The 72089-nt window shown below is 39.6% G+C and overlaps 3 protein-coding genes across 3 annotated transcripts; 1 reads left to right on the top strand and 2 right to left on the bottom strand.

The window, feature by feature from the left end:
• Positions 1–3998: 3998 nt before the first annotated feature.
• TXNDC12 (thioredoxin domain containing 12) lies at positions 3999–36801 on the bottom strand. The gene is made up of 7 exons (XM_059374724.1): positions 36567–36801; positions 16842–16902; positions 10497–10549; positions 9606–9679; positions 7446–7515; positions 6627–6710; positions 3999–4857 (listed from the first exon to the last, which is right to left on the bottom strand). Exons 1-7 carry the CDS (start codon positions 36661–36663, stop codon positions 4778–4780), a joined length of 519 nt encoding a protein of 172 aa, XP_059230707.1. The 5' UTR covers positions 36664–36801; the 3' UTR covers positions 3999–4777.
• Positions 13121–14944, bottom strand: KTI12 (KTI12 chromatin associated homolog). The gene has a single exon (XM_059376601.1). It carries the CDS (start codon positions 14724–14726, stop codon positions 13662–13664), a length of 1065 nt encoding a protein of 354 aa, XP_059232584.1. The 5' UTR covers positions 14727–14944; the 3' UTR covers positions 13121–13661.
• Positions 36802–37925: 1124 nt separating the features above from the next.
• On the top strand, positions 37926–59339 carry BTF3L4 (basic transcription factor 3 like 4). Its single transcript, XM_059374735.1, has 6 exons — positions 37926–38034; positions 41666–41732; positions 45487–45600; positions 57053–57254; positions 58280–58339; positions 58883–59339. Exons 2-6 carry the CDS (start codon positions 41679–41681, stop codon positions 58927–58929), a joined length of 477 nt encoding a protein of 158 aa, XP_059230718.1. The 5' UTR covers positions 37926–38034; positions 41666–41678; the 3' UTR covers positions 58930–59339.
• Positions 59340–72089: the final 12750 nt, after the last annotated feature.

A 72089-nucleotide genomic window follows, 5' to 3' on the forward strand; every position in this document is an offset into this window, starting at 1 on the left:
ATGTTAACTGGAATTTAAATAAAAACTTTAAAAAATATACTTTAACAAAATCTATTTATCTTATGTGATTTAAGTATGTTTTAATCAAACACTTGGTTTTCATTCAATTTATGGGAAAAGTTTTATGTATTACCTAATTGGCCAAGTCGGTCTTCACTGTTAAATCAATCAGCTGCATCAGACTTTCTTCAGAGACTTCAGTTTGGAGATTTGGAATAGGTGTTTTAAAATTGAATATATTGGCATATAAATTACATACAATAAAATGTGTGTTTACAGTACAATGAGTTTTGTCAAATGTATATGCCTATGGAACCAGCACTTCCGTCACCACAGAAAGTTCCCTCCTGTGCCCTTACAAGTTAATTCCCTCCTGTGACCGCTGCCCCATCCCCGCCACCCCCTTCTGCCTGCCTCCCAGGTAACCACTATTTGATTTCTTAGACTATAGGTAAGTTTCGCCTGTCCCGAAACTTCATATACATGTATTCTTCTTTTTTATGGTCTATTTTTTCACACAGCATGTTTCACACAGAATGCATCCATGTTGTTCCATGTATCAGTAGTTTTTGTTCTTTTTTATTCTGAGAGGTATCCTTATTTATCCATTTATTTGTTGATAGACTTTTTAGGTTGTTTCCAGATTTTGGATATTATGAATAAAGTTGTTATGAACATTCTTGTACAAGTTTTTGTGGGTTTTAAGATTCTTTTTTTTTTTTTTTTTTTAAAGATTTTATTTATTTATTTGACAGAGAGAGATTACAAGTAGGCAGAGAGGTAGGCAGAGATAGAGAGAGGAGGAAGCAGACTCCCTGCTGAGCAGAGAGCCCGATGCGGGACTCGATCCCAGGACCCTGAGATCATGACCTGAGCCGAAGGCAGTGGCTTAACCCACTGAGCCACCCAGGCGCCCGGGTTTTAAGATTCTTAAAATTTATTTGATAGAGCACCAGCAGGAGGATCCGCAGGTAGAAGGAAAGGGAGAAGCAGTCTCCCCGCTAAGCAGGAAGCCTGATGTGGGACTTGATCCCAGGACCCTGGATTCATGACCTGAGCCGAAGGCAGATGCTTAACCAATTGAGCCACCCAGGCACTCCTACAACTTTGTTTGTGGACCTCTGTTTCATATAATCCATATAGTCATGATTTCGGAATTGGTGGGTTACATAGTAAGTGCATTTTTAACTTTATAAACTCCCAAACTGTTTACCACAGTGGTTGTACCCTTTTACATTCCCACCAGCAGTATACAAGAGTTGCTCCAAATCCTCTCCAACACTTGGTATCATCAGTCTTTGTAATTTTAGCAATTCCAGTAGGTAGGAAATGCTATCTTCTAGCTCTAATCTGCATTTCTCTGATGTCTGATAATATCATACATTTTCATATGCTTATTGCTACTCATATATATTCTTTTGTGAAGTAGCTGTTTAAGTCTTTGCCCAGGGGCAACATTGTAATTCCATTTTTCAGTTCAAATAAACACGGTAACATGAATCTCTATTGACAACTATCCTAGCTCCAAATTCCAAGATTAATTCTGAATTCTAAAAGATGAAGACTTGCCCTGAGTTTGCCTACCAGATGACTTCAAACTTTCTTCTATCCTTCCTTAGAATTCTCCCTTGGGAGAGATGCCTTTCTAAATAATAATTGGGGAATGGAAGAAGAAAATTTTCAACCTCTCCACTATACAACTTGTCTGAATTCAGAACAGCTCCAAATGGGGCAAACTGTTCATTTCTAATGTCAAATTTTGCTCCTAATACAACTATGCTTAAGACAGAACTAGGGACAGGACAAAAAGCTTTAATCATGGAAGCTTAGAATATTTCAGTTTTCCTTTGTTTGGTACCCTCAGAGGTTTTTACACGATAGAGCAATGCACCCCATCAAGATTCAAAGAGAGAGGTATGCTCCCCACCCCAGTAAAGTGGGGAAAAGTGAATAATGAAAATGGAGGAGGAAATGATAACACTTCCTGGGAAAACTTTTTAAAATCGTGGTTAATATATATCCCTAAAAAGTTACCATTTAAACCACTTTTAAGTGTACACGTCTATGGCATTAAATACATTCACATCATTATGCAACCATCACCACTGTCCATCTCCAAAATTTTACCATCTTTCTCAACTGAAATTCTGTAAACACTAGTTCCCCATTTCCTCAGCCCCTGGCAACCACATTCTACTTCAACTATGAATTTGACTGATACCCCATATGAGTGTAGCCATACAATATTTATCCTTTTTGTTACTGGCTTGTTTTACTTAGCATAACTATGTCTTCAAGGTTCATTGATGTTATAGCATGCCTCAGAATTTCCTTCTTTTCTAAGACCGAATAACATTCTGTTGTATGCATACATCACATTTTGTTTATCCATTCATCCACGAAGGTATGCTTGAATTGCTTCCATCTTTTGGCTATCACAAAAAAGGCTATGAAAAAGGCCATTCAAATCTCTGCATTCAGTTCTTTTGGGTATATACCCAGAAGTGGACCTGGTGCATCCTACAGTAATTCTATATTTAATTTTTTGAGGAATCCTGGGAAATCAGTTTTAAGAAAAATGAGCTGAATATCAATTCACTTAAGTTTCTGTGTTCATGTATCTCTCTGTACCCCAGATTGAAAACTCCTGTTCTGAGTCACACCTTGGGACATAAGGGAGGTAATGCAATGTGTGGTCAGAAAAAAGCACGAGTTTGAAGTATGATAAGCATGGTTAGAATTCAGTATTTACTTAGTCTAGAAATTGTGGGCAAATCAATTCCCTCTCCATGGTTTCCTTTTCCATTAATGAGGCTAACAATACCTATCCCACAGAACTATAAAGAGAATAGATGAAAGGAACCTACCAGAGAGGTTGAACTACATTCTGGGACCTTGGTACACAGGGCAGAGGTCCTCTGCCCTAGAGAAGCATGGCCACCTGGTAACAGCCACAGATGTGCAGAGAACTATAATGTAATGTAGTGTGAGGCCAGGACTGATGTGCTTATGGGAGTAGGTACAGGGGATACTTTCTCCTCATGAGAAAGGTCAGGAAAGACTCTAAGGAAGAGGGAGCAGTGGAAGCAAGCCAAGCAAAGAACAAAAGCATAAGAAAAGCATGTTGTGAGGGGAACTTGAACAAATTTGGTGTCACAACACGAAATGTAAAGACATGAAAGGAACAAATGCAGCTGAAGAAGCAGGCAGCTTTTTTTTTTTTTTTTTTTTTTACTTGACAGACAAAGATCACAAGTAGGCAGAGAAGCAGGCAGAGAGAAGAGGAAACAGGTTCCCTGCTGAGCAGAGAGCCCGATGATGATGATGATGATGATGATGATGTTGCGGGGCTCAATCCCAGGACCCTGGGATCATGACTTGAGCCGAAGGCAGAGGCTTTAACCCACTGAGCCACCCAGGTGCCCAAGCAGGCAGCTTTTTAAAGACCATGGTAAAGATCTCGACTTTCTTCTGTGCCTCGGTTTCATTTTATACTTCATATTATTCTATAAAATGAAGATTGTTATATAACTTCCTCATAGGGCTGTTAGAACTAAATGCAAACAAAATAAGATAACACACACACACACTTACCGGAAGCCCAAATATCTCATGTTAATACTACTGCCTTGAGGCAACAAGAAAGACTTTAAACAGGGGAGTGACCCTGTCACATATGCATTTTGAGAAGATGGGGGTGGGAAGCAAGGAGGATGGACTGTAGGAGGAGAGAGTACTGGGCATAAGAAGGCAAGTTAAGAGGCTGTCATAATAGATAGTCCAGGAAATAGAAAAAGCCTGCCCTGCAGGAAAACAGTAACAGTAACAGTGAAGGAATTCAGCTATTTAAAGAGCAGAAGAGCTCTGATGCCCATTTAAATGTAGGAGGAGCAGGAGTGGGAGGAATCCTAGATCAGGCCCTCATGGTTAGTTTTCTTCCTGAAGTGATCTCCATCCCTCCCTCCATTCTCCAATAACAAAAAGGCCATCACAACTCATTTCCTTTCAAAGTTTTATTAAAGTTGAATGGAACAATTCGTATTTTTTAAATTTTTTTGTTAACCTCAGTACAAAAATACAGTTGACGACTTGACAAAAATGGCTCCACCTAGGGCTTGAAGGTTTCTGTTTCTGCAACAGTACCAGGGGAAAGCATGCTTCCAGCTGGGGCTAAGTCCAAACACACAGCCATTCCTGCATACACATGCGTGCAAACAGGGAAGCCCAAGCAGGAGAAGAGGATGGAAGTTACCAGGATTCAGGAAGAAGCCCAAGATTATTCCCAGGAGAAAAGGAGAAGAAATAGGCTGGTCTCCTCAGTGGGGGTAGAATTACTGTTTTACCTTTAGGTTTTTTTTTTTTTAAATGATGAACTATTTCTGTAATTTTAATACCGTAGAAAAGATGCTACTGGTCTCCTTTCACCACCAAGGTGAATAAAGCGGGAGGAAACGGAAAAAAATTCAAATACTGAACTGTGAGGAGTACAACTCCAAATGGCTCAAGTTCTGTGTCAAAAGCTGTCATTCTTTACGTTCAGTGACGGACACCTAGGAGGAGGCGGGAGAAGGAAGTCTGCCACACTCTGCTGGATCCACAAGCGTGGAGACCAGCTCCTGCCAGCAGAAGTCTTCCACAGTGAGAGCGCTCCTCCCCATGTAGGCAGGAGCAAGGTTTCCTGGTTGGTTTAATTGTTCTGAGCGATTCCTCAATATTCCCTCCCCTGCTGCTTTCCTTCCAGAGCACTAACTCTGATGAAAGAAAGGATATATTCGTGTTATAACTCATCTTCAAGATGTTTCTCTCTGAAGGCATCTCCCGTCAGCCTCTCCTGAGCTTCCTTCATCCCCTGAACAACTGTGAAATAAAGATTGGGGGGAGAGAGTATGAAGCAGGTTTTTAATATCTGACATTTGGCAACTAACAGATTTTTATTATAGGACGAATACTACAGGAGCACAGGATCTAATTCTGGATTTGAGTCCTGGAAAGTCAATTATCTCTTTGAATTTGTTTCTCCATCTGTAAAATGAGGGAACGCTACTTACTTCACACAGGATTGTTATAAAAAACTAAATGAATGGATAATAAAAGAGCTTTATAAATTATGTAATACTACAAAAATACTACCAGTTACTATGGCTTATCCTCCAGGATTAGGGCTGAATCCCTGTCACAGACTACAGATGTTCACTTGTCATCGTTAAGGGAAGAGAAAACACCCTCCGCCCATCCCATGATATTCTTTGGATGGATGCTGCATTTATTTCACTTCCTGTGGAAGTTACAGGTGAGTATGTGCGGGTACTCAGAGGGGGCTACTCTCTCTGCCTCAATGAAGGAGGCAGTCATTTCTAGCACCAACTACACTGAGAAGGAGCCAAGTTCTCAGGCAAAAAAAAAAGAGCCAAACTATCTCAGGACATTTTTCTTATCAACACAGCTTCAAGGAGGGCAGCTGCTTTGGTATAGGCTCTCCACACAGCGACAGGCCAGGAGCTGGGTTGAGCCAGAGTCTGTAAATCACAGAAAGCCAGCCTATGACCTCATAAGAGACAAGTAGTGTAGTTCGTTATTTCCCTTTTGCTGTGCTGAAGCCTTTAGTAAAGGCAGGCTTGGTGTTCCAGTTCCACATCAGCTGAGTCATGGGGGATTCAGCAAGGGTCTTATGTCCACATTTGGACTCACATATTAAAAGTTGATGATGGAGTGGCAAGTTGGATGAAATTCTAAAGAGAAGGTGAATCTCCAGGGTCAAGAGCTTGGGACCTAAAATCTATCTAGCCAGCCTCCAGTGATCTGCATTTGGGTAAGGAAGATGACATTCTCTTTACCCAGAGGAAGGAGATCTGGCGAGTTTATCTCCTCGCCAGATCTCCTTCCTCTCCCTATTCTGAGAAACAGGAGTTCCAAGGACTCAGAACGTAAAGTGAGCAACAACCTGACACCATGGCAATGTGGGACACATGGCGACTTAGGAAAAAACCCCCTTATAGAAGACAGGAGAAACTCTAGAAGGAAAACAAGTAAAGTACTTAACATGAATTCCAACCTCCTGCCTCCAGAATGATTTGTGCTCAAGGATTAGAGAACAAGAAGGCCTGACATGATTTCAACCTTCCTTCACCTGTTTGTGCTGATGCTATTCTTTCTGCCTGGAATATGCTTTTTGCATTCTTCTGCTGGCTAGGTCTCATTCTTCAGGATTCAGTCCAGTCACTGTGTCCTCCGGCAAGCCTGCGTACTCTCCATCTTGGGCTACACCCCCACCCTTGCTTCCATAGCTTGAAATGTCCTCACAGATGTCCATAGAGACAAATTCTTATCCTTCTATGTCCAGTTAAAGCTTACCTATTTATGAAACCTTTTAGACTGATCACTTAATGGCATTCTCCCTCCTCTGAATTCTGTTCTGTTAGCTCCAAACTGCATTGTAAGCAGCTAGGGAACGGGCTCAGTCTCATCTTTCTCCTATATTCTACACAGGTTCTAGCCAAAAGCTAGTCATGCTGGAGATGCTCAGCTAACACATAGCATTGAGTCTCCTCCCATAGACCTTGCATGTGCTCCATTTTACTTAAATTCAGCAGCAATTCTCCGTCCTCTCTCTCTCAACATAACCATACCTTGCTCGGCACTGATGTAGAAATACTTGTAGCTGGGGTTTCCATTCTCATTGATGATTTCAGGATGGACCTTGCCACTGGGATCTATTATAGACAAAATGGGACAAGGACTGCAATAATTACAACAAAGAGGTATTTCAAATGCTATATAGTACATCAGGCCCTCTAGAAAATGAGACCTGCCCATCTTTGCAGCTCACTCTCTCACCACTCTACCCCTTGTGTTTTCTGCTGTAATCACAGTGAATTCCTTGCAGCTCCCTGAACTCATGTCCCCCATGCCTTGGCTTATGCTGTTCTCTCTTCCTGGCATGCTCCCTTTCTTCTTGATGATGGTGGGATTCTACATTTCTATTTGTCTCCCCTATAGAATCCAGCAGAATGCTGAGCAAAGATTAGATGGCCACTAAATTTTAACATCTTTTGTAAATTGTTTGTGGAAAGACATCTGTTTGGTTATAGTATTCCGCTGTCTCAGTTGTACTCTGAGATCAGAGTGCAACTGTAGTACAGAGTAGGAACTGTGGCTTATCTCTGTCCCTGTAGTGCCTACCGGTGCTTGACATATGGCTAATACGCAAATGAATAATGGATGACCAGTACTCTGTCACTGTTCACAAAAACAGTTAGCTAATGGAAAAAGTTTCCTTTCAGACTTGAAGTTCTGGCATTGGGAACTCCCCCGTTCTCTTGAAACTAGCTTTTGTTTGTTTTGTTTTTAACCATCCTCGTATAGTTTTGCTAAATAGAGAGGATGCCTTGATTCCTTTATCTCTCCCTCCACATCACAGATCCCCAGATTAAGATCTTTCACCTTACCCAGGAAAAGGATTCGTGGAATATAACCCCCATCAGGGCTGAAATCTTCATCCTTGGGCTCCTCTTCATCCTATTAAGTATGAACCTTAAGTCAGATCATGTCCTTTTCCTCTTCAAAACCTTTCAGAGGTGGGGTGCCTGGGTGGTGCCGTCTTGGTTTCAGCTCAGGTTGCGATCTCAGGATTATAAAACTGAGCCCCAAGTCAGGCGCCATGCTCAGTGCAGAATCTGCTTAAGACTCTATCTTCCTTTGCCCCTTCACCCCGCTGTCTCTCTCTGGCTCTGACTCTCTCTCAAATAAGTAAATAAATCTTAAAGATTTATTTATTTATTTATTTGAGAGAGAGACAATGAGAGAGCATGAGCGAGGAGGTCAGAGAGAGAAGCAGACTCCCCGTGGAGCTTGGAGCCCGATGTGGGACTCAATCCCGGGACTCCAGGATCATGACCTGAGCTGAAGGAAGTCGTCCAACCAACTGAGCCACCCAGGTGTCCCGTAAATAAATCTTAAAACAAAAACAAAAACAAAAAACCTTTCAGGGGCTCCCCCTCTCACTCAGGGTAAAACCCCAAGTCCCAAGTGGCCTAAGAGGCCTATACATAATCTGCCACCTGGCCACTTCTCTGACTTTATGTCCTAGCCTTTGTTCAGTCTTTTTCCATGATGCTGACCTGCTTGCTGCTGCTGTCCTTAAACAAGCCAGGCATGCACCTCACTCAGGCCTTTGTACTTGTTCTTACCCTCTGCCAGGACTTCCTTCCTTCATTATCCACATGGCTTACTCTCTTTTTTGATCCAAATCTTTGCTCAAATGTCACCTTTTTTCCTAACCATCCCATTTAAAATTGCAAATTATTCCCTCCATCCTTCATTTTTAGCCATAGCATTTAACATCACCTGACATATTTTGTTTAACTGATTTTTCTGCCTCCCTATAATTCATTTTCCCGTATGTAATTTCAGTAAGGGTGGGGAATTTTATCTGTTTTTCCATCACTGATTCCCAATACCCACATCAGTGACTTGTACACAGTATTTCTTGAATCAATGAATTAATGAGACCGATATTTTGGCTATAATTATGGAGTTATAGTCCTCCCAGGAGATATAACCACATGGTATAGCTTTCTTTTGAAGAAAAGTCTGAATTTGGAGAATGTTCCGTTAAGCCTTTTGTTTCCTTTGAGTGATGGTTCTAACTTGGAAAGTGATAAAAAGTTCATATGCATAAGAAATCAAAAGTATTGCTGATTGTTGTTATTTTTGGTATGGATCCCATTTCAGGAGTCAAATGGGATTTCTTCAAACAAATATAATTTTGCCTTGAGTGAGGTGTGTCAGCATTCAGACTATCCACTAGTCATACAGCAATCCTTTACAATCCTTTAGCTGCCTCAACATTCTCCATTAGTGTCCTCAAAAGATTTCCAGTCCTATGTTTAAGTAATGCTATCTTCACAGAAACTTAGGGCTAGACGTTTCATCATAGAGCATCCAAGCATCCCTCACTTGCAGAGTACAGCCTAAAACTCAGCAGTTAGGTCACAGCACCTATTCTTATCATTTATTAGGCTCTCTGAACTTGGCTAAGTCACCTAATTCCTTCAGTCCCCAAGATGCTCTGATGCTTTCAGAGATAGAGTCCCAGCGGCTGAAAAAAATCCCTTCTAAAATTTGGTATCTGACTTGATAGTAACAGACCTATAATCTATGCCAAGTACATAAAGGCTATCTAATGAAGAAACCAGAAGATTGTGCATACAAGCTCAGCACAGAGAAGGGGCTCAACTGCACCACATAGGGATCTGTGTCTTGCATGTACCTCTAGTACAGCCATGCAATGATGTAAAACATGTCATAACCCTAGATGAAGATTGAGGGGACCTTAAAATGTAGTCATCTTATCCCATTTCTCCTCTTCTTCCTCTGACAAGTGGAGGCTGGACAGCTTTCTACAGCTGACACACAAGCCTTAGTATTAGAGATCAAGAGGAAAACACTGTATACAGGAAGACAGCTCTGCTGAATATTATTTTATACCATTAATGATGATCATTTTAAAACAACAAAGACTTACTAGGGGCGCCTGGATGGCTCAGTGGTTTAAAACAACAAAGACTTAAAATCATAGCCAAAAGGAGAAACTCTCAAAGTCTTACCTCAAGATTCACCATAACAAAATTATGGGAAAGTTCTGAAATTTCTGTAGATTCAGCAAATTTGGGCTTCAAAGCTAAGAGGGGAAAAAATATCTTAGAATACACAAAAACATCAAATCCAAACCCTAATTTGCTAAGTTGATTCAGATAAATGAAACTTTTTTTTTTTTTTTTTTTTTAAACTCCTAAAAACCAGAAATCAGGACACCTAAATTCTGGTCATGCTTCTGTCACTTACCCACACAGGTATGTCCCACCAGAGTGACTGACTTCATTTCTCTCAAGCTTTTATCCCACTTATAAAATATGGATAATAGCACACAAATGAAAACAATTATTTCTATTTGCTTTTTATAGCCACATTTCAGTAACTCCTATTGAAGTAATAGACAATAAAGTAACATCACAACATATAGATATAGATATAGATATAGATATAGATATATAATTACACTATTTGCACTAATTTCATACTCCTTTTCCAGTTAGGATTCTGTAGAGTATAGCATACCAAACAAAAGAAAAAAGCTGACTGGGAAGCAGCAAGTTGGCCCAGCAGAAAAACACATGTCACAAATAACTCTGGTTTCCACCTTTTTCAGGAAGCTTCCCTAAACACGTCTCATGTCTCTATACATTTCAGTCTCCTACATTTACTGTCCATATGACTACTGTAGCACTTAATCCTATACTCTCCCTAACCATATCTCATTGTTTTCCCTCCAATCCCTTGCATAGATAACTGCAAACTTCTTGGGGACAAGAAATCTATGTCACATATTTCTTTGGTATTCCTTACAGCTATCAGCAATGCAGGGGCAAAGTCTGTGCTATTATTTTTTAAGTGTTAATATTTAAGAACCCATTAGAGGTTGAATTATTTGCACTTACCTTTGCAAGCTCCACACCAGGATTTGTGGATAATCACCATCAGAGGCAACCCACTTAAAAAGAAAACAAAGAAATTACAATCTAGTAATTCCACTTATTTAAGTCTATCCTAATAAAATGACCACCTGATAAAGACAAAGGTTAATGTACAACGTAGTAGGACTTAGATTAAGAAAACTTTTAGGCAACCTAAATATTATAGATTACTGTAGTACAATTATTAGTAAGTTTTGACATTCCTGTAAATTCTGCAAATTTGGGTTTTAAAGCTAGGGAGAAAAGACAAAAAGAGAAGGAAACATCAAATTACAGTACTTCTAAATGTTATGTTATATAACCATTGAAAAAGTTAATAAAACTTTTCATTGCTATGTCAAATTAAAAACTAGAACAGGGGTGCTTGGCTGGCTCAGACAATAAAAACATGTGACTTCTGATTTTGGAGTCCTGAGTTCAAGACCCACGTAGGGCATACAGCTTACTTTAAAAGAAATTTAAAGGGGCGCCTGGGTGGCTCAGTGGGTTAAAGCCTCTGCCTTCAGCTCAGGTCATGATCCCAGGGTCCTGGGATCAAGCCCTGCATTTGTTCAGTGGGAAGCCTGCTTCCTCCTCTCTTTCTCTCTGCCTGCCTCTCTGCCTACTTGTGATCTCTGTCAAATAAATAAATAAAATCTTAAAAATAATAAAATAAAATAAATTTAAAGAACAAATATAGGGGTGTCTAGGTGGCTCAGTCAGTTAAGCATCCACCTTCAGCTCAGGTCATGATCTCAGGTCCTGGGATGGACTCCTTCCTCATGTTCAGCAGGGAGTCTGTTTCTCCCTCTTCCTCTGACCCTTCCCTATTCGTGTTCTCGCTCTTTCAAATAAATATGTAAAATCTTAAAAAAAAAAAATCCTCACAACAATCTTGAGGTATATTATTGTTCTTATAAAAGAAGGGAGAAAACACAGACTAAGAGTTCTAAGAAATTAAATATCTGACCACATAAAATCTAGGTTCTGCCACTTACTAGCTAAATTTATTAATTCTGGCTCCAAAACCAGTGTTCTTTCTGACCATTAAAGTTTACTTCAATTTAAGATGGCAATCCGCAAACAATAATCAACTAACTTTGAATCAGAGAACAGAGGTTGTTAAAGGCCTTAGAGGTTGCCTAATCCAAACCTCCATTTCACCCAGGAATTCTAATATATCATATTCCATCTAATATATCACATGTAATTATAATATATTCAAAATATCTAGTATTAACAAATAGTGGCTAAGATTGCCTGATGAGCAAGAAACGCATCACCAACAATGCAGCCCATCCTTTTAATGACTCCATGCATTTACAGAGCATTTAAGAATGCCTTGCTCCCTCCTCTCCCAAGAAAATTTCTATTTATCTTTCTAGAGCAGATTTTAGCCAACCAGTCTGTAGACCTGATCCAGCCCACTGCCTGCTTCTGTAGAGCTGTAACATACAAAAAACTTTTCTTTCATTCCTAAAAGGAAATGAAAGAAACGTACCAAAACATAATAGCAGTTATCCCTAGAAGATGGGATTATGGTTTTACTATATATTTTTCTGCATTTTCCAATTTTTTTAATAATTAAATGTAATTTTTATAATCAGGAAGAAAAAAATTTTTCTTTTTTAAGATGATGAACAACATAATCCACCTTGGCCAGTGGTGGATTATTGAACCAGTCTTGGCCAGATGAAGCTCTTAAGCTCTCAAGGCTAAAACCCCAAGTTGTACGAGAGTCCTATGTAAGCAGCCACTGGCTTTCTCCCTCATCCAACCCCTGTATCACCACACCATCATACAGTGTATATGATCACTGCATTTACTACATTGAACTCTCTTACCGGTCTCCCTGCAACAGACTTGGGAGTTTCATTTTTAAATGTTTGAAAAACAGATCTAAGAAATAGTACCTTGTGATGTTAAAATTCAATATAATTCACCCTTCAGTGCAGTTTTATTAAAACGCACTCATACTCAGTTGTATACTTACTGTATATGGCTATTTTTGTGATACAAGGCACTATAATTAATAAGCTGCAACAGAGACCTTATCTCCTACAAAGCCTAAAATATTTGATATTTGACCCTTTTTGACCCATGTTCTAGAGTGACAGTTCAAATATCAACCCCTCTATGAAGCCTTCGCAAAACTACCTTCTCTCAACAGCTAACTAGTCCTTTCCTCCTCTGGGGTTCCAAAGCATTCTGTCATCATCTTGCAATTGCCAACCCTTTTCATCCCATAAAGGGATTTTTTCACTAAACTATTAATTTCTCAAGGGCAAAGCCTATCTAATTCATCTCTGAAAATCACAAATGCTGACAAGGCAGATATCCACCATTTGTTTAAAGAAATCAATAAAAGAATGAAAAACAGCTTAAAATGAAATTTGCCTTAAAAACCAGAATGAAGCTCAACAGTTATAGAAGTTGTCGTAATTACTCTAAGTTAGACCAAAATATCTAGTCTCTCACTAAGCACTATCAAAGTACTATTTTGGTCAAAGGCAGAACAGTGATACTCACATATCTAAATATTACATTAGGTAAATTACATGAAGAATATTAAGATACATTAAGTGAAAAAGATTCCAACAGACTTACTTCTTCTAAAAGATTTTATTAGATAAAATAATCCAATAGTTAAGTCTTTCACTTCCACTAAAACCAAAGCTTCCCAAGAACAAAAACCAGTGGATTTATCTGTGACCCCTGACCCCAGAATAGACTAACAAAAAGTAGGCACAGTACTCAAAAACTTATTTGTGGTATGAACAAAGTGAGTGCAGATGAACAGGGCCATCTTCAGTTCTTGTTCAAACTGTTTTAAAACAATTCATCCAACCAGTCTGCTCTCTCACAATTCAGATGGGGAAATCATCAGTGTGTGATACCCCAAGTAGAACCCAATCTAAACAAGCCGTGTCCACCTGAACTCTGTCCCTTGGAGAAACTTGCCAAGAATCTCCAAGCCAGTTCTCCATTTTTTTTCTAGTCTCAACTTATGCTGTAAACTCAAGGCCTGGCACAGAGGAAAGTAAATCAGTCACAACAGCTCTAGTGCCACACACCAACATGTTCTGCAGACTGTAAGATTACTCCATCAAGCAAAACAGAGAGCAGGGGAGGTTAAAGCAGGAGGCTTGGTTAGTGCAGACTCTGGTTCAGATACTGCAGAAACATGTTGGCCAGCTGAGGCAGGTTCTCATTGTTGGGATGCATTTTGGTGTAGGAAATAAACTGGCGACGGAGGCGACTCAGTTCTGCCATGGTCAAAGCCCGGGTAAACTGCAGGTGCTCAGTGGTTCCAGGAAGCTTAAGCAAGTCTCCAGGAACCGCGCTCTTCTGGGCTTCCATCAATCCCGCCAACACCTGGCTCGTAATCTGATCCAACTGGTGCAGAAAGCTGCCAGAGGCAAGGGGCTGGGACTGTGTAGACTGATGGGGTGGGGGAGCCTGGTTCTCAAACAAGGCAGCCCGTATCTCTGCTAGGGGCAACGGCTCCTCTAAGCCCACCAACGTGAAGAGGGGCCGGTCCCAGCGGTTACGAGAGTCAGGAGCCTCAAAGCGCAGTGATAGGGCCTCCATAAGTTCAGGAGGATATACGGCACTTGAATCACCCTTTGCATCTTTATCGAAGTCTGGAGTCCCACGAGCTGGAAGATCTGGCGCCTTGGTATTCTCCTGCTCCAGTTCCTTAGGTACATTGACCTGGGTTCTTCCACTAACTACAAAGTCCACTGTTTGGGGTTCCCTGAGGGCACTGCTGCCAGCCGCCAGAGGTCTCCCTCTCTCCTCAGTGCGCGGCCTCCAACTCACACTGTCGTTCTGGCCTTGGTTGTCTGTCGCATCCGCCACCTGAGGTCCCCCGCTCACACCGCCGGGCCGCACGCAATATACCAAGCAGAGCGGGGTGCGCGCCGCCCGCGCGAGGCAGTAAAGCTCGTAGCGGAATCCCTTGATGTAGTTAAGCGAGTCGAGGATGACCACATCGTGGCGACTCAGGCGCCGCTCCACCGCAGCTCGCAGAGCGCCGCGCAACGCCTTCTCACGGGCCGAATCGCCGTACACGGTCGCGTCCTCCGTGCCCAGCACCGCCGCGTCATCCACCACGTACACCGCGCGGCCCTCGGCCGCCAGAGCCCCACGGAGCTCCTCCACGCGCTGGCTTTTGCCACTGTACGGCAGCCCGCAAAACACCACCAGCGGCATCCTTACAGGGCGCGGCCATATGCAACGGCGTAGCGTCAACTTCCGGGGCGTAAACGTCACGGACGCAAGCCGGAAAGGCAAACTGCACTTCCTGTCCCTCTCGAGGCTTAAAGGATCTATTGTTGCTATGGGAACCGCAACTAACTCTAGGACTTGCTATCTCAGAAAGGTGATGTTAACTAGAATGACAGCAGTTATTTATGTCAGATAGGCATCAAAAGAATGTGATTCTCCCTGTGGCCAAAAACAATGCCCAACCATTTTTAATAGGGCCTTAATGAGCACTATCAGCACTACATTCAGCTTGCAAAAGGAAAAGGACCATTCACAAATGTTAGTTCCACTTCATACCTTATACCCAGTGACTCTCAGTAACTGTTTACTCAATAACCTTTTCAATCATTTAACTTCTCCATGATTGGGAATTCTTTAATGAACATCAGGCAGTTCCCCCTATAGGAGGTTAAGGGTCTGAATGGGAAAAATCAAGCACCTATAAGCAGAGTAAGATAATACTATAATGGATAGAGTAGATTGGTATGTAAAAGTAGAGAAGAGGAAAACAAACTGCCCCTCAAAATTACTTAAGACTTTATCGAGGAATAGTCGTTGGATTTAGTACATGAAAAACTAACAATTTTTTCTCCTGGGTAAGGCTGCCCAATAAAATACAGGATGCATAGTTAAATTTGAACTTCAGAAAAGCAACAAAAAAAATGTTTTTAATATGTTTCAGATATTGAATAGGACATATTTAAAATTACTTCTTGCTTACCTGAAATTCAGATTTAACTGGGCATCCTTATTTTTATTTGTTAAATCTGGCAACCCTATTCTACAGAATGTGTGAGACTCAGAGCCATGAAGGTGTAGGATCTGTTCTAACAAGATACAGTTGACCCTCGAAAAATTATGGTTTTGGATTGCACAGATATACTTGTAATGCAGACTTTTTTTTTTTTAACAGCACAGTACTACAAATGTATTTTCTCTTCTTTATAATATTCTTAACATTTTCTTTTCTCTACCTTACTTTGTTGTAAGAATACAGTATGCAATACATATAACATACAAACTATGTGTTAATTGTTTATGTTATCAGTAAGGCTTCCAGTCAACAGATTACTGGTAGTTAAGTTTTTGGGGCCTCGAAAGTTATATGCAGATTTTGACTAAGCGGGTGGTCAGCACCCCTAACCCCCCCAGCATTGTCCAAAAGTCAACTGTAATTTTGTAGGTGCAGAAGTGTGTGGGTCTCTGTGTCTCTCCAGTATACTCTAGTAGAGAACATTCAAATATTGGCTCTGTCACTTACCAGCTGTGTAATCTATTGACAAGTTATTTAATCATTGTGTGTCTGAATTTCCTCTCCCATAAACAGTTCTTATTTCAAAGGCTGAACCTCATAGATTATAAGGATTAAATAATTTATTTAATAAATATAATTAATTAATTAATGCATGTAAAGCACTTAAATCAGTGCTTTAGCTTTCCCTCCCTTGCTCTGTCTTTTCTCCCTCCTTTATCAGTTATTTGCATCAGTGGATAGACTAAAAATAATTGAAAGTTAAGACTATTCAACTTGAGACTATTAGGCAATATAGTTTACTGGCTGAGTGCAGGCTCTGAATCCAGAGTGCCTGGGTTTGAATCTTGGCTCCACCATTTACTAGCTGTGTAATCTTAAGCAAGTTACTTAACTGCTCTGTGCCTTAGTTTTCTCATCTCTAAAATGAAGGTAACAGCAGTACCCACTACAGAAGAGCTGTTGTGAGAATTAAATGAGTTAATTCACATAATTCAGTGTCTGGTGCATAATAAGCACTTAGTAGTAGTAGTAGTAGTAGTAGTAGTAGTAGTAGTAGTAGTAGTGTTATCATCAGGCAACTACTCAGTTCTGGCTGTTTTGGCATAACCTTCACCTGTAATTAATGTTAAGTTGATGGCTGGAAAATGTTTTGCTAGCATCTATAACCTACTGAATGTATTTTTTTTAAAAGTAATCTCTAGGCCCAACCTGGGTAAGAAGCCTTACCGATAACATAAACACGCTCTATCCAACTGAGCCAGCCAGGCACCCCTTCCCCGAAAAATAACCTAAACCATATCTTGTACCTGGCAGCTGCTTCCTTCTTCCCATCTTCTAGTGTCCTCCAATGAATGTGATCTCCAAAACCTGGAAGGAAAGAGCCTTATAAACATACACTGGTGAACAAAGGACAAAGACCCAAAAAAGAAACGTGGCCTATTCATAAAATATGCATAAAAAATCTTTCCTTTGTCAAGAGCTTCATGTTCAAGTCCCAGCTCCACCACTTTCTAGGTATATGGGACCATGAACAGTCCCATACCTCAAGCCTCAGTTTTCTTTCATACCTATAAAATAGAGATGACACCACGTAATTCATAGTTTTAAGGAGATTAAATAATGGCTGTGAAATGCTTTGTAAACTAACACCGAGTATGTAAATAATACTGTAAGAATGAATGAGAATTTTCCATAAAGAAAACAAAGTAGGTCATACAAATCACTACTAGTTGGATACAATACAGCAACATAGGTTTAGGGTCAGAAATACATGGGGGGGCGCCTGGGTGACTCAGTGGGTTAAGCCTCTGCCTTCGCTCAGGTCATGATCTCAGGATCCTGGGATTGAGCCCCGCATTGGGCTGTCTGCTCGCCGGGAAGCCTGCTTCCCCCTCTCTCTGCCTGCCTCTCTGCCTACTTGTGATCTTTCTCTCTGTCAAATAAATAAATAAAATCTTAAAAAAAAAAAAAAAAGAAAAGAAAAGAAATACATGGGTATGTGACTCCACTTCCTATTAAATGTGTGAATGTAGCAAATTCTCCAAGTCCCAATTTCCTCATCTTTAAAGTCAAGATAATAATAGCTACCTCTTAGTGTTGGTGTGAAGATTAAATGAGATAATGTATTTAAAGCTACTCTTATTATTCCCCTCACTTCTGCCAGAGTGATCTTTTAAAATCACATCTCTGCTGAGTAAAAACGTTTCAGAGGCTCTCCAATTACCTAAAAGGAAAGGTTAAACTCTGGTAGCATGACTTACAAAGGCTTTCAGAATCTGCCCATCTCCCAAGGCTCACTTTCTATGCTTTGTCTAAAATCCTATATACAGGGCGCCTGGGTGGCTCAGTGGTTAGGCCGCTGCCTTCGGCTCAGGTCATGATCTCAGGGTCCTGGGATCGAGTCCCGCATCGGGCTCTCTGCTTGGCGGGGAGCCTGCTTCCTCCTCTCTCTCTCTCTGCCTGCCTCTCTGCCTACTTGTGATTTCTCTCTGTCGAATAAATAAATAAAATCTTTAAAATCCTATATACAAAACTACTTTCATTTCCTTAAACTGGCTGCCTCCTTGATCTTCCACCCTCACTTCCAATTCATTCTTCAAGTACAAATCTAGAGGGCATCTTTACTTCTGGTAAATCTTCCCTGACTCCCAGGGTGTCTGGGTGGCTCAGTTAAGCATCCGACTTCAGCTCAGATCATGATCGCACTGTCCTGGGATTGAGCCCAGCATTAGGCTCTCTGCCCAGTGGGGAGTCTACTTTTCCCTCTGCCCCTCCCCCTCCTCCTGTGATCATGCCCAAGCGCTCATTCTCTCTCAAATAAATAAAATATTTTTTAAAAAATTTTACTCTAACTCCCAAACACCACCTTTTTGCCTCATCACAGCACTTCCCAGGCTGAACTGTGTTTATATAACACATCACATTTATATATGTTTATATAACACATAAACTGTGTTTATGTGCCTGTCTCCCTCACTCTAAAGGGAATTCCCTAAGGGCCGAAGCCATATCTATCTTATTCCTTCCAGCTTCCCCAGCATTGAGCACTACACATGGCCATAGTAAGTGCTCCATAAAAATATTTATTGAGGGGCACCTGGGTGGCTCAGTGGGTTAAACCTCAGCCTTCAGCTCAAGTCATGATCTCAGGTTCTGGGATCGAGCCCCACATCAGGCTCTCTGCTCAGCAGAAAGCCTGCTTCCCCCTCCCTCCCTCTCTCTGCCTGCCTCTCTGCCTACTTGTGATCTCTGTCAAATAAATAAATAAAATCTTAAAAAATATATTTATTGAGTAAATGAATCTTATTTAGGCCATATCAGGTAAATGACTTAATTTTATATCTGGAAAATGTAAGTGATCATAATAATGTTGTCATTTATTGGTCACCTTATGTGTACTTGTGTTAAATACACATTATCTCATTTAAATTTGGCTTGAATAACACTTTCTATATTTCCCTATACTTCTGTTTTCTCATCAGTAAAATAGGTATAATAATATCTACATCTCATAAGATTGTTACTGAATATTACACAAGAAATACTATATATATATCAGTACACTGCTTAGCATTTTATAAATGATCAATAAAGAGCAGCTTTGTTTGTTATTCTTGACAGCTTGAGACTTCAAAGGCTCAGAGAAGTTATATAACATGTACCAGGTCACAGAGCTGGTAAATGGCCATGCTGGGATTTAAACTTCAATTTTATGACATCTCAGTTTTTATACTATCTTTCGGGCTTTTCTTTCCCTGAAATAAATTCAAATTTCCATCACTGTTACCACAGAGGAATAAACAGATCATCCAGATTAGCAAAGGGATGCAGTGTCCAAACTAATCATCATCACTTTTCATTCCCAACAGCAAGAGTTGCTAGCCAAGAGAAAATGTGTCATTTGCCTAGGGCCCAAAGTCTAAACCTGATGAGTCAATGATTAAGTGAGAGTGAAACTGGGAGAATTGGAAGGTGCCTAATGTGACTAATCCCCACCATTCTACCTGTCAACACTTAAACTGAGGCAACTGAATCCTACTTTGGTGGAATGCCCAACTAGATAGTCTGGAGGGATAGTCACCTACAAAACAATAAAATCCTGACAAAATGGAATTCCAGAATGTGCTCACTAAGCTTACAGGGATAAACACAAAATAAGCTAAAACCAGATGAGGAATAGTGAGCCACAAGCAAAAGGGAAGACTGATCTGAAGATAAAGCATTACAATAGAGCAAAATGGAGGAGATAAATCTGAGACTCGATAATAAACCAACTCAAAAAAGACTAAAGTGGTAACACCCCCAGGTTTCCAGATAAATAAATGCCAAGTCTTTCTAGGGGAAAGTACTTCCCTGTTTAGGCCTCCAGAATAGCCACAGATAAACAGTTACGAGTTCACAATCCTAGATCCCCACGCATGTAAGAAAACAAGCCACCACAATTAAGAATCAGCAAAAACAACAAATAGATTTAGACTTTTAAGGACTCACATACTAGAATTATCAGCCATAGGATATAAAATAACTACGTGTGAACATTTGAAGAAATAACACAAGGGATCACAAAAATGGGAATGCAACACGGAATGAACAGGCAAATCTGTAAGTCACCAAACAGAACTTTCGGAAATTAAAAATATAGGAGTGCCTGGTGGTTCATTTGGTGGAGCATCTGACCCTTGGTCTCAGGGTTATGAGTTCAAGCCCCACATTGGGCTTGGAGCCTACTTTAAAAAAAAAAATGGGGGGGGGGGGTTCCTCGGTAGCTCAGTTGGTCAAGTGTCTGGCTCTTGATTTCAGCTCAGATTATGATCTTAGGTCGTAAGACTGAGCTCCACACTGGGCATACAGCCTGCCTGGGATTCCTTCTCCCTTTCCCTTTGCCCCTGCCTGCCTCCCTTTCTCTCTTTGTCTCAAAAAAGGGAGGTGGGGGGGCGCCTGTGTGGCTCAGTGGGTTAAAGCCTCTGTCTTCGGCTCAGGTCATGATCTCAGGATCCTGGGATTGAGCCCCACACCGGGCTCTCTGCTCGGCAGGAAGTCTGCTCTCTCTCTCTCTCTCTCTATCTCTGCCTGCCTCTCTGCCTACTTGTCTGTCAAATAAATAAATAAATAAATCTTTAAAAGAAAGAAAAGAAAAATCTTGAAATATAAAATCAATGGACATTCAGTAATAAAAAGAAATGAGCTATTCAGCCACAAAAAGGCACAGAGGAAACTTAAATGCATATTGCTAAGTGAACAATGTCAACGTGAAAAGGCTATATATGATTCCAACTACATGACATTCTGAAAAAAGCAAAAATATGAAGACTGTAAAAAGATCAGTGGTTGCCAGGGGTTCACAAGTGAGGGAGGGATGAGTAGGTGGAACACAGAATTTTTATAGCAGTGAGACTATTCTGTATGTTCTGTAATGGCAGATATATGTTATTATGGACTAAATTGTGTCTACCCCACCAAATTGGTCTGTTGAAGTCCTAAACCACATACCTTAGAACAGGATTATATTTGGAGACAGGGTTTTTCAAGAGGTAATTAAACTGAAATGAGGTCATTAGTGTGGGTGTTAATCCATTTTAACTGCTGTCCTACAAAGAGATTAGGACATAGACACATATAAAGGGAAGACCAAGTGAAGACACAGAAAGACAGCCATCTACAAGTAGAAACCAATCCTTCCAACAACTTGATCTTGAACTTCTAGTCTCCAGATTTTGAGAAAATAAATTTCTGTTGTTTAACGAAGTCTGTAGAATCTGTTATGGCACCCCTAGCAAATTCATACATATCTCATTATACACTTGTCAAAACCCATAGAATGTACAGCACAAAGGTGAACCCTAATGTAAACCATGGACTTTAGTTAATAATAATGTATCAATACTGGATCATCAATTTTAACAAACGTACCATGCAAATGTAAGATGTTAATAATAGAGAAAACTGGGGGTAGTGAAAGTGAGGTAACTCTATTCTCACCTCAATTTTTTTTTATAGACATTACACTGTTCAAAAAATAAATTCTGTAACTTAAAAAAAATTTCAATGGAGGGGTGCCTGGCTGACTCAGGTGGAAGAGTGAGTGATTCTTGATCTCGGGGTTGAGTTTGAGCCCCATGTGGGGTATAGAGATTTAAAATATTAAACTTTTTTTTAAATAAATGAACTTTAAAAAAATTCTTTTAAAAACTAAATTCAATGGATAGGTTGAAAGAGCAAATTAGAGACAAGTGGAGAGATAAATCAAAGTTAGCCAGACTACAGCACAGAGAGATAAGAAGAGAGAAAATGTGAAGAGGCCAAGAGGTACTGAGTAGACAAAGAAAGCTAGTATAAAAATGCTAGAGTTTCAGGAGCACCTCAGTGGCTCAGTCAGTTGAGCATCAGACTCCTGAATTTGGCTCAGGTCATGATCTCAGGGTCGTGCTAGAAGGTGGGTAGATGTAGTTATGACAATTTTTGAAAGTCCTCTTCCAACTGCTTCTGTTTTCTGTTACGTAGGAAGCATGGTCACCTGGTGAGAGCAAAGATTGTAGAGGAAGTACTGGGAAATAACTTCCCAAGACAAAGGGAAATATGAAATAATCCCCTTGGAGAGAATAAACAGAGAAACTAAAAGAATGAATAAAGGGCATATTTCAGGAAGAAAATGATTCCAGAAGAAAACCTAGGTACAAGGAGTAGTGAGCAAATACACTGACAAACATGTAGATAAATCTAAATATTATCTGTACAAAGAATGCTAATGGTCAATTTGTAGAGTTAAAAGACAAAAGTAAAGCCCTGAATACCTGCTTGTAAGTAAAGAGGGGAAAACTTAAGTTGAAATGTTTTAAGACCCTCTTACCATTGGAGGGTTAAGATATTAATGTTAGATTTTATAAGTATGCAAGTAAAATTTCAAAAATAACCACCTAAGGGGCCTAGGTGGCTCAGCTGTTAAGCAGCTGTCTTCAGCTCAGGTCATGATCCTGGGGTCCTGGGATTGAGCCCCGAGTTAGGCTCCCTGCTCCACAGGAAGCCTGCTTCTCCCTCTCCCACTCCACCTGCTTGTGTTTCCTCTCTCACTATGTCACTCTCTCTGTCAAATAAATAAAATCTTAAAAAAAAAAAAAGTAACTACCAAAAGAACAGAACTAGAGAACCAACTTTCAAACTAATAATGGAGATAAAACAAAAAAGAACAATAAAATACTCAATCCCTAAAGAAAAGGGAAGAAAAAAGGCACAAAGCTTGTAAAAAATGCAGTGCAAACTGGATGAAAGAAATAAGACCAGCTCTGTCAGGGTGCCTGGGTGGCTCAATCGGTTAAGTGTCCAACTCTTGATTTTGGTTCAGGTCATGATCTCAGGGTTGTGAGATGGAGCCCTGTGTCAGAAGGCACACTCAGAACAAAGTCTGCTTGTCCCTCTCCCTCTGCTCCTCCCCCAAGCCCTCGTGCTCTCTTAAATAAATAAATAAAATCTTTTTTTAAAGAGACCAGCTCTGTTAATAATCACATAAAAATAAGTAGGCTAAACTTATTTATTTAACTTATTAAGTTAAAGTTAAAAGAAATTGTCAGAATTTAGTTAAAAAACAAAACAAAACAGAAAACTACCCTTGAGGGCGCCTGGGTGGCTCAGTGGGTTAAGCTGATGCCTTCGGCTCAGGTCATGATCTCAGGGTCTTGGGATCGAGTCCTGCATCGGGCTCTCTGCTCTGCTTCCCTCTGTCTCTCTCTCTCTGCCTGCCTCTCCATCTACTTGTGATCTCTGACAAATAAATAAATAAATAAATAATCTTAAAAAAATAAAAAAAAGATTTAAAACAGGAACTTGAAAAAGTTCAAAGTAAGTTGATTGAAACTATGTATTGGGCAAATGTCACCCAAGAGAAAGTCAGAGAAGCTAGATTAGTATCAGGTAAAATTAAATTTCTCCATACATCTGAGCTACTAAGAAGCTAGCTGACAGAGCTAAAAGTCATAGGAGGTTTTACTAAAAGACACCCTGTTCAAGCACCATTCAATAGAACTTTCTACAGTGATGAAAATGTTCTATACCTACCCTATTCAAGATAGCCACTAGCCACAAGTAGCTACTGAATACCTGACACAGGCTGACTGCTGGCTGACAGTGTCAGTTGGCTGACACAACTTTAAAGATGAATTTATAATTTTAATTAATTTAAAACTTAGGAGTGATATGTGGCTAGTGCTACTTTATTAGGAAGCACAAACCTAGAGATTAATGCAATCCTCTCATATTAGGAAGGCCTAGGAAAAAGAAAAAGCTGGGGCACCTGGGTGGCTCAGTGGGTTAAGCCGCTGCCTTCGGCTCAGGTCATGATCTCAGGGTCCTGGGATCAAGTCCCGCATCGGGCTCTCTGCTCTGCAGGGAGCCTGCTTCCTTCTCTCCCTCTCTCTGCCTGCCTGTCTGCCTGCTTGTGATCTCTGTCTGTCAAATAAATAAATAAAATCTTCAAAAAAAAAAAAAAAAGAAAGAAAGAAAAAAAAGAAAAGGCTACCCAAAAACTACATAGTAAGCCACAACCAAAATTTAGATCTCCTGATTACTAATTAACATGTTTTCCCAGTGATCCAACATGTGCGTAGCTGCCCTCCTGCATTATCCCTAAGAGTAAGCCTAGAGGTATAGTTTGAAACAATTCACCTGGAAAGGACCTGCAGTTCCACCGGGGAAAAGACATCTGAAAGTCAGTGCAACAAGCCCCTCCCACAGAAGATTAGCAAGAACATCTGGCTAAAAACCAACTTTAACAACCACACAGAACTGCAAAACTCCAGCATGAAAGGAAAATAGTAATATATATATATATATATCGGGTTTTTTCCCTTCACGATTATTTAGTCTTTCAATTTTAATTTTTTGGTTCTCTTTCCTTTTTCAACCAATAGCTTATTTTATTAACTCTTTTTAAAAATCTTTATTAATTTTCATTTTTGCACTTAAAGTCTATCCTTTCATTGTATTTCATTTTATTTTTGTATCTATATAAGTTTTTCTTCCTTTACAATTTTGGGATGTAGTTTCTTCCAAAAAAGAGACCAAAAATACACTCAGGATATAGTGTATTGCTCTGTTCTGTTCATCTGTCTATTTCTATTCCTTTTTTCTTTGTGTGTGTGTCTTTTAATTTTCATTTTTACAGTTACATTCTATTCTTCCACTATATTTAATTTTATGTTTATACATACATAAGTTTTTCTTTTACAATTTGGGGATCTAGTTCTCTAACAAAAACACCAAAATACACACAGGATCCAGTATATTGCTCTGTTCTGTTCATCTGTCTGATTATAGTCTCTTTTTATTTTTTTATTTTTTTTGATTTTGTGTCTTTTCTGATTTGTTTGGTGCATACTTCTCTAGGGTTGTTGTTGCCATTTTAATATTTTGTTTTCTTGTTCATCTATTCTACTCTGGACAGGATGACAAGATGGAAAAACTTACCTCAAAAAAGAGAACAAGAGGTAGTACTAACTGCTAGGGACCTAATCAGTATGGACATTAGTAAGATGTCAGAACTAGAGTTCAGAATGATGATTATAAAGTTGGGCTCAGGGCGACTGGGTGGCTCAGTGGGCTGAAGTCTCTGCCTTCAGCTCAGGTCATGGTCCCAGGGTCCTGGGATTGAGCCCCACATCGGGCTCTCTGCTCAGCAGGGAGCCTGCTTCCTCCTCTCTCTCTCTGCCTGCCTCTCTGCCTACTTGTGATCTCTGTTTTCTGTCAAATAAATAAATAATCTTAAAAAAAAAAAAAAGATACCAGTTGGGCTTGAAAAAACCATAAAAGACACTAAAGAATCTCTTTCTTGAGAAATAAAAGAACTAAAATCACAAAAAGTCAAAATCAAGAAGGCTTTTAATGAGATACAATAAAAAGTGGAAGTTCTAACTACTAGGATATATGAGGCAGAAGAGAGAATTAGTGATATAGTAGACCAAATGATGGAGAGTAAAGAAGCTGAGAGAGAGATAAACAATTACTGGATCCTGAGGGGAGAATTTGTGAGATAAGTGATTTTATAAAGCTAAAAAAATTAGAATAATTGGGATCCTAGAATAGGAAAGTGAAAGGGGGGTATACTGAAGCTAATTATAGCAGAGAACTTCTCTAATCTGTGGCAGGAAACAGGCATGCAAGTCCAGGAGGCACAGAGAACCCCCCTCAAAAATTAGAAAAAAAAAATAGGTCAACACCCTAACATATAATTGCAAATCTCAGAGACAACGGGAAAATCCTGAAAGCAGCTCGGGACAAGAGGTCCGTAACCTAGAAACATTCGACCAGCAGTAGGCCAAACCACAGAGACCGGGCACACCAGGAAGGACCGGCAGGATATATTCAGGATGCTGAATGAGAAAAATATGAGCCACAAATACTTTATCCAGTAATGATGTCATTCAAAATAGAAGGAGAGATAAAAAGCTTCCAGGACAAACAGAAACTAAAAGAATTTGTGATCACTAAACCAGCCCTGCAAGAAATATTAAAAGGGATCCCTTAAGTGAAGAGAGAGTCCAAAAGTAACACAGACCAGAAAAGAACAGAGACAATCTACAGTAACAGGTATACTTTGTATTACTTTACAGGTAATATAATGGCATTAAATTCCTATCTTTCAATGTTACTCTGAATGTAAATGGGCTAAATGCCCCAATCAAAAGACACAGGGTATCAGATTGGATAAAAATGAAGGACCCATTGATATGCTGTATGCAAGAGACTCATTTTTAGACCCAAAGGCACCTCCAGATTTAAAGTGAGGGGGTGGAAACCATTTATCATGGTAATGGACCTCAAAAGAAAGCTGGGGTAGCAATCCTCATGTCAGACAAACTAGATTTTAAACGAAAAACTGTAGTAAGAGATGTAGAGGGACACTATATCATACTTAAAAGGTCTATCCAACAATAAGATCTAACAATTTTGAATAGTTATGCCCCCAACGTGGGAGCAGCCAATTATAAAAACCAATTAATAACCAAAGTAAAGAAACACACTAATAATAATACATTAATAGTAGGGGACTTCAACACCCCAATCACAGCAAAGGACAATCATCTAACCAGAAGATCAACCAGGAAACAAGGGCTTTGAATGACACACTGGACCAGATGGACTTCACAGATATATTCAGAACATTCCATCCTAAAACAACAGAATACTCATTCTTCTCAAGTGCACATAGAACATTCTCCAGAATAGATCACATACTGGGTCACAAACCAAGTCTTAACTGATAACAAAAGACTGAGATTATTCTCTGCATATTTTCAGATCACAATGCTCTGAAACTTGAACTCAATCACAGGAGGAAATTTGGAAGGAACTCAAACACTTGGCGGTTAAAGAGGATCCTGCTAAAGAAAGATGGGTGAATGAGGAAATTAAAGAAGAATTTTTAAAATTTGAATGAACATTTGAATGAAAATGAAAAAACATTTGCTGTATCCTCTGGGATACAGCAAAGGCAGTGCTAAGAGGGAAGTACATTGCAATACAAGACTGTCTCAAAAAAATTAGAAAAATCCCAAATACACAAGCTAACTTTACACCTAAAGGACCTGAAGAAAGAACAGCAAATAAAACCTAAACCCAGCAGAAGAGAAATAATAAAGATTAAAGCAGAAATCAATGAAATAGAAACCAAAAGAATAGCAGAACAGATTAAAAAAAAAAAAAAAAAAAACTAAGAGCTGGTTCTTTGAAAGAATTAATAAGGTCAATAAATCCCAGGCAATCAAAAAGAAAAAAGACCCAAATAAATAAAATCATGAATGAAAGAGGAGCGATCACAACCAACACCAAAGAAATACAATCAATTATAAGAACATATTATGAACAACTATATGCCAACAAATTAGGCAATCTGGTACTTTGGTATTTACACTTACCAAAACTGAACCAGGAACAAATAGCAAGTCTGAACAGACCCATAACCAGCAAGGAAATTGAAGCAGTAATAAAAAATCTGCCAACAAACAAGAGTCCAGGACCAGATGGCTTTCCAGGGGATTTCTACCAAACACTTAAAGAAGAATCAATACCTATTCTTCTGAAGCTGTTTCAAAAAATAGAAATGGAAGGAAAACTTCCAAACTCTTTCTATGAGGCCAGAATTACCCTGATCCTAAAACCAGAGACCCCACCAAAAAGGAGAATTACGGATCCCTGATGAACATGATGCAAAAATTATCACCAAGATATCAGCCAGTAGGATCCAACAGTACATTTTTTTTAAATGTTTTATTTATTTATTTGACACAGAGAGAGAGTGTGTGCACACAGGAAAGGGAGCAGCAGAGGAAGAAGCAGGCTCCCCACTGAGCAGAGCGCCTAAAACGGGGGCTTAGTCCTGGCCTGAGCCAAAAGCAGATGCTTAACCAACTAAGCCACACAGGCACCCCAGGACCCAACAATATGTTAAAAGGATTATTCACCATTACCAAGTGGGATTTACTCCTGGGCTGCAAGGGTGGTTCAACATGTGATGTTGAAAATCAAGCAATGTGATACACTACATAAATAAAATAGAGGACAAGAACCATATGATCCTCTCAAAAGATGCAGAAAATACATATGACAAAGTATAGCAGGCTTTCTTGATTAAAACTCTTCACAGAATAAGGATAGAGGAATAAAATATCATAAAAGCCATATGAAAAGCCCACAGTGAATATCATTCTTAATGGGGAAAAACTGAAAGCTTTTTCCCTAAGGTCAGGAACACAACAGGGATGTCCACTCTCACCACTGTTGTTCAACATAGTACTAGAAGTCCTAGCCTCAGCAATCAGACAACAAAAAGAAATAAAAGGCATCTGAACTGGCAAAGAAGCCAAACTCTCACTCTTTTTTTTTTTTTTAAGATTTTATTTATTTATTTGATAGACAGAGATCACAAGTAGGCAGAGAGGCAGGCAGAGAGAGAGGAGGAAGCAGGCTCCCTGATGAGCAGAAAGCCCCATGGCGGGGCTCGATCCCAAGACCCTGAGATCATGACCTGAGCCGAAGGCAGAGGCTTTAACACACTGAGCCACCCAGGGCACCCACTAAGCCACCCAGTGAGAGTACACTCTCACTCTTTATAGATGACATGATATTCTGTGGAAAACCCCAAAAAGACTCCACCCCAAAATTGCTAGAAATCATACAGGAATTTGGCAAAGCGGCAGGATATAAAGTCAGCTACATTTCAGGGCACCTGGGTGGCTCAGTGGGTTAAAGGCTCTGCCTTTGGCTCAGGTCATGATCCCAGGGTCCTGGGACCGAACCCTGAATCAGGCTCTCTGCTCAGCGGGGAGCCTGCTTCTCTTCCCCTCTTGCTGCCTGCCTCTCTGCCTACTTGTGATCTGTCAAATAAATAAATAAAATCTTTAAAAAAAAATCAGCTGCATTTCTATATATTAGCAATGAGACAGAAAAAAGAGAAATTAAGAAGTCAATCTGTACCAACTGCACCAAAACCCACAAGATACCTAGGAATAAACCTAACCAAAGAGGCAAAGGATCTGTACTCAGAAAACTAGACAATACTCATGAAAGATAGGAAGATACAAAGAAATATTAAAATGTTCCATGCTCACAGATTGGAAGAACAAATATTGTTAAAATGTCTAAGCTACCTACAGCAATCTACACATTCAATGCAATCCCTATCAAAATACTATCAACTTTTTCCATAGCTGTAACAAATAATCCTAAACTTTGTAGAAACCAGAAAAGACCCCAAATAGCCAAAGGAAGGTTGAAAAAGAAAACCAAAGCTGGTGACATCACAATTCTGGACTTCAAGCTCTACTACAGAGCTGTAAGTATCAAAACAGTAAGGTACTGGCACAAAAACAGACACCTAGACCCATTGAAACAGAATAGAGAACCCAGAAATGGTCAACTCTGGTCAACTAATCTTCGACAGAGTAGGAAAGAAAATTCAATGGAAAAAGAAGTCTCTTCAACAAATGGTGTTGGAACACTGGACAGCCACATGCAGAAGAATGAAACTGCACCATTTTTTTATACCATACACAAAAAAATAGATTCAAAATGGATGAAAGACCTAAACGTGATACAGGAATCCATCAAAATCCTTGAGTATAACACAGGCGGCAACCTCTTCAACCTTGGCCACAGCTACTTCTTGCTAGACACATCTCCAAAGGCAATGGGAAACAAAGGCAAAAATGAACTACTGGGACTTCATCAAGATAAAAAGCTTTTTACACAACAAAGGAAACAGTTGACAAAATCAAAAGACAGCTGACAGAATGGGAGCAGTTATTTGCAAATGACATATCAGATAAAGAGCTAGTATCCAGAATCTATAAAGAATTTATCAAACTAAAAACCCAAAGAATAAATAATCTAATCAAGAAATGGGCAGAAGGCATGAACAGATATTCTGCAAAGAAGACATCCAAATGGCCAACATGAAAAAATACTCCATATATCACTAGGCATCAGGGAAATACAAATCAAAACCACAATGAGATAGATACCACCTCACACCAGTCAGAATGGCTAAAATTAACAACTCAGGAAACTAGATGTTGGGTGAGGATGCAGAGAAAGGGGAACCCTCCTACACTGTTGGTGGGAATGCTAACTGATGCAGCCACTCTGGAAAACAGTATGGAGGTTCCTCAAAAAGTAAAAAATAGAGCTACTCTACAACCAAGCAATTGCACTATTGGGTATTTACCCCAAATATATAAATATAGTGATCCAAAAGGGCACCTGCGCCCAATGTTTATAGTAGCAATGTCCAACTACGGAAAGAGCCTAGATGTCCATCAACAGATGAATGGATAAAGAAGATGTGGTATATATATACAATGGAATACTCTGCAGCCATCAAAAAACCTAAAATCTTAACTTTTGCAGACATGGATGGAAGTATAGGGTAATATACTAAGTGAAAGTAGTCAAGCAGAGAAAGACAATTATCCCTCTGATATGAGGAATTTGAGAGGCAGGGTGGGGGATAGGGAAGGAAAAAATGAAACAAGATGGGATAGGGAGGGAGACAAACCATAAGAGACTCTTAATCTCACAAAACAGACTGAGGGTTGCTGGGGGGTGGGAGGGTAGGGATAGGGTGGCTAGGTGTTGGACATTGGGGAGGGTATGTGCTATGGTGAATGCTGTGAAGTGTGTAAACCTGGCAATTCACAGACCTGTACCCCTGGGGCTAATAATACATTATATGTTAATAAAAAAATTTTTTTTAAAAGAAGATATGGTGTACCTATCTATCTATCTATGTACACACACAATGGAATACTACTCAGCCATCAAAAAATGAAATCTTGCCATATGCAATGACATGGATGGAACTAGAGAGTATTATGCTAAGCAAAATAAATCAATCAGAGAAAGACATTATCATATGATCTCACTCATATGTGGAATATAAGAAACAAAACAGAGGATCATAGGGGAAGAAAGGAAAAAAAACAAGACGAGAGGGAGACAAATCATAAAATAATCATAGGAAACAAACTGAGGGTTGCGGGTTGGGAGAGGGGTTAGGAGGGTGGGGTAACTAGGTGATGGACATTAAGGAGGGCATGTGAAGTAATGAGCAGTGGGTATTATATAAGACTGATAAATCACTGAACTCTACCTCTGAAACTAAGAATACATTATATTTTAATTAATCAAATATAAATAATAATAATTTTTTAAGTACTTTGGAATTTTTTATAATAGTGGTAATCACCACTATCATTTTTTGAATGTTTACTTTGTGATAATCACAATAATACAATGATAATAACAACAACACTATTAGTAATGACTAACATTCATACAGCATTCATTATATGCCAGGTACTGTTTTCTATGCTTTTACATATATTATCTTACCTTCACAATAAATTTATGAGGTAGAAACTCTAATTATCCCCATTTTACAGATATGGAAGCTGAAGTTAAACAGCTTGCCCAAGGTTACACTGCCAATAAATGGCAGAACTAGAATTAGAACCTAGGTGATAAAGTTCTAGAGTCTGTACTTTAACCACACACTAGTATACTGCCTCTTTAGCAAAGGTTAAATGAACAAATGAATGAATATGGCCTCACCAACAAAGAATGAAAACACCATGGGCGCCTGGTAGGCTCAGTGGGTTAAAGCCTCTGCCTTTGGCTCAGGTCATGATCCCAGGGTCCTGGGATTGAGCCCCACATCGGGCTCTCTGCTCATCGGGGAGCCTGCTTCCCCCCTCTCGCCCTGCCTGCCTCTCTGCCTACTTGTGATCTCTCTCTCTCTGTGTGTCAAATAAATAAATAAATAATCTTAAAAAAAAAAAAAAAAGAAAAGAAAAGAACGAAAACACCAGCTTCAGATCTAGAAAGCCAGGTGTTTTTGTTTTCCTTTCAAAATAACTTGAAGGGGTAGACTGTTAACCTTGTTACTAAAATCATCTACTTTGGTTGCCTGGGTGGCTCAGTCAGTGAAGCGTCTGCTTTCAGCCCAGGTCATAATCCCAGGATCCAGGGACTGAATCCCCGCAGGAGGCTCCTTGCTCATTAGGGAGCCTGTTCCTGCCTGCCGCTCCCCCAGCTTGTGCTCTCTCTCTCTCTCTCTCCCTGTCAAATAAATAAGTAAAATCTTAAAAAAAAAAAAAGAAAAATCACCTACTTCCCTGACACCACCCATGCATACACACATGCCAACGTGGAGCACTGGAAGACAGTCCAATTTCCTCAAGTGTCACATGCACAGCCACTTACCTTACGCCGCTATCTGCAAAGCTAAAGGCTCCCACATCCAGTTGCCCTTCCCCTAAAACATTAATTTTCGAGGGAGGGAGGGAGTGGAAAGGGACCACTTCTAAACACAGCATTCACATCAGAGTTCCCAAGTCCTTCGTCTTAAAATTGTTTTCATGAATGTAATCAGAAAAGTATTACCCACCCCTTCCTGGGCTGATGAAACAAAAGGTCAAGTGCCAGAGCTGGCAGCCAAGCTTCTAAAACAAGCAACACTGTACCTGGGAGGTAGAATAACACAGTGGCCAAGAAAGGAGAGTCTCTCTGCAGTGGAGCAGACCTGGGCTGGAAGCCTAGTTCCATCCTCTGACTATTTTCACAAATGCAAAATATAACTAACAAATTATCCCATAGGGTTATTGTGACTGTGCACAGTGTGGAAGGTGAATACTTCTGATGTGCCAAATTTTTATTCCAGAGACTTGACAAAGTCATCCATCTCTGTTTCAGGCTGGAGAGCACATGAACGGCCCCCATTAACAGCCTTCTCATTTCTCCTGTGAAGTCTTCAAAGGAGTTTCTGCAGTCAGAGGCAGGAACGGTGTCCTGGTTAAAAGGACAACCTCTGGGATTTCTATCCCAGAGAGTCCATTTACTGGCTGTATGATCCCCCGACTCCTTACCCCATTTTAGGTTCTTCATCTGTGAAATGAGGATGATGAAAAAAAGTATTACCCATCTTAGAGGGTATCATGAGGATTAAACCAGTCAAAACACGAAAAATGCACAGTACAGTGCCTGGAATATAGTGAATGTACAGAAAATGTTAGTCATTACAATTCCCCCACTGGTGACATATTCCAAATTTTTATGACAAAGAGAACAACAAAATTATAGTTGACCCTTAACAGCATGGGTTTGAACTGCATGAATCTACTTATACAAGGATTTTTTTTTTTTTACAGTACGGTACTATAAATATATTTTCTCTAGGCTACTTTATTATATAAAAACATATAACATAAAAATATGTGTTATTGATTATGTTATTGGTAATGCTTCTGGTCAACAGAAAGCTATCAGTAAAGTTTTGGAGGAGTTATATGCTGACTGAATATGGAGTGTGGGGGGATCAGCACGCCTAACCCCTGTGTTGCTCAAGAGTCAACGGTATTTGAGAACATTCTGTTAGAGCTGAAAGGACTCTTTGGAATTATATATAGTTTAATACTCTCATTCAGTAAAGAGTCCCCAGGGAAGACCAGAGCTGGCTACCTGGTCTGACCAGCATTAAAAAGCAGGCCTCCTGGGGCACCTGGGTGGCTCAGTGGGTTAAGCCGCTGCCTTCGGCTAAGGTCATGATCTCAGGGTCCTGGGATCGAGTCCCGCATCGGGCTCTCTGCTCAGCGGGGAGCCTGCTTCCTCCTCTCTCTCTCTCTGCCTGCCTCTATGCCTACTGATCTCTCTCTGTCAAATAAATAAAGTCTTAAAAAAAAAAAAAAAAACCTTTAAAAAAAAAAAAAAGCAGGCCTCCTGATTCCCATCCAGTGCTCACAGTACACCACCATACTTCCTGTTCTTAATGAAAAAGTAGAGTCTTTTAGTCTCTCCTCTCTGCAAACCAACAGGCCACCTTCTGGAAACATTTGGGAATAAATCTCAAACTATCAAGATTTTCAGGAACCCTGCTTCAGCTAACACATTTTGGGGAGGTGGAGGAGGTGGGCTATAATTTATTTCCAAAGAAATACCCAAGAAACACAAAAAACCAAAAGTTTGAAAAATTATTAATTCCTTTCAGAACAAATAAATACTCTCCCTTGGGAGGGCGTAATAATACTAACTAAATACTTTCTAAGTTTGTAACATAATATGAAGTGCCTATCATCTTTTTCATTTAATCCTCACAACACAGCCCTCCTGCCTCAAGTCCCCGCCCCTCCACCGCCTACAGTTACGGGGTATTCCCCTGCTCCCAGTACATACACAGTCTACGCAATTGCTTGCTTACTTGTCTGACAATCTTCAGACTGTAAGCTGAAAAAAGACAGGGATCTCAATGATCAGGTACTATTCATTTCTTCTTCTGACAACTCTTCCTAAGCATGAATGAGACACAAATGGTCCCAGCTTACTGTGGCAGACTATACTTCAATAATATCTCTCACTCCACGTGCTTTTTCTTACAAAGTTACCTCAATATTCCTTCCATGGGTGTCATTCCTCTTGAACATGCCCTTACAGTAGAATCGATGCTATGTGACTTTGTAAGGCCAGATGACAAAAATGCAACGCATTTCCTCTTTGTTCTCTTGGGGCGGGCCCTCTCAGAATACAACTGTCATACCGGGAGGAAGCCCACACCTAATCCCTGAAGAAAGACCACAGGGAGAAGTAACCTGCTCAGCTGAGGCCCCAGACACAGAACCAAGGGACATACCTTTCCCACCATGCCTTGTTTGAATTTCTGGCCCACAGAATCATGAGCATAATAAAATGATATCCTCACACCACTAAATTTGGGTGTAGTTTATTATACAGCAATGGCAATTGGAACCACCACACATGACTTAATGTCTAACAAGGAATAAAGATACTAAATAGGTGACTCCAAGATACTGCCTACACCCAACAGTAATAAATTAGTTGCTAAGTATCCGAGGTAGTTACTATTATGCCCATTTTGCAGATGAAGAACCAAGCTTTGAAAGGTTAAGCAACTTGTCCTAAGCCTTTCACATGGTCAATAGCAGAATGAAATAAAACTCAAATCTACACTCACATTCCTAACACCACATTCTGTCTCCCTTGGTACTTACAATTTTGTGCTAAATATACAGTAATCTGTTTTAAAATGGGATTGTCAGTATTGAAAACATTCTGGCCCAGTAGAATTCACCAAGCGGTTTCATCACTGAGATGGAAACCTACATATCACCTTCTCAGAGAAGCCTTCTTTGGCTTCTAGCTCATGTAATGCTGGCTCCCTTAACCTCCCCAGCCATCCTACTCCATCACGGTTTCATTTTCTTCATGGCACTTATCCCTAGCGGAAATTACCTTGCTTCTTAATTTGTTCTTGTTCATGTGTCCACTCTCTGTATCTCTCACTTGAATATAAACTTTGTGAGAACAGGAACCTTATCCATCCTGTCCACTGCTATATCCCCAGTGCCTAGGGCAGTGCCTGGAATACAGCAGGGGTTCAAAAATTAATTATTTGCTGGAGTGACCATATTCAGGTACACTGAATGTCCACCTACCAATAAATATGCAAATAGGGAGGATACAGAAGAATTTAAAACAGCAGAGCTGCATCAGAATCATTCCATCCAGTAAGGTCCATACAAAAAAAGGAGGGAGAAGGGAATCCATGCTACCACTCTTCCACTTAGCAAAAGCACAAACCCAGAGCTTCAAGAAGATGTAGGGAAGGGGATGGAGCAGGGGGTCACACCTCCCATCCCCTATTCATAACCACCGTTCCCTCCCTTCGCAAAAAAATACAGTTTCTTGGGGCGCCTGGGTGGCTCAGTGCGCTAATGCCTCTGCCTTCGGCTCAGGTCATGATACCAGGGTCCTGGGATCCAGCCATGCATCAGGCCCTCTGCTCAGCGGGGACCTGCTTCCTCCTCTCTCTCTCTCTCTGTCTCTGCCTGCCCCTCTGCCTACTTGTGATCTGTCAAATAAATAAATAAATAAAATCTTTTAAAAAAAAATACAATTTCTTCAAATACATTGACTGAAGCACACCAAGGACAATTGTTAGTTACCCTCTAACATCAGAACTTCTACCCTTCATCTGGCCTTTCTTTATATACCAGTCACACCTTCCTGGTATGGAAGGCCCAGTCTCCCCAAGACCTGTACATAAGAGACAAGAACCCAACTCTTCAGGGAAGAGGTAAGTGTGGGGATCTCAGAGCCAAGGAAAGATCTCTGTATATGCAGGTGTCCAGAGGCCCTATTTCTTCCGGAATAAGTGACTGAATGTTCCTGAGGGCTTACCAAGTGCTAGGGACGTATGCTGGACTCTTAAACATGCTTTCCCTAATTGAAGGGTCATTCCTTACTTCCAACCCAAGAATTTAGGGAGGCTTCCAGCACAACTCCCTCATCTCAACATTCCCCAGACCCGCTATTCCCTACCCTCAAGAAATCCTCAAATCTAGGAGCGGTTAGGGAGGATAGTAAGAATCCTGGCGTGGCCGAAGAGATAGAACGGGAGGAGAATCGTGTTAGCACAGGAGGGTTATACTGGGCTGGGCCCAGTATGAGAAAAGATTAAGATAAGAAGTTGGTCTGACCCTTTCCAAGCCCAATATGTCCATCAGAAGAGGTGACGAGAAGCAGGAAACTGAAGCCCAGCAAACAGGTGGCCCCGAGATGAGACCGCAGCTCCATGGAAGTAGATGCGCGGGGCCCCTGGGCTGAGCAGACGGGCGACGACCAGAGTGCTTAGCAGAAGGTCCGCGCCGTTCCCCAAGTGCGGCTCAGCCCAACCCCTCGCGTTCCCAGATTCTCCCCCCTCCCCGCGCCTCCGTAACCCTGGAGGAAGTGATGTTAGACGGATGTGGGTGGTGCCTCCGGGGCCCGGTTTGAGATGGAGTAAGTTTAAAGGTGCAGATCACGTAGAAGGGTGTGGGAGTTGCTCTCCAGCGCAAGCTGCTTCCCCTGAATTCTGGGTGTTCGGTCGGAAGACCGGGAGGGAAAAGGTGGAGGAGATAGCAGGGGTGGCGTATGGGAAGAGGGCTCGGGAGAACCAGTGCTGTTTGCGTCGGCCTGCAAGCGAGCCCCTCCCCCCCAAGAACCGCTGCACTTAATATTCACAGAGCTAATTATTGATCGGTGAAGTCAGCAGTTCCCAACAGTGGGCGCGTTGCCATTGGCCTCCCCTTTCTTGCTCTGAAAAAAAAAAAAAAAAAAAAGACTAGACAACCGGATTTCATTCTTAAGTTCCTGCCCGGGCCACGAGACCTGGCAAACCTGTTCTGCAGTGCCTGGTCTTGAGCCTTAACAAGAATGCCCTTTTCCTGCTGGAGAAGCAGCGCTGGACTTATTTTTCCTTGCAGCCGCAGTTCTTCCACTCAGGGATGATGCAACCAACTGATGCAAGCTCCGAGAAAACCAAACTTCGGATCTCTTATTGCAAAACTGATCTAGCTCTTCGGGGAACCAGAACAAAAGTCACTGCAGGCATTTAAAGCGTAAAGCTTTTCTGGTTAAATCTGCTTGTCTAGTTGTTTTTAAACTTTCTGGGTTAATTATTTCTTTCTCAGTTTTGTTTTGTTTTGTTTTTTAAACAACAAACAGGTCAAAATTTCCCGTCTCCTCGCTCAGTGACTGGCTGAGTCTCCATACTAATGAGTCCGCACTAGTTGAGTCCGACAGTGCGGAGTTAATGCTTGGTGAAAGATACGTGACAAAAGTACACACCCAAACAAAAATACACACCTCTTTTTTATTAGAATCCCTACAAATTTGTAGGCACAGACACAATGGAATTCTCAGGAGACTGCAAGCTCCAGAATGCAGTGCGGCCACCTGCACCTGCCGCATTTCTATTGGGAGGCGCAGAGCAGCCTGGGTTTTGTAGTTCATAAATACGGTCCCCGGGATAGGCTGCTCCTGTGAGAGAGAGAGAGAGGCGGAGCTGCTTGTATCACGTGGGCCCCGCTCCCGCCGCCGCTGTTGCCGTCGTCTTTCTCTGTCTCGACTGAGGCAGCCATCTTGCTCTTGCCGCGTGCTGTTGTTGGAGGACCCTCCCTGCTTCAGGTGAGACCCCCGGCGGTCCCGCCACTCCACGGCCATAGGCCGCTGCGCACGGTCTCCCCCCGCCCTCTTCTTCCGACACCCGCCAACCACTCGGGCTGCCACTTCCGCCGTGGCGCGCCGAGTGGGGGCGGAGGCGGCTGGTTTGGCATGTCGGTTACCGGCGGCGCAGCTGGGGGTCGGCACCTGAGGGAAGGTCCCCAGCACCACCGCTCCCTGTGGGGGCCCGCGCTGTTGCCGCCCAGATTCAGTCCCAGGAGGCGGGTGGTCCCCCGCCTCTCTCCCGTTACTCTTTTATTCACAACAACAGTGCTGTGACAACAGCTATCTGTTGTCGTCTCCTTCGATCCTCCCACTCTACAGATAGGGAAACTGAGGTTAGCAGCCCCCGGCCCCGAAGCGCTTGGGACTGAATTCCGTTGCAGCTCTCTTCACCTCGTAATGGCAGTATTTGTTTACAGTTCTGTTCCCTCCCTGAGAAATTGCCTTGACCATCTCGATAGCCCCATCACACTGCTTGAAGCATAGTAGGCTGTCAGGAAATTGATTGACCGACGGGCACCCTGTTACACAGCTAGTGAATGGCGGTTTCAACTTCCGTTCCCACGTTCTTTTCACTTACACCATAGCTGTCCCCTCGGGAGTGGTAACAATAGTTACCAGTTTTTGAGTATCTACAGTGAGGCATACCCTGTGCTCAATAACTTAACCTTTAATCCTTAAAACAACCGTATGAGATGTGTGGTGTTAAAACCTTTTCTAACGCAGAAGGAACACAAGTTCAGAAAGTAAAATGCCTTTCCAAAGTCCTAAGTAGTAGAACCTTGAGCCTTTTGATTCCAAAATTTGTGCCTCTCTTAGAGATACCCCACATAATAAAAAGTTAGGACTAAAGGTTGAAGTTATTTTATCCGTGTGTAAACATGATATGTAAACATGGTGAAAGTGCCTACCATAATGCTTAGAACTTAGGCACTCAATAAATACTGATTATAATCTCATTATTTACACCTTTCTTGAGTCCTTGAGTAAAGGATTAAATGACCCTAGGTTCCCCAAGGAAGAATTCAGTAACTTATGTTCTTAGGAAGTTACTTCTGCCTTTTGGGTCTAGGAAGTGACTTCTCCCTTTTGGACCCTCATTTCCAAATCTGTTAAATTAGGAGAGAGATGGATCTATTTTATTTGTTTACAATTTATTTCTACCCTACTGTTGCTTGCAGGTATTTGAGATGGCCTCACATACAAAACAGAAATAATGGGTATAATGAAGTAAAGGTTGATTGAGGAATAGGGAATTAAATGAAGTGATCTTTGAGGTCTAGTTTAGATTCTGAGCTTGGCATCTCATCTCTCATAGACTGAGTCCAATCCTCTTTACTACTTCAACTCCACACACTCCAACATGCTAGTGGACAAAGGACAACCTTTCACCCTCCTCCCTCCCCCATGAGTTTACAACTTCCCTAAAATGGTTTTTCTCTGAGATAAGTTTTGGGAACAAGTTTTCTGTTGTACTGATTACATAGAATGGAATCTGTTCTTTCATCTACACATTGATATAGAGTTAATTTTGGTTTTGCTTTTGTTTCAAACAAGTCAAGGCTCTTCATCTTGACTTCAGTCTCCTGTCTTCCATCTCTTCTCTTGGGGATTGGTACTTCAAAATGCAGAAGAGTCTCAGATTTACCGTGCCTAGTTCTAATATTTTCACTTAGCCCCTTTTTTGTAAAAAAAATTTTGGGTTCTTTGTTAGTTCACTGTACTTTTGGGGCCATGTTACTTTGGGGAAAGTGAATATTTGTCCTTTTCTGTGGATATTGAATATAGACATTGGAATTTGCATCAGCAATTTTTAAGTTTGTGGGTCTGTGGCTGAGTTGAGATTGTCACACACCTAAGCCTTCTGGCTTTGTATTCCTCCTGTAAAGGAGTTTGTAGCTGCTGAGCATTGTGATACAGCGATGGGCAAAGATTGAGGAATCATAAATTCTGAATGTTGTTTGGGAGCTGGACTTTATTTAGCTTGAAGCATGTGTATATACAGGTTACTGCTAAAGTCCAGTGTCAGAATACAGAATAGTGCTTATATAATCTTCGATTCTCTTTCATCTCTGAAAGACATTATCTTTGTCATGTGAATGATAATTATAAAGCAGTTAGAGAATTGGCCATAAAAGTTTTTATTCCCTCTCTCAAATCTTAGTAATAATCTATTGGTCCACAGAACAAGTAAAACAAGATTTTTAACCTTGGCTTTTTTTTTTTAATTGTTATTATTAAAGATTTTTATTTATTTATTTGAGAGAGGGAGGGAGAGAGAGCATGAGCAAGGGAGAATCACACTCCCCACTGAAGAGGGATCCTGAAGCAGGGCTCAATCCAGGGACTTGGGGATCATGACCTGATCCAAAAGCAGACAATTAACAAGCTGAGTCACCCAGATGCCCCTTAACCTTGGCTTGTATTTGTTTATATAGTGTGGAATGTTACAACCCATTATAAATTTAAGAACTGTTTTCTTTAGTAGGAATATCACTGATCAGATTAGGATTTATGACTTTACAATTTTCTTAGAATTTTCAAAATCAAAATTAGCCTTAAAAAGCTTATATTTAAGAATTTCCTCCTCCCAAACACACAAAGATTTAGAATTAATGTAGCAGAGATTTTTTTTTTAATCAAATTGTGCAGTGAAGCATTTTACCGTGTATGCAGGAATATCTTGACAAGTGTGACATACTATATCAGTGCAAAATATTGAATGAACTCTGTGGAAGGGGCTGCTAAAGTGCTGAATGTCTGAAAAATCTGGCTCTCTTTTCCTGTTATTAACATACCATCTGACCTTGAATAGAAGATATGACTACCTCATATCTTGACAGCTAGACAGCCTATTGTTGAATTTCTTCTTTGTCCAGGTTTCTTTGGGGGGGGTCTATTTATGGTTACAAGGTTATATATGGTTCATTTATGATTTGGGAGGAAAAAGTCTGCTTAAAGGTTGTGCTAATAACATTTGGTAACTGCTCTGCTGTAAAAATCTCTGGGGGAAAAACTGGCTTGTCTAGAGATTTTATAATTGGGTAGGTTTTACTGAATGCCAACGAAATGAATTTTGATGTGGGGTTTGTTTGTTTTTTTTTTTAAGATTTTATTCATTATTTCAGAGAGAGAGCATGCACATGAGCAGGGGGGAAGGGTAGAGGGAGAGGAGGAAGCAGGCTTCCCACTGAGCAGGTCACCTGACCTGCAGGCCTCCATCCCAGGACCCTGGGATCATGACCTGAGCTGAAGTCAGATTCTTAACTGCTTAACCAACTGAGCCACCCAGGAGCCCCATGAATTTTGTTTTTAAGGAGGGATCTTCAAATAGGTAACTTTGAGTCCCATTCTGTTTTCTGTTCGTATGTTTGTCTCCCTTGTGGTCTTATTTAATTTTGGTTCTCTTAATATCTGGTTTATAAAGCTAGAACGAGTTATTAATACTTATTAAGAATATAGAGACAGTATTAATATGATCATGATGGTGACGCATATTGCAAGCCTAGTGAGCCAGAAGGTACTGTTGCATAAACAGTTATTTTATTTTGGTAAAACAGTGACTTTAACAAATCTATTTTTCCCCCCCTAGATTTACCAACAGCATGAATCAAGAAAAGTTAGCCAAACTTCAGGCTCAGGTCCGGATAGGGGGCAAGGTGAGTGTGGCATAAGAAAAATTGAGAGGAAAATGTATTATTGCCAGATAGTAGTATTATTTTGGATTTGTGGTCATTGAAAATTTTAAATCTTTTATCAAGATCAAACCACATTCCAATTTGAAAATAACTGTCTAGATTTAAAAGAGATAACTAGAAAACTTCTGTCTGGTGGTGCAATGGAAATAGCCACCTTTGTTTGAATCCTCTTAACATCTGGTAGTTATGTGACATGAACAAGTTATCTGACCTTGTTAGGCTTCCATCTTTCCATCTGCAGAACAGAAATAGATGCATCTGAGGATTAAAGTAATACTTTTGAAATGCCTAACATGGTGTCTGGCACAGCATGCATACTTAATAAATGATAGCGATTGTTATGTTAGACTCCTTTGCAGGGCATCCCAGATGTTGAGGTTACCTCATCTTGACTGGATATACCTACTTGTACAGTTAGGTTTATTAGGTTTAACTAGAAATGCTCAAGCTGATTGTATGTTTTGTTCATTGCTAGGTTTTCCTCCCAAATTCCTGCCTGTTCTTCTGTGTTGGTCAATATGAGCACAGACATTCTTATTCCATGTACTTTGAAGCCTGAGGAAGAGTTCATCCTGAGAATCTTTGATTCCCTTCAGTTCTAGCCCCCAGCTTAAGGAGAGTACTCTGCCCTTATCTCTGCCCAAAACAATCTTCGAAAAAGGAAAAGTGAGAATAGTACTCAGTTCAGACCTGGGAAGAGGGTAGGTAGGTCACTTATGTAGCAGCTTTACTTTTCATTTACTATGATGGTAACCATATCTCCTAGGGAAGGAGATAGTAGGGGAAGGGAAGAAATGACTTATTTTCTCCTTCCATAGTGATACAGCTATAGGACTCTGGAGTCATATTAACACATTCATGTAACCAAAGTGGTCACATTGTAGCATCAAGTATAAGGTAATGAACCAATGCAAAAACTAGGGATATTCAGGAGCCATAGAATGTACCTGGAAGAGCTTGGTTCAGCACTTTACATATTTTAAACCAGGTGGTAAATAAAACTAGTTTACTATGTACCTACTATGTTCCAGACACATAGTAGAGAAACTACTCAAGATTTTCTTCTCTTGACACAGCTTAGCTTGGAAGGGAGACATGCTCACAATTACACTACAGAATAATAAATGTTAAAATGAGGTACAAGATGCTCTTGCCTAGGAGGGACAAGGAAGTCATCACTGAGCTGAGATTTGGAGAACAAGAATTTATCACTGTTTAGATAGGTGAGGGTAAGTGGGTAGAGGGAAAAGGGGATTGTCATTCTCATGCTTGCTAAGGCACTTAAGATGCTGTGATAGCTTGGCGCTTAATGGAATGGCTTGCTTTAGTTTGGTATGGTTAGAGTTTAGACTGTATAATGGATAAAGAATGGTAGAAGATGAAACAACCAGGGAATTGGGGGTTGTATCAGAGTCTTATATGCCATACTATGGCGTATGGGATTTTTTTTTTTAAGATTTTATTTATTTATTTGACAGACAGAGATTACGAGTAGGCAGAGAGGCAGGCAGAAAGACAGGGAAGCAGGCTCCCTGCTGAGCAGAGAGCCCGATGTGGGGCTCGATCCCAGGACCCTGGGATCATGACCTGAGCTGAAGGCAGTTGCCCAACCAACTGAGCCACCCTGGCATCCATGGAGTATAGGATTTTATAGGCAGGGAGCAACTATTGAAAGATTTTAAGAACAATCATTTTAGAACGATAGGTGCTGGCAACATGGAGAAAGGAATGAAATGAAAGTTTGGCATAGAGGAGAACAGTTGAGAGACTGCTGCTTTGGTATATGGAACACAAATTTGGGAGTTGGAATGACATAATTCATATGAAGAGAAATAAAGATTAGGTAGATGGTGGTACCCCCAGCTATAAAACTTAGGAAATATAGGAGGAATAGTTTCATGGACTCAAGCTTTTAGACATGTCAAATTTGAGGTACCTGAGAATCATTTCATTTGAGGCATACACCAAGCAGTTGAGTTGCCCCTGAGTTAGGAACATTTCTCAAATAAATGACCATCTGTGAAAATAGTCACCTCTAGTCTATCCTTCAACAACTGGATTTTGTCACAACCTTTGCTGCTACTCACAGAACATTCTTCCACTCCCTCCAGCATTGCTGAGGCTGAAGCCCCTGCCTACTCTCTATATAGCTGATTCCCTGAGTACTTCAGGAGGTACCCAGAGATGGAAAACTCTCTTCCTTTCCTCCTTCCAGGACTCAGAAAGATTTAGCCCTCAATGCTTAGGCTTCTTTTGGTAACATTTTATTTTTGCTTTAGGTTATATTTTCTTTTAAATTGGTCCCGGAATTTATTTTAAATAGTTTTTCTTTTCTTTCTTTCTTTCGTTTTTTTTTTTTTTTTTAAGATTTTATTTATTTATTTGACAGAGATCACAAGCAGGCAGAGAGGCGGGCAGGGCGGGGTGAAGGTAGGTATGCACCCTGCTGAGCGGAGAGCCCCATGTGGGGCTTGATCCCAGGACCCTGAGATCATGACCTGAGCCAAAGGCAGAGGCTTAACCCACTGAGCCACCCAGATGCCCCTTAAATAGTTTTTCAGGGGAAATATATATCTAAAGTTTCAAAGTATCCATTTAGAAATGAGCTCTTTCTATCTCAGTGAATAGTATAATTGTCAAACTATTTGCTCAGGCCGATATTCTGAGCATCATTCTAGATTCCTTTTTTCCTCATATCCCACGTCCAATCCATCAGTTCTTCTGAGAGTCTAAGCTCTCACCATCTCCACTGCCAAAACGCCTTTATCTCTCATCAAGACTACTGCAGTAGCTTCCTGATTGATCTCATTATAGTTCATTATCCACAGCAACTTTAGTCATCTGTAAAAATCATAAATGAGATCAAATCATTCCCATGCTTAAAACCTTTGTATTACAATTAGAATAAAATCCAACTCCTACCCATGGCATTCTAGGCTACGTGATTTGGCCCTTTCCTATCTTTCTGATTGCATTTTCCTCCTCCTTCCCCTTTGTACACTCTGCCAAAACCATGACTGACCTGTTTTCTCTCTGTAGAAACAATAGGTTCGCTCGTTTCATTCTGCTTGGATCTCAGCTCATAATGTCACCTCTTCAGAGAGTCCTCCCTGAACAATAAAGTACTGCTCTGCGCCCACCCAATAAATACTCTTAGTACTGTGCTGGGGTTTTTTGCCTTAATACCCGTATCCCATTTGAAAAGATCTAATTCATTCATGTATTTATTGACTTTTCCATCCCACTGTAATGTATTTTCCTTGAAGTAAGAACTGGATTGTTTTCATTCCTAGAATCTAGGAATACTCAGTTGTAGGCATATGATTCTTAATTATGTCAGAATCTTCAAAGTTTCAGAATATCTTTAGATTTAACTTTATTGTCAGGGGGTGGTAGGTACTATAAAAAAGCATTCCTTGTAATATTTGGAAGTTGTCATAAAACACAGTTGTATTGTTTTATTATTGAAAACTTTTAAAACATGATATGTGGAAATGATAAATGGATATTAGAAAAAATAAGAACTGACTAGAACTGACTGTCAAAAATCTGGGTTAGGCTAACACAACTCTGAGCAGTCTTCTTGGTCATTAGTATTAAGTCAGCAATTTCTTATGTGGGTTTTAATTAGAGTATTGGGAATAGGAAGACATGTGACTGACTATACCTGCCAAGATGCAAAGCATCCTAACACTTCTGTTTGGTTATTTTTCAGGGTACAGCTCGCAGAAAGAAGAAGGTGGTACATAGAACAGCTACAGCTGATGACAAAAAACTCCAGAGTTCTCTAAAAAAACTGGCTGTGAATAATATAGCTGGTATTGAAGAGGTATGGTCATTTTGTAAATGGTTAAATTATGTGAACAAATAGCACATTGATAGATAATTATCTACACTTTTCAGATGAGAAATATCAGCTTAGAAGAATCAGGTATTGTCAGCCAGGTGTCCGAAGGACTAGGTATTGAATTTGCTTATTGTATAAAAATGGATGATCAAAAAAAATGATTTTAGTTGACAGATAAGGAATTCCTACTTTTCTGTCTCAAAGAATTTGGCATATGTGACAAAATTATGGAACTGCTTTTAAATTTTCATGTAAAATAAGTTATTTTTTCCTAATAATATAGAAATAAACTCCAAGATTTCTTCAAATAAGGTGGATTTTTTTTCCCTTTCTGCTCAACAGTATCTTTTTATTACCTCAATCAAGAAGCTCTAGCAATAGCTTTACATGGATTGGATTTCTTATTAGACCTTTTCTGGAAATTATTGGTTAAATTTTTTAAATCATCTCATTATATTTTGGTGATACTACTTTTCTTAAATATGAAGCCAAAGGATGTTATTTCAAAAGATGCGCAAGAAAAATGATAACATCAGCTCTTTATGACCTGTTACCATCTAAATTCACTTCTACCTGATAATTCCATTTCTGATAGTAAATTTTTTAAATTTTCACTGCCATAAATTAAATTGAATGTTTAAGTTAAATTATATTTAATATCATTACTATGTGTGGTACCACCTCACAATTTTTAACAGATCATTCGTGCCCATGTGCTATAAAACAGATCAGAGATAATGTGGAGGCAAGGATCACTAATAAATAGCAGACTATCAGAGAAGATGCAGTGAAATGGCCACATGTTCCTCCTACTGTGCATATATGAATAAATATTAACACATCATTTAAGTCTATTTTGTACTTTCAAAATTAGTATACTGATAAAATGGTAGAAAATGTAAGACACATGTATCTTTCTTCCTTTTTGCTTAATGTACCTGTGCATTTCTACTCTGATAAAGATTAGAACTTCATTTGCAAGTCTTGAAATTAAGCATTTTATATGCATTTTTTTCTTCTGAGCTATTGTAAGTTTTTATATATTTTTATTGACCTCAAAATAATTCTCAGAGAGATCATTCTCTTTATCTGGGATATATATGAGGAAAAAACTGTCTAAACCTCTCTTTAAAAAAATCCAAATAAATCTTGGTTAAAAAAAAGAGTAAGTTGCAATAATAGACAATAACTCTGATAACTTAAACAACTTTTTTTTTTTAAGATTTTATTTGTTTATTTGACAGAGATCACAAGTAGACAGAGCAGCAGGCAGAGAGAGGGGGGGAAGCAGGCTCCCTGCTGAGCAGAGAGCCCAATGTGGGGCTTGATCCCAGGACCCTGAGATCATGACCTGAGCTGAAGGCAGAAGCTTTAACCCACTGAGCCACCCAGGCGCCCCTTAAACGTAAACAACTTATAAATGTTCTGGCCATCTTACAACCTTGCATACATTTCTACTCTCTGAATCCCCCTACCCCCTCCCTGCCCTGCCACCTCAGCACTACTGACATTTTGAACCAGCTGGTTTTTTAAGAATTTTTTTTTTTTCGATCACAGGACACTGGGATCATGACCTGAGCCAAAGGCAGAGGTCTTAACCCACTGAGCCACCCAGGCGCCCCTTTTTCCAGGTCTTAATGCAGGCATTATTTCTCCCAGAAGCCTTCCTGGTAACACACTTAACACATTTGCGTAAAGAAGGGTCAGATGCTTTTCCTGTGTGCCTTTATAATGTCCTGTATTTATTTTATTATAGCATTTATTAAACTGTGGTGTGAATTCCTTTTGTAGCTACTACTGATGGCATTTCTAGCTTTTTGAGGAGTCATAGCACAGAAAATTAATGCTACTGGGGCGCCTGGGTGGCCCAGTTGGTTAAACGTTAAACTTCAGGCCCTGGATCATGAAGAGTCCTGGGATCATGCTCAGCAAGGAGTCTGTTTGCCGCTCCCCCTGCTCCTTCTGTCTCAGTCACTGTCTCTCTCCCTCTCTCTCCCCTTCCCTCCCAAATAAATCTCTAAAAAAAGAAAAGAAAATTAGTGCTACATAATAAGCACATACACACACTCATTGCACCCCAACCCTGTATGTGTGTATGATGTCTTCCAGCCCTCACAGACTGGTTAAAGAGAAAATATGCATAAAGATCATCAACAATGTAAGGTAACAGCTATAAAATTTCTGAATATTTGAAGCTAAGATGGGAGGAGTTTTACTTTTTTCCTTTTTCCCTCTTTCTAAAATTGGTTTTTGAGAGCTAACATACTTGTACTTTATATAACACTTGGCAGATTTTGTGTAGGAATATCTAGTATACTATATATAACCTAGCTTGCCTCAAACATTATGTTTGTGTTACTAAGTTTAACGTAGAGTTTTTTTCAAAAAATTTTTAAAGAAAACGATGACACACATTTGGTTTAAAAACAGCTCTTGGAATTAAATGTAAACATGAAGGGGCGCCTGGGTGGCTCAGAGGGTTAAGCCGCTGCCTTTGGCTCAGGTCATGATCTCAGGGTCCTGGGATCGAGTCCCGCATCGGGCTCTCTGCTCAGCAGGGAGCCTGCTTCCCTCTCTCTCTCTCTGCCTGCCTCCGACTGCTTGTGATTTCTCTCTGTCAAATAAATAAATAAAATCTTTAAAAAAAAAAAATGTAAACATGAAAAGGGGAACCTGGGTGGCTCAGTGGGTTAAGCTTCTGCCTTCGGCTCAGGTCATGATCTCAGGGTTCTGGGATTGAGCCCTGCATCGGGCTCTCTGCTCAGCAGGGAGCCTGTTTCCTCCTCTCTCTCTGCCTGCCTCTCTACCTACTTGTGATCTCTATCTGTCAAATAAATAAATAAAATTTTTTTAAAAAATATAAACATGAAAAGTTGTACAGAAGTTTTCAGAAACACTAAGCTATGAAAAAAATATATCAGCATAGAAGAAACACATTAATTACAATTTTGTCATCTTTTATTTGGAATGTCTGAAACTTGTTTCAGAGTGCCGAATTCTGGGGCACCTGGCTGGCTTAGTCAGTAGAGCAGGGAACTCTTGATCTTGGGGACATGAGTTTGAGCCCCACGTTGGATATAGAGTTTACTTTAAAAAAAAAAAAAGTCCTGACCTTTGAGGAAAGTACTCTTTCTGTTTTTCAGCACTTTTAGAAAAACAGATAAAAACTTCCAAAAAGAGAAGACACCATTGCCATTCTTGTAAAACAAAAAATAATATTACTGTGTTTTCTGTACTTAGACCTTCAAAACATCAAACAAGTAGAAAGTATTCAGTTTGGTGGGTGGGGAACAGGGAAATCAGTGATGGATTCCAAAAATTCATGGAATATACTTCTGCCAAGTAAAGTTCTAATCTTACTTTCTAAGTTGTTGGTATTGGTGATTTTTTTTCCCTCTCCCAAAGTTTAATTTATGTACTCTTTAGAAACTTTAAAAAACTGAAGGACTATTTGGATTAAGACAAGCTTCTCTGGTCTTTGATGTATTCATTAGTTTGTTGATTTCGTATAATAAATTATAAGTCATAGATAGATTTCTTTTACATGTTACCAAAGACAGAGAAATGCAAAGCTGTCAAAAAGTAAGGGTACTGGAGTGTCAGAGACTGTTTCATACAAAAGCCTAGGTTTTACGAAGGAATTCCTAGGCAGACCCCAGAAGATTTATAATCCAAAATTCCAAAATCCAAACTTATAATCTAAATTTCTAAAAATGTTTTATATGCTATAACATTTGAAGGTATTTGGATGTGCTTCCTTTTTGGTAATCTAGTTGAATATAGCGACCATGCTGTTACCTGTCTTTACCTGATAACATAAATCTATCAACAGTGGGATCTGTTCTATTTCTCAGAAGTTATTGATTTTATCAAATTTATTTGGTAAGCATTGTCATCAAAAATTGGAATCTCTGATCTAGATGGCCTAGTTGCTTCAGAGAGTTTTATTTATTTTTTTTTTTTTAAGATTTTATTTATTTATATTTGACAGAGAGAAATCACAAGTAGATGGAGAGGCAGGCAGAGAGAGAGGGAAGCAGGCTCCCTGCTGAGCAGAGAGCCCGACGCGGGACTCGATCCCAGGACCCCGAGATCATGACCCGAGCCGAAGGCAGCGGCTTAACCCACTGAGCCACCCAGGCGCCCGTGAGAGAGAGTTTTATATTCAGAGGGCATCTTCTGTTGTAACTAGGATATGATTCTGCCTCTGGAACTTTTCCTTTATTTCCAGGTCTGATTAATTAATCAACCCCTTCTTTCTACTTCCATTGCCCTTAGCTTAAGTTGCTCTGCTCTAATACATTTATTAATGACAGCCTCATATTGTGGGGTATAATGGTTACTTATTAACCAATTAGTCTTTTTTTTTTTTTTTCCAGATTATAAGAACTTGATAGCAGGGACCGTGTTTATTCATTATAGTCTGTAGCATGCTGACTCTCATGATGAGTTTATTTGGGGCCTATTAAGTTTAAGGGATACTGATTATTTGAGATGGAATTGTTCTCAAGAAGTTAGACATTGGGGTGCCTGGCTGGCTCATTCAGTGGCACATACAACTCAATGTTAGGATTGTGAGTTCAAGCCCCATGTTGGGCATAGAGATTACTTATTAAAAAGAAAAAAAGTTAGCCATAGGACACTGGAGCTCAGGAAAACACTTAGGGCTGAGAATGTAAATTTTATAATTGTCCTCATAAGTTTTACTGTTTATATTTTCCTTTTCCTGGTTCTTACTTTTCCTGAACCACTTATACCAGAAGGAGAACCTTGGTTGACCCTTAACCACAATTCTTTCTTCCTCCAACCCCAGGTGGCAATGTGTAGACAGCTCTGAGTACAGGAGAGTAAAAGGGAAATACTATGTCCCATTTACCTTATCCTATCATAGCAGCCTCACTTTTTCTTTTAAGATCCTGATTTTGGGGGTTTTTTTTTACTATTTTTTTATTGTAGTAAATATATGCAGCATAAAATTTGTCATTTTAACCATTTTTGAGTACAGTTCAATAGTACTATATTTAAAGTGTTGTGCAACCACAACTATTATCTATTTCCAAGAATTTTTTTTTTTAATTTTTTTAAAGATTTTATTTATTTACTTGACAGAGAACACAAGCAGGGAGAGCAGCAGGCAGAGGGAGAGGGACAAGCAGGCTCCCCACTGAACAGAAAGTCCAACACTTAGGCTTAATCCCAGGACACTGGGATCATGACTTAAGCTGAAGGCGGACACTTAACTGACTGAGACACCCCGGTGCCCCTATTTCCAAAATTTTTTATCATCCCAAACCAAAACTCTATATCCGTTAAGCAATAACTTTTCATTCCCCCTTCCCCAACTCGATAGCCTGTAATCTATTCTTTGTCTCTGTGGATATGCCTGTTGTAAATATTTTGTGTAATACAATATTTGTTTTGTGTCTAGCATACTTCATTTAGCATAATGTTTTCAAGGTTCATCCATGTTTTAGCATGTATCAGAATTTCACTCCTTTTATAGCTGAATAATATTCCATTGTATGGATAATACCACATTTATCCATTCATCTGTTGATGAACATTTTCTGTTTTTTAAAATAGCATCCCCCTTCCAATATAAAAATATTTTGTTGTCGGGGTGCCTGGGTGGCTCAGTTGGTTGAGCCTCTGACTCTTGTTTTCAGCTCAGGTCATGATTGCAGAGTGATGGAATCAAGCCCAATGTCGGGCTCCATGCTCAGTGCGGAGTCTGCTTGAGATTCTTGCCCTCTCCCCTCTGGTCCTTCCCCTGCTCACACATTTGCGGTCTCTCTCTCATATAAATAAACAAATAAATAAAATCTTTAAAAATATATATTGTCGGGACACCTGGGTGGCTCAGTTGGTTGGACGACTGCCTTCGGCTCAGGTCATGATCCTGGAATCCCGGGATCGAGTCCCGCGTCGGACTCCCAGCTCCATGGGGAGTCTGCTTCTCTCTCTGACCTTCTCCTCGTTCATGCTCTCTCTCACTGTCTCTCTCTCAAGTAAATAAATAAAATCTTTTAAAAAATAAAAAAAAAAATATATATATATATATTGTCATTATAGGAAGTTATGGTATACAGAAGATAAAAAGATACGAACATTTGATCATAATCCCCACTACCCAGAAACAACTACTATTAGCTTTTTATTTCTTTCCTATCTTTAGATGCATGTACTTTTAACGTGTTTGAGACTGTAGCTAGATGCACAATTCAGAATTTTTTCCCCCCAAATAGCATTATATTATGAAAATTGTTTCGTATCATTAAAAAACTCTTCTTGGGGCACCTGGGTGGTACAGTCAGTTAAACATCCAACTCTTGGTTTCGGCTCAGGCCATGATATCAGTGTCATGAGATCAAGCCCCATGATGGGCTTCAGACTCAGCATGAAGTCTGTTTTGGATTCTCTCTCCCTCTTCCTCTGCCCCTCCTGCTCATGGTCTCTCGCTCTCTGTCTCTAAAATAACTACATAAATCTTAAAAACAAAACAAAACAGGGGCACCTGGGTGGCTCAGTGGGTTAAAGCCTCTGCTTTCGGCTCAGGTCATGATCCCAGAGTCCTGGGATCCAGCTTCACATCGGGTTCTCAGCTCAGCAGGGAGTCTGCTTCCTCCTCTCTCTCTGCCTACTTGTGATCTCTGTCAAATAAATAAATAAAATCTTTTAAAAAACAAACAAACAAACAAACAACTTCTTCTTAATCAACAGTGTAGATGTCTGCATATGTTCCAATGGATATATCATAATTTAACATTTCTTAATTTATAATACATTATACATAATACTATAATACATTATTATAATACATTATAATTTATAATACATTATGATGCTTTGATAATAAAAGAATCATGTGTTTGGTTTCAATATACATAATATGTATCTTCATCTCTAATTTCCTTCAGAGAGATTCTTGGAAATACAGTTAGTGGCTGAACGAGCATGAACATTTTAGAATTTTTCATGTTGCCAAATTGCTTTTCAAATAGTTGTGCCATTTTATACTATCTATAGCATAGCTGTGAAGAATCCATCTCATCAGACTCTTGCCTCCAAAGCATAAGAGAAAATGATCCCAGCATATTGTACAGTTTAATTACAGCTGTTAGCTTTATTTCATATCAACAATAATAGATTATGTTCATACTAGCCTTTAGAAATAAGCAGGTGCTAAGCTTAAAAGGACTGATTGTGAAAGATACTTATGGAAGTATGCACCAAGGCCATAATATTCAAACTTTTACCTCCCTTAGCCTCACAAAACCGCAGACGCTATGTCCTTTTTTCTTAAAATGTCTATTATTTCACCCCATTAAGATAACAGGAGTAAGGCAATAAAAGGTGAATTTCCTGATAAACATTTAAATGCCATTACAGGGGCAGTTAGCTGGTTCAGTTGGTAGAGCATACAATTCTTGATCCTCGGGGTTGTGAGTTCAAGCCCCATGTTGGGTGTGGAGATTATTTAAAAATGCAGTCTTTTAAAAATAAGTAGATAGGGGCGCCTGGGTGGCTCAGTGGGTTAAGCCGCTGCCTTCGGCTCAGGTCATGATCTCAGGGTCCTGGGATCAAGTCCCGCGTCGGGCTCTCTGCTCAGCAGGGAGCCTGCTTCCTTCTCTCTCTCTCTCTCTCTGCCTGCCTCTCAGTGTACTTGTAATTTCTCTCTGTCAAATAAATAAATAAAATCTTTAAAAAAAATAAGTAGATAAATAAATGCCACTACATAAAGGAAGGAGTAGCAGTAAAACTTGATTTTTAAGACAACTGTCAATTCTCAGAACCGCAGCTAGCCAGCCTAGTGGGGACTTAGATACCCAAAAAATCACATGGAAGAATTTAAACTTCCTCTGTGAACTGAGAGGGCAGTTATCAGCAAGAGCTGTAGAGTCAGTGGTAAATTTGTGAGCCTCCTAGAGCCATAAAAACGTATTGTTGCGTAGGATTAAAGCACACATCAGATTTACCATATAGAAGGTTGCTGTGATAATATATGTGACCTCCTCAGAGGTCAGCCTTTGCTGGTTTTGATAACAGCATAATGGGGCCACCCAGCAGTTGCCAAGAATGACTTAAATGCTCCTGAATGCTGTAGGGCATTCAGGCTGATTCTGAAAAGTCTGAACAATAAGAAAAGTCAAGGCTAAGATATAGCTCAGGAGGTTCTGAGCATCTTCATTAAGAGAACTACTGGAGCTATTTCTAAATTTGAGATGACCCTTTAGCATTTGGAGTGTTGAAGTCTGACAGCATCCAAGATTTTAAAATAAATTGAATTTGAGGTGTCCCATTCATTTGGCACATTTGAGTGACTGTTATGTACTGGACATTTGGGGGCATACTATGTCTAGTAAGGCATGGTCTCTGATCAGAAAGTGTTCATCTTCTAATAAAGTCAAAGACTTGCAAACACAATTACAGTACAAGATAATTCCATATATTTGCAATACCCATGAGGTGCAGGAAGTGCACAAAGAATCCTAAATTTTTACAGAGAAAGAAGCATCTGATCCAAGTCTTGGATAAATGGGAATTTGCAACGTGGAAAAGAAAAGGGTTCTTCTAAACAGTGAAAACAACATATGTAATTGTACTAGGCATGTGAGATAATATTTTCGATAATTACAAAACGTGTCAGCATTTCTCAAGCAAAAAATAAGAGCAAGGGCATCTGGTGGTGTGCACTAGGGTCTCAAAAATGCTACTTCCTCCATTGCTCAAGTAGCATCCTTTACCTTCAGCTACCTGTTAAAGTGGAAAAAACATTTTGATATAAAAGGGTTATTTGATTGGGAAAAGACCTGAGCTGGTACAGTGGCTAGGTTAATAGTCTTTTTCCTTGTGTGCTCCTTATTTTTATACGTATGTAGATTGTACCACTTATGTGGAACACACAGCAGTAAAATCACTAAAAAAAGTGAAGTCTTCATATGAAATGTGTACAGTTTGCTTTGTGAATTTAACAAGTTCCTTATCCCTTCCTTTGGTGGGGGAAGTGTCTAACTGATCTTGCTCAACCCAACAATTCATCCTTTGATAGTCTAATAGCTTGCATCTAGGAGCCTTATATAACCATGTTATTTGCTCAGTAGAGAGGAAGGAATGGTAGAAAGAAAATATTCTAGCCTTTAACTTCTAAAATTTAATTCTCATTTCTAAAATTAACTAAACTCTCCACCCCTTTTTGGACCTTTTTATTCACAGAGCTACAACTTTTGTGCAACCCTATTTAAAATAACCATATTTAAATTTATTTCTGTTTCACAGCCTTAGATGGAATTCATCCTTCTTTTCACACTAAACTCAATTTAAACTACAAAGACCTTTATCAGGTTGTAAAATAGGACCTAACATTTAGCCTTTGGTAAAGAAGCTTAAACACAGGAAAATTCATTTGGCTGGGGCTAGGGCTTCTTGCTTGTTTTGTAGCCAATAAGATATATATTATGTATATATGTGTTGCATTTTTTTGCATTCTCCATTTAGCCTGTGTTTTGAGATAAATAATTCTCTGGCAAGCTTTCACAAGGTCACAGAATTGAATTTTTGTAGGGAAATAAACATTTTTAAGAATGAGGAAGGAAACTAAACAGAAATTCGGGGACCCACACTCAAGTTCTAGGTTTGCATGTAACTATTTGTCCTTGGATATGTTGCTTAAACAAGAGCTTTTGTCTTTAGTATTTATTTCTCTAAAAGGGATTTGAACTAGAAAACCTCTTTCAACAAATACATGGCCTGACTTTTGGAACAATATTGATTTAAAATCTCTTTTGATTTTAACATTTATAAATAATAAATATCTCAGATTCTAATATTTCAGACTCTTTTCATCCTAGATGTATTATAGAGATTTGGTCTTAATTTAGAATATAGAGTCCTACCATATCTTTATTCTTTTCCCATTCTAGGATAGATGCAGAACATTCCATTCCATATCCACTATGCCACCTCCTTCTCAAGTCCTTCCTCTTCCAAATTTTCAGCCACTTTACTGTTAAACTTTCCTACCTAAACTATAATTATCTTCAGAACTATATAATTTCTCTTTCTCTAAAGTCAGTATAAATTGTTTTTAACTCACAATGGTATTTGTTCAGAACAGCTGGATTGAATGCTTACTGGGTGTAATATGTATAATAGAACCTTAATTAAAATATGGATAGAGGGAATGGTATAGAATTCAGATAGTGATTTTTGTCAGAGAAACTTGGGAAATTACTTGTAGATCTTAGTTGCAATTTTTTCCCAAAGGATTTGCCTTCTTTCTCTGTGTTCCAGGTATGCCTGAAATTTAGAAGCCCTTTATTCCCCTTCCTTTCTGGTGCTATCAGTGGTGATGATCTCCCACTTCCACTGACCATGGAGAACACCGCATCTCTGCTTGATTTTGACAAGGGCAGTTTTTGGATGGATCATGAAATGCTTCTAAAGTAGCCAAGAGTTAACTCTCCTAACTTTTTTCTAAAATAAGCATGTTACCATCAAGGTAACTTACACAGTGGAATCAACTACTAGTGGAATCACATTATTCAAACATTTAACTTATGCAAATTCAGCTTTACTAAAACATAATAAGAAAGTGCATGAGTGAGAGAGAAAAATAATCTTTTAAATAGCACATGTTTAACCTTCCTTTTCAGGCAGTGGATAAAATTGAATCTGAAACAGTCAATTCATGTGGTGAAAGCTACCAAAAGAATGTGAGGATGATTTTAAAGGTTTCCCAGTGATTGATGAAGCATGTTCAGGTGGCCAGGCAAGTGGGTTGGAGAGCCTCTTTGACATTTACAAGGCTTATTGAAGGTTGTTGAGAAGCTATACATAAGAGTTAGAGGAACTGACAAAATCTTTTATAAAGAATGATATGAGGAGAACAAACTGAAATGTTTGTAAATTTACTAAGTGTTCAGAGGAATGAAACATCTGGTTAAATTTCTGAGTGTTCTTTATGGATTTTCAGTGGTTATTTTTTACCGTACACTATTACCCTTTCCAATGTGTCACCTAAGAGAAAGATGCTGTCCCACCCACCAAATGTACTAATTTAGTTCAGTGGTGTAAATCGGGTAAGATAGTGGGTAATTTTATTAAGAAGCCAGTTCTTAGCTGATAATTCCATTATTTTTAAAATGTGGCATTGAACTTCTTTCTTATAGTAGTAAAAGTCTTTGAATTTAAAATCTAGATTCTGTAATAAAATGTTTCTTGACCATCCTAGTTATTTGTGCCGTCTACACCATTTTACTTTGTTGCTGCTAGGGTCTTTTTCCACCCATTATCTACTGCTTAGACAATTACTACCTTGGGATTGTTTTTAAAAACAAAAACAAAAACACCATAATTGGCTAAGTTGTTATTTAAACAGATAATGTTTTAGTTGTACCAGATATGTGAAGTATATTTTTCTTCTATGATCATACAGGTGAACATGATTAAAGATGATGGGACAGTTATTCATTTCAACAATCCCAAAGTCCAAGCTTCCCTTTCTGCTAACACCTTTGCAATTACTGGTCATGCAGAAGCCAAACCAATCACAGAAATGCTTCCTGGAATATTAAGTCAGCTTGGTGCTGACAGCTTAACAAGTCTTAGGAAGTTAGCTGAACAGTTCCCACGGCAAGGTAGGTATTTCTGTTCAGTATCCTTCCTTCGCTATAATCTAAAGAACCTAATGAGTTAAAAGGTCCATTTTATACTGGAAGGATTTATTTGTATGTAAATTTTACATACAGAATGTTACTCATATGCTTCATAAATCTTTGAATTTGTTTCTTTAATAATGGTGCAGTGTAGCTGATAGAATATATGGATACATTTTGGTAATAGAGTTGAGGTAATTACCTAAAAGGTCTATACACCACATTTTACAGACAGCATTTGATATTCACTTTTTTTTTTTTTTTTAAGATTTTATTTATTATTTGACAGAGACACAGCAAGATAGGGAACACAAGCAGGGGGAGTGGAAGAGGGAGAAGCAGGCTTCCTGCTGAGCAGAGAGCCCAATGCGGCCTGGATCCCAGGACTCTGGGATCACGACCTTAGCCAAAGGCAGATGCCCAGGGTCTGACCCACCCAGGCGCCCCTGATACTCACTTCTGACTAATTACAAGAAGAAGATACTGTTAGGAGAGAACTGTATTTTTGTTTAATATTGTTGATTGAACTACAAGCACGGCAACTATAAGTTCTGAATTTCCACAATAGCCCTGGTTTCAAATGTCTTGTCACCCCTCAAAATCCAAGAGCCTTTTCTGTCAGTGCCCATACTATATGCCTGGATACTTCCTTATATCAGAAGAGATGGAAAGTCTTGAATATTGATTTTTTTAATTTAAGCATATGAAATTTATAAAATAAATTAACTGTAGTATCTTTTTATTCCAGCCATCAGAATTATTTCACTTTCCAAATAAATTTTACCCTCACTGCCCACTGAAACTGCCAGCTGTATTTAGTATATATCTAATGAAGTTAAAGTGTTACTGATTTTAGTGTTAAGTAAAAAATATGGTATTAGGTCAGACAAAATTTTAGCTTTTTCTGAACAACTATTATAATATTTAGACAGGAGAAAAGAATAAACAATATAAGTGTTCTATTAAAGGCCTTTGTTCTTAAGAACTAATTCTAAAATGTTTTGTAGTGTTGGATAGCAAAGCACCAAAACCAGAAGACATTGATGAAGAGGATGATGATGTTCCAGGTAAGAGACATTTCTTTAGCACTAAGATTTTTAGCAGCCTGCTTATCTCATTTAATTCATTTTATAATGACTTTCAGTTTTTGTTGATGGTGAACTCATGAATTTAAATTGATTCACAATAGTATGGATACAATCTAATGAAAAAGAATAAAAGTCTTCCCATTTAGAACTTAGAATCAGAAATTGTCACAAAAGCTCTGCTGCCTACATTTGTTAAATTAGAATCACAGTGATTTTAAATTTGCATAGTTACCGTTACATGATTTCCATGGGAATTATGATTGACATACGAAAATGCTGTTCATCTGAGTTTGCTCAGACAAAAAAGGACTAACATTTCCTTAGGATTAGTGTTTTAAAAGCAGATAAATGAAGCATTATTAGTGAAATACCACCAGTTCATTTCTTCTTCTTGTCCTCTATGTTTTCAGGCTAATTTTAATAGCCACAATTTGGTTTTTATTAGGTTTAGAAGTTAGGAATTTCATTTACCTCTTTTTCTTCTTTTGTATCTTTAACTCATTTACTTTTTTTTTCCTCCAGATCTCGTAGAAAATTTTGATGAGGCATCAAAGAATGAAGCTAACTAAAATTTTTTCTGGAGTTTGGAAACTGGCATGGACTAGATTTAACAAATCAGCTATGTGGTTCCAAAGTTTTACAGACATGGAGAACATCAACTGTTACTAGTTCAGTAATATAAATATTTTGTATATTGATAATGCTGTTTGTTCAGCATTTTTCGGTCATTTGATTTTGCATTTTGCACTTCCTCCCAGGATCTATTCTTTTGGTCAAAATACGAAGTATTGGTGCAGTTTGAGGGTGTTTTGGTGTTTGATTCTCAGTTTTCTGTTTTGTTTTTTTGTTGGGGTATTTTTGGTGTGTATGTGTATGTATGCGTGTGGGTATGTGTGTATACAGTGGAGAGCAAATTGGAAAACAGTTCTATTTATCCTCCTTCTTCCCCCAGTAGAAAATAAAACAAATCTTTACATTTGTTACTTTTTATTTTTTTCTAATAATGCACAGAATTAGAAAAGTGAGTACCCTGAATTTCAGATCTGAGATTTTACCCTTGGAAGTTTGGTTTTAATTTGCTTTGTTAACATATTTTTTATACATTTTTCTGGGTTTAAAATGTCTTCAGATATTTTGTCACCAGCTCCATGTTGGTATAGTGGATAGCATATCTTTGGTACATTGCCTTAGATTCACTTACCTAGTCAGACCCAGAACATTTTCTTCTGGCTTTCTTCCTAAATCCTTTTTCGCTCTCCTTTTGGTCTCCCAGTGGCCTGGTCAGCCTTTGATAATGCTCTTCCTCATCTTCTACCTAGCCTGAGAAGGATGTTCTCCATATAGAGTTAAGTGAGTGCCTAATCCCTCTTTTGGTAAGACATTTTTCTCTCATCCTGAGGAACAACAGCTCCATCTTCAACTTTTTATTTCCTCCCTGATTTTATAGTTTGGTAGATTTCAAACTGGAATAGCTAGCATGTGCTTGCTAAATAATTTTATGCCAGCCTTATCCTCTATACTAGCTGTTCTTAATAGCTGGTGCAAAAATGCCTGTTACATTCAGCAAGGTTAAAATTAGGAATGTCCTTTTGAATCCGAAAAAGATGGGTCATAGACTCATTCCCCAGCAAAATGGTCATTCTATGAAATGGTACTGGCCCCAGGAGGATTTCGTCAACCACTCTCCTAACTCTTGGTCTTGAACCTACCTCTGGATTGGATCTCACTGTTGTAGCTGCTCACAGCATCCCCCTGCATGCTTAGAGTAATGCTTTTGGGGAACACTGGTAAAATACAGTATTTATTTTTTTCACCTCCTTTCAGAGGACTTGGAGGTAAGTTATTAATTCAAGTTTCCCTCTTGCTGTCTGATGATAAAAGCTTGCATTTTGCTATATCAGCATTTGTTATAGCCAGTATTTAAGGATAAGATTTAGAAAATCTATGATTTCCTGGCCCACCAGCAAACTAACTATGGCTTAACCTTGCAGCATATCTACTTTTGTTTCAAGCTAGATATCTTTATTTGATATCTAAAGTGCAAGACCAACAACATATCAAGAGATCGATAGACAAGAAGGCAAAGCTCTTGTATTTTTTTCATCCAGACACTTCAGTTTATTTTATAAATTTGTTCATTTTTCCTGTTCTGTTTTATATAATATATGGACCTAACTACAAAATAAAGTAACAGTAATAAAATAACAAAAGAGGATAATATTTCCTCTTGTGCTTCTCTTATTATTGTCTACAGAATTTCCTTCTTTTGTATTTCCTCTCTACTCCCTAACCCCAGAGGAATTTCAGCCCAGTCATTATTTGAAATAATGTTTCATCCATTGTTAGGTTAATAGCTCTAAATGGTGTAAGTAGTCCCGAATTCTTTTCTTCTAACTGTCCCCAATGTGCGCATTGTGGGACAGAGTGAGTTACGGAGACTTCCAAGTGATTAAGAACATGTAAGAGATAGTATAGCAACTGAAAAAAAGTACTTATCTGGAAAGGGTCCTGGTCCAGGCTTGGCGTTAACTCTGTGACCTGGCCAGGTCACCTAACTGCTCTGAAGTTCATCATCAGACAAGTGAGATGTTTCTAAATCTTAACATTTTTTTCTTCTCCTGTAATTCAGTGAATCTCATTTCTGAAAATGCTCAAGGAACTGATTTTATATATTTTCAGAAATGTGTGTTTTTATCAAGACCCATAAAGCTTTTTTGTATGTGTATACATACACATACAAAATGTATGTGTTTCCTCTTTTTCCTTTTTGATCATATTTTAACTACTCACCCAGACTACTCTTATGGCTGGTCTCCATTGGGTGCAATGAGCCGGGCCAGTATTCTTTTTTGTTTTGTATTTTCATACCTTCCCCTTTCCTGGAGAAGGCATATTGAGATCTTGATTCAATCCAAAGAAATGTTCCTGCCTTCAGAGTGAGCAGGCATGGATAATTATGGATGAAACTTTTGTAAATAGTGTTCTTGGCATAAATATTAATTATACAGCTTTTTAATATATGACATAGTAACTAAATGTATTCTTTCCAAGAGGATCATGTATTTTTTGCCAAGATAACTATAGAATAAGCATTTGCTGGGAAAATTCACCTTAAAATTTGGGAATAATTCAAGAAATGTCTGTACAAAATTGATTCATGGTCTTAGTTTTTGTGATTAGTCCTTTCCATTCATGTGAAGTTCCTCATTTATCTGTCTTAGGGAAGCCCAAAGTAAATAGTTGGGACCCTATACTTGTTTTATCCTACTTTTCCTATTAAGTAATGGTTTAAGAAAGGGGACGCCTGGGTGGCTCAGTGGGTTAAGTGTCTGCCTTTGGCTCAGGTGGTGATCCGAGGGTCCTAGGATCGAATCCCATGTCGGGTTCCTTGCTCAGTGGGGAGCCTGCTTCTCCCTTTGCCTGCCACTCCCCCTGCTTGTGCACTCTCTCTCTCTGACAAATAAATAAAATCTTTAAAAAAAAAAAAAGAATATATAAAGCACTTTGATTTGTTGTTAATTAGTATTTATGGGGTTCCACTAATTTAGTATGCATACCAGGTTCCTGTGAAGACCCATATTGGGCTGTTTGATTTGTTTCTTTGTTGTAAGTCAGTGTTTAACCCAATTATGCTATGTATCCATAAATGACATCATGATTAGACATGGTATGGTATAGTAGGAAATACACAGGTTTTTAGATAGACATCAGTTCCATTACGTACCATGCTGTAACCTTTGCAACCAGGCTGCTGCAGTACACAACTTCAGAGGCTGTCATTTATATTTCTTGTGTTCCAGGGAACACCGTATTTGTAACAGTGTGAATAGTGCCCCTGTAATAATGCAATGATGGCCTTGCTCTCTGAACCTGTTAATAACTCTTCTGTAAAATAAGCCTGAAAAATGGTCAGATAGGGTTCCTTAGAACCCCTTAAATGGTTAACATGAAGACGAAAAATGATTCAAGTGTGTCATCTCCCAAGTCATGGCAAAAAAGAGTTCATGGTTCTAGGCACAGCAAGGCTCCATTCTACACTGCTACCCTCCAGTTCAACCTTTAAATTGCTCTGCCATATATGTTTGCCTGGATTATCATATCCTCCCCATTGGTCTTTTCCCTGCTCATTCTCTCTCAAATCTTTTAAAATAAATAACTTAAAAAACAAAAACAAGGGGTGCCTGGGTGGCTCAGTAGGCTAAAGCCTCTGCCTTCAGCTCAGGTCATAATGCCAGGGTCCTGGAATCAAGCCCCTGCATCGGAATCTGCTCAGCAGGAAGCCTGCCTCCCCCCCTCTCTCTTCTGCCTGCCTCTCTGCCTACTTGTGATCTCTGTCTGTCAAATAAATAAATAAAATCTTCAAAAAAAAAAAGTCGAATAAAAAAGAACTAATAAATTTGGCAAAGTTGCAGGACACAAAACCAACATACAAAAATAAGTTATATTTCTGATTTATTCATAACAATGAATAATCCAAAAAGGAAATTAAGAAAACAACTCCATTTATAATAGCATCAAATAGAATAAAATACTTAGAAACAAACTTAACCAAGGAGGCAAAAGATTTCTACACTCAGGGGCACCTGGGTGGCTCGGTTGAGCATCCAACTCTTGATTTCAGCTCAGGTCATAATCTTGGTATCTGGGAATTGAGACCCACTGAGCAGCCTGTCCGAGATTTCTCTCCCTCTCCCTCTTCCCCTGCTCCCTCTGTCTCTCCAAAAATAAATAAATCTTGGGAAAAAAAAAAAAAAAAGACTTCCACACTGAAAGCTATAAAACATGGGCTGAAAGAAATTAAGACATAATACAATAACATCCCATATTCCTGGGTTGGAAGACTTAATATTTAAAGATGTAAATACAAAAAAAAAAAAAAATCCCTGCATATGCAATGCAATCCCTGTCAAAACTCCAGCAAAATCTTTTGCAAAAATAGAAAAACCCATCCTGAAATCTATATAGAATCATAAGAGGTCCTAAATACTTGAAACAGTTGAAGTTGGAGGACTCACTTTCTAATTTCAAAACTTACTACAAGGCTCCAATGTACTGGCATGAAGAAAGGCACATGGACCAATAGAAGAGGATAGAGAGCCCAGATATAAACCTTCACATGTGTGCTCAAATTATTTTGACAAGGGTACAGAGACCATTCAATGCAGAAAGGATGGTCTTTTCAGCAAATGGTACTGGAAAAACTGCATACCAACATGCAAAAGAATGAAAGTTAGACCCTTACCTTATACAACAGACAAAAATTAACTCAAAATGGATCAAAGACCTAAAGTAAGACTTAAAACGTGAAATTCTGAAAAGGAGACAGGAGAAAGCTTTATGACATTGAATCTAGCAATAATTGTTTGGATATGACATCAAAAGCACAGATAACAAAAAAAAACTAGACTACATAAAAATTTTAATTTTGTGCTTTAAAGGACATCAAGAGTGAAAAAGCAACCCACAGAATAGAAGAAAGTGGGTGCCTGGGTGGTTCAGTCTGTTAGGCATCTGCCTTTGGCTTAGGTCATGCTTTCAGGGTCTTGGGATGGAGCCCTGGGTGGCTCAGTGGGTTAAGCTGCTGCCTTCAGCTTAGGTCATGATCTTAGGGTCCTGGGATCAAGTCCCGCATCAGGCTCTCTGCTCAGTGGGGAGCTTGCTTCCTCTTTTCTCTCTCTCTGCCTGCCTCTCTGCCTACTTGTGATCTCTCTCTGTCAAATAAATAAATAAAATCTTAAAAAAAAAAAAAAAGAAAAAGGAATTAATGTCCACAATATATAAATAACTACAACTCAATAACAAAAAACCACCTAATTCAAAAATGAGCAAAAGACTTGAATAGATGTTTTTCCAAAGGAGATACACAAATAGCCAGTAAGCACATAAGAAAATGTTCAACGCTACTAGTCATCAGGGAAATGCAAGTTAAAACTACAATCAGCTACCACTTCACACCTATTGGAATGGTTGTTTGGGGGAGGAAAAGTACTGGGGTGCCTGGGTGGCTCAGTTGGTTAAGTATCTGACTTCTGCTCATGATCTCAGTGAGGTCCTGGGATCCAGGCCTGTGTCAGGCTCCCTGTTCAGCAGAGAGTCTGCTTGTCCTTCTCCCTCAGCCCCTTCCCCTGCTCATGCTGAATGTCTCAAACAAATAAATCATTTTTTAAAAAGTGTTGGTAATGAATCTTGGAACACTGAAAAAAAAAAGTATTGGCAAGGATGTGGGGGAATTAGAACATTTGTGCATTTTTGCAGCCATTGAGGAAAACAGATTAGTGATTGCTCAAAAAATTAAACAGAGATACCATATGATCCAATAATTCTACCTCTAGGTATATACCCAAAAGCAGAGATGTTTGTACACCCATGTTCATTACAGCATTATTCGCAATATCCAAAAAGTAGAAACAACCCAAATGTCTGACAACAGATGAAGGAATCAACAAAAAGCATATATATATAATGGAATATCATTGAGCCTTAAAACGGAATGGAATTCTGATACATGCTAAAATAAGGAGGAACCTTGATAATCTCCTTAGTGAAGTAAGCCAGACACGAAAATACAAATATTATATGATCCTACTTATATGAGGTAACTTAGAATAGTCAAATGTATGGAGACCGAACAGTGGTTACTTAGTCCGGGATAATGAAAAAGTTCTGGAGATGGATAGTGGTAGTGGTTGCACAATATAAATGTACTCAATACTACTAAACCGTATACTCACAAATGGTTAAAGTGGTAAATTTTACATACAGTTTACCACAATAAGAAAAAAAGTGTCAGGCACCTTGGTTGCTCATTTGGTTAAGCACCTGATGCTTGATTTTGACTCAGGTCATGATAGGGTTGTGGGACTGGTCCCCTTGTCTGGTTCTGTGCTGGGCACGGAGCCTGCTTAGGATTCTCTCCCCCTCCCCCGCCCTTTCTCCCCAACTCAAAAAAATGTCAGCACACCTCTCACTACCCTATGTTTAAGAGATTGGCCAACAATAGGTGATTGTATCCCACCACAAATACTATGAAAACAGTTTACCTCAGCATCAAGTTGTCTCCAAGGTGACAATGTTGAGAACACTTGGATAGATGCTGTGAAGGACTGAGATGGATAGGAGCAAATCCTACCTCCATGGTACTTACAATACAGTTAGAAAACAGTAAACATTGAAAATAAAAGATCATACCATGGGGCTCCTGGGTGGCTCAGTTGGTTAAGTGACGGCCTTCAGCTCAGGTCATGATCCTGGAGTCCCAGAATAGAGTGCGGCATTGGGCTCCTGGCTCCACCTGGAGTCTGCTTCTCCCTCTGACCTTCTACCTCTCATGTTCTCTCTTACTTGTTCTCTCTCTCTCAAATAAATAAAATTTTAAAAAGAAATCATACCATGAATCAGATAAGCGCCATAGACTTTAAGTGTCACAGAAGATGTTCATCTTTGTTTTCTAAACAAGGTTGCACAGTGTGTTAAACCCAGCTCATACTCCCCTCTGAAATTGTTTTATATCCACACATCCTGCTCAAGACCAGACAGCCATGTTTTCAGAGTGACTCCACCCCAGGCATAGGTGGTCAGACCAAGAGTAGAACACTGATCCAACATCCAATCCATAGGTTAAGCAGGGCCAACCCATTTATTTCTAAACACTTTGTACTAAAATTAGACTTAGATAACAATGGACCCTTGAACTAAAAGGTCAAGAAGGATGGAGCTAGAGTGCTAATGGTGGGTAATATGCAAGCTGGGGAAGCTGGTAAGAATGAAGCAGAAATCATAGGTTACACAACCCTAGACAGAATACAGCCTCAGAAAAAAGTCCTGTCCTCATGAAGACTGGCTGTCCTTTTTCTGCTCCTGGGATGCTAACTTGCCAGTGAGATTTTTGTGTTTTTAAAATACCTCTCTCGGGGGCGCCTGGGTGGCTCAGTGGGTTAAAGCCTCTGCTTTCGGCTCAGGTCATGATCCCAGGGTCCTGGGATCGAGGCCCGCATCAGGCTCTCTGCTCAGCAGGGAGCCTGCTTTCCTTCCTTTCTCTGCCTGCCTCTTTGCCTACCTGTGATCTCTGTCTGTCAAATAAATTAAAAACAAAAACAAAAACAAAAACCTCTCTCCGCCACCATTACTGTTTGTTTCAGCTAGCTTGAGTGAGCATTTCCTGTACCTAAATGATCCTAGAGAGAAGACATTTGCATTTCCTCCAAAAGAATCTCCGGATCATAGATGAAAAGAACTGCTTTGAAGAGATGACTGTCACTGGAGGGTGTCAGATGGGAATCTAATGTTAAATGAAGGAGCTGGAATAGATTAAGGTATTTTCAGACCACTATGGACTAGTGAAATTAGCATGAAGGTAGAACAGTATAATGGTAAAGAGGGTTTGAGGGGCCACCAGTGGTTGTCCATTCAGATTCTAGCTCCATCACTCTGTATATGACTTGAATGATTTACTTAATTGCCTAGACCTCCATTTTTCCACGTGGAGAATGAGAGGTGACCATACCTTGCAGAATTATTGGGGAAAATAAATGTATATGAAGTGTGTGCACATTGTAGGGAATCAAAATGAGTTTTTATTATTAAAGCATGACTAATATGGCCTATTCAAATCAAATCATGGTGGTCTTGGCCAGTTTGTAATATACTTTTTTATTTTCATTTATTTTTTTTAAAGATTTTATTTATTTATTTGACAGAGAGAGATCACAAGCAGGCAGAGACGTGGGCAGAGAGAGAGAGGAAGAGAAGCAGGCTCCCTGCTGAGCAGAGAGCCTGATGTGGGGCTCCATCCCAGGACCCTGGGATCATGACCTGAGCCGAAAGCAGAGGCTTTAACCCACTGAGCCACCCAGGCACCCCTGTAATATATTTTTAGTTAATAGAATTTTTCTCAAGTTTTTCCCCATTCAAGCCCTCTTTATCACTGCCTGAATCTTAGCAAATGCCAGGAAAGAGAGAGGAATGGATGAATCAAATAGCATGCAACGGTGAGAGTACAATTAGACTCTGAGTTACTTGGGAACAGGGAATAGGTTTTATTACATCTTTGTGTCTTCAGTGTCCAGGACAGAGCCTGGAATACATAAGCACATATAAGGTAAACTGGTATCAATTTAATTTATAAATGCATGGATGACCAAGTATTTGAGTCAACTAGCAGCCAGAGGTCTCACACAGTGTTGTTCTCTACCCCCAAATGGCTAAAGTATCGTGGGATTTATTGAGTCATATAGCATAAGCAGCAGCACTACTCATACCTCAGTCTTGACCTTTCAGAGCCCTTTCTTACTTTGGGACCCAATCAAAGGCACTAACCCATACCCATTGATAAGTGGGTCATGGCAGTATTTCCAAGTGTAGAATATGATGCTTCTGAAACCCAGAGAATCCTAATGTGTTTCCTTCTTTTTAAAGATTTTTTTAAAAGATTTTATTTATTTTATTTGACAGACAGAGATCACTAGTAGGCAGAGGCAGGCACAGAGAGAGGAAGGGAAGCAGGCTCCCTGCTGAGCAGAGGGTCTTGATCCCAGGACCCTGGGATCATGACCTGAGCCAAAGGCAGAGGCTTTAACCCACTGAGCCACCCAGGCGCCCCAATGTGTTTCCTTCTTGGTGGCAAGAGGTACTTTGTGCAATGGTTTGTTCTTTTCTTTGGAGGGAACATCCCCAAAAGTTCCAGATCATTGAACCCCTAAAAACTACACCAATGTGGCAGGCCTCTAAACCTTTGTATGGTTTCTCCCCCATATTCTGGAGTGCAAGGGCCTCACCAAGGCATCCAGATTAATCACCACATACTTCTTATGGTGTCTGATTAACATGATAGTATTGACATACTGGATCAATATGATGTTCTGCAAGATGTTCAAAAAGTTCAGATCCCTTTAGATTATATTATGGACAAAGAACATGTGAATTAACATGATGCTGGGGCAAGATCATGAATGCTTACTGTTGCCCATCCAATGTGATCATCTTTTCAAATGGGTGTGGAAAAGAACACATTTGCCAAATCAGTGGCTATACACCATGTACCTAAGGCTCCACTAATCTCTTCTAGAAAAGTATCACATCTAGGATAGCAGGTGTAGTTGGAGATACTACTTGATTAAGTTTCTGCTAGTCTACTTATCATCTGCCATGACCTACCAGTTCTTGTAGAGGCAGACTAATGGATTAAATGTGAATATGACAGGGACCACCATTCTTGCATTCTTTAATGTTTAAACTCTGCCAGTCCCCTAAAATGTGACAGGTTTTTTATTTATTTTGGCCATTGTCAAGGAGCAATTTCAGAGGCTTCCATTTGGCATTTCTTACTAATACTTAATAGCTCTCATTCTACAGGTCAAGAAACTAATGCGAGGGTTCTTCCATTTCTATGTATGCCCATTCCTATTGTACATTCAGGAATAGGCAAAATAACTGGGTAGGTCCATGTACCTAGTGGAACCAATGTGAGACGTATCTGGCCAAAGACTCCATTTATTAGTGATTCTAACACTTTCCTTAGCTAGAGCATTCCTTGTTGCTTCCGTAAATGGAGTGTCTTCCAGGCTCTTCCATAAAGCGTGGTGGATTCTTCTGTCCTAGGTAACAGATTTGTTATAGCAGGCCCACTTTTTGTGGAGACTTTTGATTCATTTAACCATAGTTTTCTTGGCAGTTCTGTCATATCGATTTTTTTAAAAAGATTTTATTTATTTATTTATTTATTTGACAGAGAGACAGAGAGAGAGAAAGCGCACAAGTAGGCAGAGTGGCAGGCAGAGGAAAAGGGAGAAGCTGACTCCCTATGGAGCAGGCAGCCCAACATGGGGCTCAATTCCAGCACCCTGGGATCATGACCCGAGCCAAAGGCAGATGCTTAACCAACTGAGCCACCCAGGCTCCCCCTACGTATTATTATTATTATTTTTAAAGATTTTATTTATTTATTTGAGAGAGAGGGAGAGAAAGAGAACACAAGCAGGGTAGGGGGCAGAGGGAGATGGAGAAGCAGGGAGCCTGACTCAGGGCTCAGTTCCAGGACCCTGGGGATCATGACCTGAGCCAAAAGCAGACACTTAACCAACTGAGACACCCAGCCACTCCTGTCTACCTGATTTAATACAGATTTATCACTTTTTCAAGCTTCAAGGAACCATCCCAGCAGTGTAGGACCATCTCTTGGGGCTGGCAGAATATTAAATCCTATGCCATAGCAGAGTGCCCTGATATTGATGAATTGTCCCTTATCCAGCCTTAAATTCCACCCCCATTTATCCAACCCTCTGGCATACTCTCTTGGTACTTGTCATTATATGTAAGTCAGGTCCTATAGCTACTTTTGGATATAATCTTGCCTAGTTAGGCTATTTGATTCTAGATATGGATCCATGGCCAGGAAGAGAAATTGGAAAATATCCTGAAGGGGATTTCAAAGTGGGGAGGGATGAGCCTTTATCTTCCTTCCTGAGAGAATGGGTCACTCCTATAGGCCCAGGGTGTTACCAGCTAGACCCCAAGACATAACTTTTACAGCTCACCTGCTTGTATCCACAGACCTTTGCACCACATTTCCCTTAAGCATTCCCACATTTCTCTTCTTTCCAGTTGACTTCTTAACTCAGACAAAAGACCCTATTGGTGTAACATCCCGTGATGGAAACCAAAACTATTCTTCAAGCAGAGGAAGAGCTCTGATAGCCCATATCACCCAGACCAGTTTGAGCTAACCACCCCCTCCCACCAACTTGCACCTGTGCAGATAAGCCATGGCGTGACCTCTGGAATCACTAACAATTACCTTTATTTCATTACAATATTAAAATCTCCACCCAAGGAAGAGTACAAGCTTCACTTACATAATATACAATACATGTACAGGCACGTTTTCTTAAGGCACAAGTGTGATCTTATGCTTGCCTCTACACACACAATAAGCCTTCCTCAATTAAATATTCATCCTGACTCTAAATAAAAGAAACCCATTCACCCTTGCTCAGGGAGACACATCTTTGGAAATTACCCCCTGTATCTCCTTATTTGTTGCAAATAAAGTTTCATTTGTGTGACAACTCAGCTGGTGTAGTTTCTATCTGTGACTCACTAAGAAGTGAACTCACATTAGCTCTGTTACAAGAGGATTCAGAGGAATCTTGGGATTCATATTTATCGAGTGCTTCTACTTAGATATCTTTACCTCAAATCAAGGATACTACTTCTTCCCTATCAGGACCCCATTTTTTTTTTTAGGACCCAAATTTTATGAAGAGACTCCCATACACTGAGAATTCAAACTTCTCTATAATTCTCCAATTCTCACAGTTCTGCTTCGTAATTAATTGTCTCTGCATTGGTTGTAAGAGTTGAGGGTCTCTTTATTTTTTATCTTTTTTTTTTAAGATTTATTTATTGGGGTGCCTGGGTGGCTCAGTTGGTTAAGTCTCTGTTTTCAGCTCAGGTCATGATCTCAGGGGCCTGGGATCAAGCCCCATGTTGGGCTCCCTGCTCAGCTGGAAGCCTGCTTCTACCTGCCACTCTGCCTGCTTGTGCTCGCTCTCTCTCCCTTTCTCTGTATCAAAAAAAAAAAAAATAAGTAAAATCTTTTATTTTTTTAAGATTTTATTTATTTATTTGACAGACACAGATCACAAGTAGGCAGAGAGGCAGGCAGAAAGAGAGAGGAGGAAGCAGGTTCCCCGTGGAGCAGAGAGCCCGATGCAGGGCTCGATCCCAGAACCCTGGGATCATGACTTGAGCTGAAGGCAGAGGCTTTGACCACTGAGCCACCCAGCTTCCCCCAGTAAAATCTTTTAAAAAAAAAGATTTATTTATTGATTTGAGAGAGAATGGGAGAGGGAAAGAGAATTTTAAGCAGACTCCTCAATGAATGCAGAGCCCTACGCAGGGCTTGAAATCATGACCCTGAGATCATGACCCTGACATTAACACCTGAGCCAAAACCAAGAGTTAGACACTTAACTTGGACTGCACTACTCAGGTGCCCCAAGAGATGAGAGTCTCTTTAAATCCTAACAGTGAGGTCCTTTGCTTTGAATTGTTGATTAACATATCTCAGCCTGTCATTTTCTTTCATGAGTTAATCAGTGGCTCTTAGCAACAGTCACCCACTTCCACAATCCTTATAGTTGTTATTTCCCATCTATCTTTCAAATGCTTGAGACATTGCAGCTATTACATTGAGCATCCCTTTCCTTCTACCTGTATCCTACCCCAAATCACTACAGGTGAAAGACTGCAATTACCTCTACAGTATGTCAGGGAATCTCATATCCCACGTACACTATAGTCATAGGTTAGATTCCCTAGAAGCAGAGCCTGAGATAGGGATTCTGGTTCAAGTGATTTATTGAGGGATTTGCTCAAATGAGAAGACAGAAGCAACATAGGAAAGGGGAGAAAAACTAAGGAAAAGTATAGATTTGAAGAGTAATCCCACAGGGAAACTCTAAAACAAGAACTGTACCCCAAGATTAATCTCCTCAGACATGAGACTATGTTAGACAGCCATTGACAATTATCCCCACTTCCCTTGCCCCCAAGACAATTCACCCCACTTCGCTTGCCCCAAACTTGTCTGGTTGAGGACAAGTTTCCAAGAAGGGGGAAAACTGAATTGTTAACAGCTAACATTGGCAGCTACCAGAGAATGGATGCACCAACTGGCAAAAAGGACTTGAATTTGGCACCAACACATCCTTCATAAAAAAACAAAGGTATT

The sequence above is a fragment of the Mustela nigripes genome, chromosome 14, assembly GCF_022355385.1.
Source record: "Mustela nigripes isolate SB6536 chromosome 14, MUSNIG.SB6536, whole genome shotgun sequence".
NCBI lineage: Eukaryota > Metazoa > Chordata > Mammalia > Carnivora > Mustelidae > Mustela > Mustela nigripes.

Coding starts and splice junctions, on each gene's coding strand:
- KTI12 (XM_059376601.1), bottom strand. CDS start 14,726: ATGCCGCTGGTGGTGTTTTGCGGGCTGCCGTACAGTGGCAAAAGCCAG.
- TXNDC12 (XM_059374724.1), bottom strand. CDS start 36,663: ATGGAGCTGCGGTCTCATCTCGGGGCCACCTGTTTGCTGGGCTTCAGT. Junction 9,680..10,496: donor CTGGTGTGGAGCTTGCAAAG/GTAAGTGCAAAT, acceptor TTCCCCTCTTAG/CTTTGAAGCCCAAATTTGCT. Junction 4,858..6,626: donor CTACATCAGTGCCGAGCAAG/GTATGGTTATGT, acceptor TTTATTTCACAG/TTGTTCAGGGGATGAAGGAA.
- BTF3L4 (XM_059374735.1), top strand. CDS start 41,679: ATGAATCAAGAAAAGTTAGCCAAACTTCAGGCTCAGGTCCGGATAGGG. Junction 45,601..57,052: donor ATATAGCTGGTATTGAAGAG/GTATGGTCATTT, acceptor ATGATCATACAG/GTGAACATGATTAAAGATGA. Junction 58,340..58,882: donor AGAGGATGATGATGTTCCAG/GTAAGAGACATT, acceptor TTTTTCCTCCAG/ATCTCGTAGAAAATTTTGAT.